This window comes from Erigeron canadensis, chromosome 1 (genome assembly GCF_010389155.1).
Source record: "Erigeron canadensis isolate Cc75 chromosome 1, C_canadensis_v1, whole genome shotgun sequence".
Taxonomy (NCBI): Eukaryota; Viridiplantae; Streptophyta; class Magnoliopsida; order Asterales; family Asteraceae; genus Erigeron; species Erigeron canadensis.
The window spans coordinates 25,912,882-25,984,970 of NC_057761.1; the positions used below are offsets into that span (position 1 = coordinate 25,912,882).

A 72,089-nucleotide genomic window follows, 5' to 3' on the forward strand; every position below is an offset into this window, starting at 1 on the left:
GAAAACAATTACGTTGTCGAAAAATATAAAAAGTGACCTTTTTTATAAAAAAAAAATATAATATTGGGATTAGAAATTTGGGGGTCGGGAATTTAGAAGTCGAAGACGCCATGGCTGCCAACGTAACCGCTAAGTTAACACTATCAACCTAATCACAAACATGCAATTAACGACAATGTAATAAAGATAAATATATATATATATATATATATATATATATAATCATAAGCATAAGCAGCAGCAGTTAACCAGAATACCTAAAAAGGGCTCGCCAGAAAACCGAATAAACCAGAAACCCTAAAAAGGAATCACCGGAAAACCGAAGCAACAACAACATAAACACCAAAAAGGGGTAGCCGGAACACATGCAGCAACGGAAACCAGAAACCCCAAAAAAGGAGGTCACCAGAAAAGCGTGTACCAGCCGTAACAACCAGAAACCCCAAAACAGGGGTCACCGGAAAAGTATCCATACAAAGAGCCAATGAAAAGTGCTAACTACACCCCTGCCAGAAAACTATTTGGCCGTAAAAGTGAACGTTTTGGCCGACGACCACCGGAAACCACAAAACGGGGTTTCAGATCTCGCCGGAATAAGGGTATTGTACGTTAGGAGCATCGGCAAGTCGTTTCCGGCATGGATTCCGGCAATAGAAGCCAAGGAAACCATAGTATTTGCTTCAAAATCGAAAACCTTAAATTGAAAAGTTAGGTTTCCGGTGGGATTCTTTTTGGCAAAAACAAAGGGGTAAATTACTGATATGTCGTATTTTATGCCCATTTCCCATAGCTTAAAGTGTCGACTAGTGAGGATTACGAGTCATTTTCGTATACATTTGGTGCGTTTATGGTATTTGTTAGTTTTTCAGGTGGAAAACAGGTACCTAAGCGATATTTTGCAGAAAACGAAGTTTCTGGAGCAAAATGGGTGTTTACGGATGTTTCACGTGGCTCGTGAATGAAGAATCAAAGAAAGTCAAGCTGGTCAAAGAAGGTCAACGCCAGAGTGCGACGCACTCCATACGGTGCGTCGCCGTTTTGCTTGTCGTGGAAATAAGTGCTTCGCAGTCCAGTCAGTGTGCGACGCACATCCTCTATAGGCGACAAGAGATCAGTCAACGAAGTCAAAGTCAATAAAGTCAAAGGCCGAGGTGCGACGCACTTTGCTATGTGCGACGCACCTGGGCGCCGAATCTGTCCACTTTTCTGCATCATATAAATAGCTGCAAAAACATTCCAAAAACCTATCTTTCACTTTCCAGACGATTTGAAGAGCTTTTTCTAGGGTTTTTCTTATTTTTCATCATTTTGGAGGATCAAAGACTCGTTCGGAATAATTTCGTTATTCGTTTTTCCATCCTTTGTATTCGGTAACGATGAATTCTTTCTATTTGATTAGTTATTCGTATTTCAATATGAGTGGCTAATCGCCTTTTCATCCATCTTGATGGAGTGAGACATTATGTAGGGATTGCACAATATTTATTAATTCAAGTGATTTGATTTAACATTTTGTCGTGAACTTAATCTATTAATTCTTTGTTATTCAATTATTGATTGCGGATAATTTGTGCTCATTGCTTAGTGACGACTAGGATTTGGGTATAAGTTATTTTGATTGCTTAGTTAGAAGCAATTGGTTCTATGACGGGTACGGTAGAGAGATAATCAGTATTTGATAAGAATTAACGGGTTGATGGTTGGGTACAATCGATAGACGAAATTGTTATCTGAAATGACCAAAACAATTGTTTAACTAGGGAAGTTATAAAAAGGCGTCTCGGGGTACCGGTCTTAATAATGAAACTAGTTTAAGCAAGAGAGTCGAATAAGTTGTTAACTTGACGGGTACAGGGCTGACGATTAATTTGAGTCTCGGTCATTTAATCACTAAATTGAATTTGAACTTCATCAAATGTGCAATCCTAACATTCTGTTGAGCGAAATCAAGATGGGTGACTTTTAAATTATTGTTTTCAACAACAAACTTCTCTTTCGATTAATCCTCCGGGATTACTAACAAATTTTACTAACTACTTGCAACGTGGCAATTCGGCCACAAAACCCCCCATATTTTACTTAAATCATTTAATGTTTACAATTGCTTATTTAAGTCCTTGCGAACGATCTCGGCTTACCAGTTTTAACTATACTGCATGCGATCAGGTACACTGCCTGTGAGTGTGTAGTAGTCATTATTTTCGGTAAATCGTGTTTATAAATTTAAAGCTAGATTTCGCACATCAAGTTTTTGGCGCCGTTGCCGGGCACTTGAACTAAGTAATTGTTAGTTTTGTGATTCGATCCTTCCTTGCATTCGTTTGTGAGGAAGTTAATTACTTTTAATAGATAGATTTTATTTTTGTTTTAGTTTTATTTTGTTAGTTTCTGGTGCGGTTAACGGTTTTTCTTGTAACACCCCGCTAAAGCGGAATATACGGGATGCACAGATAAGCACAAGCACGCACAGTACACGTTCAAACACAGCCAATAACATTAAGGATAACAAGTATCATAAGTTATTACAGCACATGGGGTATACCCAGAATAAGATAATATTCAGAAGATAGAACAATTGTCTTAAATGATCTTGCACTCTGAACATGGACAAGCCACAGGAAGTCTTCACAGCTACGAATCTTGAACGTACGAACAATCACCAAAGGAATGAGCTGAGAGAAGGAAGACTCCTATGCTAAAGGATCTAATAGTCTAGCCTGAAAAGCATGTAAGTTCAAAGGGGTCAACTACGAAAGTAGTTGGTGAGATTCACATAAAGTACTTATTAGTTATACATAATAATAATATGTATAATAAGAACAAGTCATAAGATCAGTACGTTTATTAAAAGTACTTTGTGATTGTGAGAATAGTTTTAAGAACAAGTATGCACTTAATATGTATGTATATAATTACTGCTAACCCGGTTGGCCAAAGATGAACAATAATGAACCAGTAAGCTCACATAATCAAGTAAGCTATATATATGATCTAGATCAAAACAAGCACAGATAATATGCATCCTCCTGAACTGTAGAGAATGAGGGTGGGCCTACCCTAACAGCGCTGTTCATAATTACCTACGGTTCATTCCCTGAACTGTGGGATATGAATTGATAGCAGTAAAGATAGAACTCATACATAGAACGATAAGTACATAATAGAGAACAGTATATCAATATAAGTATATTCAGGTCCTGCCCATTCAAGACCTAAATACATATCAGAGAGTATGTATAACATTATTCATGTATTCACGATCCTGCCCATTCAAGATCTAAATACACTTTAGAAGATAATTCAGAATCATTTTATAAGTGTTTCATACGATCATAGAATAGTACGTAGAACGGTTCAAGAACATATATATATATTTACATATATATATAAGTACAAAATAGTTTTCATGTTTTTCAGTCCCTGATAAAGAACTTTGAACAAAATGTACGAAAAGGGGATAAGTGAACTCACAGTGATCTGGTACAGTACGGTTATTGAGCACAGAGAGCAAGCACAGAGATAGATAGATTATATCTATCAAAATCCAAGCACACCTTGACAGAAACCTAAGTACACGTTGATGTACACATGATATGTACATATATTAGACTTAGTGATTAATTCATCACGAAAATGTTCTTGATGATCCGATGATTTGGTCCTTGATGAACTTAGGACGTTTTGACACAAAATGGACTTTAAGTACCTGAACTGAACTTGTCTTGTACGTCTTTTGAACACATATAATTGCAATGTTATCGAATTGTACATGTCCTTCTTGTGAACTTTAGTTTACAAATTCGCTTAAGATGTTCATAACATTCGTACCCAAGTTAATTTAGATGTATAAAATTGACTAGGGACTTTAGATCGTTTTTTAGAAGTCTAGGAGAACTTAGGTCGTTCTGGTTTCATAGCAAAAAGAGATCGTTCTATCTTGGATCGATTTAGATCGTTCCTTATGTCAAGATGAATTAGGTCGTTTTGATGTTCAGTTTCAAGAAATCGTTTCAGAGTTCAAGGTTTGAGATCATTATATATAAACTCTATATTTAGATCGTTCTAGCTCCCATTATTTACATCGTTTTAATATCTTGCAGGAGATCGTTTCATATTTGAAATGGAGATCGTCTTGTAAATGTGATGTTATGATCGTCCTAGCCTAGCATTTAGATCGTTTTACATTGCTAGCCAAAAGAGATCGTTCCTTTATATTTGACGTAAGAGATCGTTTTAAACATCCAAATTTTAGATTGTTTTAGCTCACTTTGAAAACAGGCCGTTTTATTTTGCAAGAAAAAGAGATCGTTTCTCTTGAGCAAGGTTCTGATCAAGTTCTTTCAGGAATTCGATGCATAAGTACAAGGCTCGACATTAGGATGTAAAACAGGTTTTGTTCGTTTTATAATTGCTCAAAATAGATCGTTTCATATGATCTCAAAGGGATCGTTTCATGTAAGCTTCATTTAGATCGTTTCATGTAAGCTTCAAAGGGATCGTTTCGCGTAAGCTTCATTTAGATCGTTTCATGTGAGCTTCAAAGGGATCATTTCGCGTAAGCTTCATTTAGATCGTTTCACCATTATGCTCATTCTATCATTCTATAATCATGACTAAAGTCGATTCAACATTAGATTGAGTGAAACCGATCGTATGATCAGTTGCCCAGAATGTGAATCAAGACCGAACCACACTCCAACCATAACAACAACGAGTAGCAGCTCAAGAACATAAACACGAGCCCAAACAACCAAGAAATCAAGTCTTAAAGAGGTCTAAGTCGATCTTGGAACGAGTTAGGACGTAATATTAGTACATGTTAACTTATTAACACCATTTTCTTATCACATTTTCAGATTTCAGAATCAAATTAACACATGAACACTTGGTGGTTTCAAGAACAAGTTATGCTCATATTTGAAAAATGGGTTTTGCAATTTAATCACGTTATGACCCAAATTTGTTCACCAAAATGATGTTAAACACCTTTAGACACAAACCCATTGCTTTTAAACATGATTTCTTAACAAAATCGGACCAAATCATCAAGAACAAGAACATAAAAAGTACACTTTTGTTTTGATCAAATTCTCAAAAGATGTTGTTATTACCTGTGATTTGTTGTTGGAAACGTGTTTTGATCGTCACAAGGAACCCGAAAGTACAAATGATTTCACTTAACCAACCCAAAATCAAGATGGTGATTTTAGTGTGTGAAAATGGTGGTGGAGATGTTCCTGACTATGTGTTTTTAGAGAGAGAGTGAGAAATGGAGGTGATGAATGAATAGTGAATTTCCTGACACTACAACATTCTATCTATACCCTTTCCAAATGAATGCACTAGGTATTTCCAAGGGACTATTTGTGAACATTTTGCACTAGAACACTTATGGACACGAACATTTATGAACCGAACCTTCATATTTTATCGAATTAATTCTTAATCCGTCACATAAATCAAGATTTAAGATCTAATTGACCTTCAAATAAGCACATATTTTGAGTCTAAAGTGCGTCAAGAACTTAAGTAAATTGGACTGTCTAGCCGTTCAGATGGCGAAAGTATGATCTAAGAACTTAATTAGAATATTCATAAGGTGGTTGTTACATTTCTTGTGGTGCTTGTGCAGGTGCTTTGTTAGTTGATGAACACAAGAGCCTCTGGTAGACCTTTGCTTAGTCCTCAGTCTAATCCAGGGAAAGCCAGACGACGCTTACTTAGATCAAATAACACGGAGCCCTCAAACACCGGAAACATAGATTCAAACACCGAAAACCGTGACCACCCGAACGTAGATTTGGATCAATATTACTCAAAGAAAGGTTCAACGTCCAAGGTGCACTTAAGTCCTAAATTCTCTGAAGGTAGTGGTTTGTTCAAAACTGGTGATAGCTCAGGGGAAGAAGATAATCGGGATAACACTGATCAACAAGATTTAATCGAGATTCCTAGAGAAAATCCTCAGGCAACTCAACCAGTCAGAGCCAGGAGAATGGGTGATAGAGAGCCGGAAAACCCCAATAACCGTCTTTACGGTGACCGTAGGAGAAATGTCCCTACTAATAGGGGCACTCCTATTCGCCTTCCAACCACCGGAGTAAACTTTTCTCTTAAAGGAAGTCATTTGAAAAGTGTGGAGGAAGAGAAGTTTGATGGGGTGACTAATAATGATCCATATGGGCATTTAGAGAGGTTCGAGAAGATTTGTAGGTTTTATCACTATGGCGCAAACCAAGATGACAATGTGAAGCTTGAGCTTTTTTCACTCACTTTATGTGGAGGAGCTAAGGCATGGTTAAAGGAGCAACCAGATGATTTGTACACAACTTGGGATGAGCTTCGTGTTGGGTTTATAGATGAGTTCTATTCTATAAGAACTCAGAGACAGTTGGAGAATAAGATCCGATCCTTCACTCAAGATCCAGGGGAAGATGTAGTAGATGCCTGGAAACGATATAAGGAGATGATCAGGAATTGCCCAGGAAACAATCTGAACACAGAAGCAGTGGTTGAGATCTTCTATGATGGGTTGCTGAAGAGAACTCGAAGGAAATTAGCCGGGGAATTTGGAGGTAGTTTGAACAATGTCACCCCGGCTGAAGGTTAAAAAATCCTAGATGATATGGCTAAGGAGTTTTCTGATCGTGATGAGCTTGTAAGCAAGAGAACTAGTGGTAAGACTGTGGCGAAGTTGGAGAGTAGTGAAGAATCAAGCTTGGTTGCTGAAGTCAAAGCCCTCACAAAGCAGATGAACGAGAGGTTTGACAACCAAGATGTGAGATTCAAAAGCATTGAAAGGGATGTTAAGGTGATTCTGATGGGTGTGACTACTGTGGGGACATGCATTACTCGGAGGATTGCCCGGATAAGCTGGCACAAGAAGTTAACTATGTCCAAAATCAGCAAGGGAACTTCAATCAGAGTACCGGTTATAAAAATCGGGCATCAGGTACTTCTTTTCCTTCATCTAATTTTAATGCTAATAATTCTGGTTTTAGTGGAAGCAGGTTTAGCAGGTTCAACAGTCAGCAGAATGCGAATGCGAAATTGAGAGATATCATGAAGGATTTGGTAGGCGCTCAGAAAGCTACCAGTGAGAAGATGGCCTCTCAATGGGATGCTATGACTACTAGGTTGGATGGATTGGCAAATAAGCTTAAGCAAAGTTCGAAGAGTACTCAAGCAACGTTTCAAGATATTGAGGCAAAGCTTGAAAGGCTAGGAGCGTCGAACAGGCAGCCTGGTACTTTACCGAGCAATACCCAGCAGAATCCAAAGCCTCAACAGAATAATCAAGGATCTGGAACCAAGTATAACCATCCAAATGCTAGAAATGAGCAAGTCAATGCTATCACAACAAGAGCAGGTAACACTTATAACTCTGCAAATGCTTTACCTAATGTTGTTACTCCTCTTGTGCAGGTTGAACAAGAAGGAACTGTGGTTGAGGAAATCGAGATGGAGCCGAACCCTGCCGTGAAGATTCCGGCCGTTCCATCCACGAATGTTGAGAAACCTCCTGTTGAGACACCTCCGGTGAAGCCCTACCAACCGAAGGTGTCGTTTCCTCAACGGTTGAGACGAGGGAAGATCAAGGAAAACTTTAAGAAATTCGTTGAGTTAATTCAAAATGTTAACATTTCTGTTCCGTTAGTTGATCTCCTTGCAGGTATGCCCAACTACGCGAAGTTTCTTAAAGATCTAATTTCGGACAGGAAGAAGCTACAAGAAGACAAGACGGCGGTCATGAGTGCCGAAGTTTCAGCGATAATAAAGAACGAGATACCCCCTAAGCTTGATGATCTAGGGAGTTTTCTTATTTCTTGTTCTTTTGGTGTTGAGTTGTATAAGGCATTGGCCGATCTTGGGGCCAACATTAATTTAATGCCTTACTCTGTTTATAAAAAGTTGTCTCTTGGTGCTTTAACCCCGACCCGCATGAGCATTAGGCTTGCGGATAGATCATTCCAATATCCTATGGGGATAGCGGAAAATTTATAGATTAAAGTGGGTCATTTGATTTTCCCGGTTGACTTTGTTATTCTAGAAATGGAGGCGGACATTAATGTGCCTCTAATTTTAGGCCGACCATTCCTCATGACCGCGGATGCTATCATGCAGGTCAAGGCCAAGGAAATCTCTCTAGGTGTCGGTGATGACCGGGTTGTTTTTAATGTAGATAAGGCTCTTAAGCATCCATACTCATGTGATGAATCTTGTTTCAGGATAGATGTGATCGAGGAAGAAGATGCTTTAGAAAAGGAGCTTATGGATTATTTGGATATGGAAGATGGACAAGCTGTGTTAGCTTGTAGCGAAGAAGAGCATGAGTTGGTTGAAGAAATGATGCATGAAATCATGGCTCTTAATGTTGATGGAACTCCACCGGAAGATGAATCTTTCGAAGAAATCAAAGTTGACAGAAGCATCTGAGTACCTACATCGGTTGAGAGCCCTCCCACCGATTTGGAACTCAAGCCACTTCCGGATCACTTGGAGTATGCATATTTAGAAGGTACATCCTTTCTCCCCGTTGTTATTTCATCTTCTTTGATGGAGGATGAGAAGTCTAGGCTTATTACCGTGTTGAAAGCCCATAAAAAGGCTTTTGCATGGAAGGTTTCCGATATTCCGGGTATAAGTCCAGAATTCTGTAAGCACACGATTAATTTTGTTGACAATATTAAACATGTTGTGCAAAGACAACGGTGATTGAATCCAAACATGAAGGATGTTGTTAAAAAAGAAGTTTTGAAATTATTGGATGCGGGAATCATATTCCCCATCTCGGATAGTTCATGGGTAAGTCCGGTACACTGTGTACCGAAGAAGGGTGGGATGACTGTTGTTTTAAATGACAAAAATGAATTAATTCCCACAAGAACTGTCACGGGGTGGAGGGTATGTATTGACTATCGGAAATTAAATGATGCGACCCGCAAGGATCATTTCCCATTGCCCTTTATCGATCAAATGCTCGAACAGCTCGTCGGGAATGAGTATTTTTGTTTTTTGGACGGGTTCTCCGGGTATTTCCAAATACCCATAGACCCAAAAGATCAAGAGAAGACCACCTTCACTTGCCCCTATGGCACTTTTGCCTATAGGAGGATGCCATTTGGTCTTTGTAATGCACCCGGGACTTTCCAACGTTGCATGAATGCCATTTTTCAGGATATGATAGAAACCTCCATGGAAGTGTTCATGGATGATTTTTCAGTTTTTGGTAGTTCATTTGAAAACTGTTTAAAAAGTTTTGACAAGATGTTGGAAAGGTGTGAACGGGCACACTTGGTTTTGAATTGGGAAAAATGTCACTTTATGGTCAAAGAGGGCATAGTTTTGGGGCATAAAGTTTCTAAAGAAGGGTTAGAGGTTGACAAAGCTAAAATTGATGTGATAAGTAAGTTACCTCCACCCACAAATGTCAAATCGGTTAGAAGCTTTCTTGGTCATGCGGGATTTTACCGTAGGTTTATAAAAGATTTTTCTAAAATCACCCGGCCTATGACTAAGTTGTTAGAGAAAGATGTCCCATTTGTTTTTGATAAAGAATGTCTTGAAGCTTTCAATTTGCTTAAGGATAGATTAACCAATGCTCCCATTATGACTCCACCCAATTGGTCTTTACCATTCGAGTTGATGTGTGATGCTAGCGATTATGTCTTAGGAGCCGTTTTAGGCCAAAGGGAGGATAAACATTTCCGACCTATCTCGTATGCTAGCAAGACCTTGAACCCTGCCCAACAGAACTATATCGTTACCGAAAAAGAGTTGTTGGCAGTTGTGTATGCTTTTGATAAATTTCGTCCCTACTTGGTCCTTAACAAGACCATTGTCTATACTGATCACTCTGCCTTGAGGTACTTGTTCTCGAAACAAGATGCCAAGCCCCGTCTAATTCATTGGGTCTTGCTTTTGCAAGAATTCGACATTGAAATAAAAGACAAAAAGGGGGCTGAGAATGTGGCAGCTGACCATCTTAGTAGGCTCGAAAACCCTCACCGTGAGGAGTTACAAGAGCATGATATTAATGATGATTTTCCTGATGAGATTTTGATGAAGATTGAAACAGGACCTTGGTTTGCCGATATTGCTAACTATCTTAGTTCAGGTGCAATTCCGGAAGATATGTCAAAGCAAGAACGGAGGAAACTTTTTACCGAGGCTAAACATTACTTTTGGGAAAATCCATTTTTGTTTAAAATTTGTGCAGATGGGATGATAAGAAGGTGTGTGGTAGATGATGAGACACGCCAGATTCTTGATGCTTGTCACCATGGGCCAACTGGTGAGCATTATGGAGCGCCAGTCACCGGTAAGAAAGTATATGATGCTGGATTCTTTTGGCCAACCGTTTTCAAAGAAGCACAAACTTTGGTAGAGGTTTGTGATGTGTGTCAGCGACAACGTAATATTTCCAAACGGGATGAAATGCCTCAAAACTTTATTCATGTATGTGAAGTTTTTGATGTTTGGGGCATAGACTTTATGGGACCTTTTCTCCCATCGAATAGGAATTTGTATATCCTTGTTGTTGTGGATTATGTTTCAAAGTGGGCCGAGGCGAAAGCCTTGCCAAAGAATGACGCACGTGTTGTCATTCATTTTCTGAAAAAGCTTTTCTGTAGGTTTGGAGTGCCCAAGGCCTTAATCAGTGATCGCGGAAGTCATTTCGCGAATCACCAACTCGTTAAGGTGCTAAAGAGGTACGATGTCAATCATCGTTTTTCAACCTCATATCACCCCCAAACGAGTGGCCAAGTTGAAAACACGAATCGGGCATTAAAAAGAATTCTTGAGAAAACCGTAGGAGATAACCCGAAGTCTTGGTCCACCAAGCTTGATGATGCTCTATGGGCATTTAGGACCGCCTACAAGACACCGATTGGGACTACCCCATTCCGGTTGCTTTATGGCAAGACTTTTCATCTTCCTATTGAAATTGAGCATAAGGCCTATTGGGCGCTCAGGAATTGTAACATGGACCTAGTTGAAGCCGGTGAGTTGAGATCGATGCAACTAAATGAACTAGATGAACTTAGGTTGTATGCTTATGATAACTCGTTATTGTATAAGGAACGAACGAAAGTTTGGCATGATCGTAGGCTTAGGAAAAAGGATTTTAAAGTCGGTGATAAGGTCTTGTTGTTTCTTTCTAAGTACAAGTTCAAGCAACCCAAGTTGACTTCTAGGTGGACCGGCCCTTTTGTGATCAAACATGTATATCCTTCTGATTATGTGGAATTGTTTAAATCGGATGGTACTTCGTTTATTGTTAATGGTCACAGGTTGAAGCTTTATCATCATGAGGAAGAAGATGTGGAAGCCGTCATTGACGAACTTCCATTTTTCGAAATCAAACAATGAGGAGAACTTCGAGTCTAGCTAAAGACTCGTAAATAAACTAAGCGCTTCGCAGGAGGCAACTCGTGTTTTGTGTTTTATGTTTTAGGAAATTTTAATGTTTTTGAGGTGTTTGTGTCGAGTATTACAGGTCTGGAAGCTCCCTACGCGATTCGGTAAGTCTTTCGAGGATGAATTCCAAGTAAGTGTGTGTGTGGGGGGGGGGGGGTTGATATGCGACGCACTCTGTGAATGTGCGACGCAGTTTTTGCATAGCCAGAATGTGCGACGCAGTTTTCATAGACTGCGAAGCACATTAATGCTCGAAAATAAAGGGTGCGACGCACTCCCACGTGTTGTTCAGAAAATTCGAAAATCCAAAAAAAAAAAAAAAATGTGCGACGCACTTCTAAAACTGCGACGCATGGCAAAATAGATCTGGTCAAAGCAATAAAGGGGGCTAGGTTTTCTCACTTTTTACCTTAACTAAAAAAATTAAAACCCCTTTACTCTCTACAACAACAAGTCGACCGAATTTTCTTTCCTTTCTTCATATCTATTGATTTTCTTCATTCTCTTAATTCGTTGTAATCATAACAAGAACTGGAAAAGTTAGAATTTTTGTTTAATTTTCTTTGTTTTGTCTATTTTATAGTTTTAATTCGTGATAAATCTTGTTGTGTAATTGATGGATTACTGAAGAAAATGATGAATAAGGTCGAGGGTTGTGATTGTTGATTGTTAATTGACGACATTCCGGAAATTAATTTTTGGTTAAAGTTTTCTTTTAGGTTTTGAAAACCCTTCAAACCGTCGACCAATGCCCAGAACACCCTAGAGTGCGTCGCACTGGCTTAAGTGCGCCACAGTGAGATATGCATATGAGGGCGACGCACTCTGGGGAGTGCGTCGCAGTTTTGCGTGTCGAGGTTCAGACTGCTTCGCAGTCACCTAAAACTGCGACGCAGTTTTACCTCTTGCAGACCTGGCCCATCCCTGGCTCATATATAGGGTCACAATTATTCGGTTTTGATTGTTTTCGTCTTTTTTTTGTGTGTAGGCCGCTGCTGCAAGTACAAGTGGGCGTAATTCCAGACGTGCCACTTCTTCTTCACACATGGGTGAAGACACATCGGATGCGGGACAAGCCCAAGCTGTCGTTGCTCCTGTTCCCGCACTCTCTGCTCACCAATGGCTTACTTGGCCTCGTGCTTCACAAGAGGAAAAAGCCGCGTACAATGCAAGGTTGGAGAAATTTCTCTCAAAGGATATTGGTGAGCCCAGGTATCTTCCCTCTAGTATGCTTGACATGTTAGCGATACGGGGGGACATTGAAGGGTTTTTACGATTGGTGGGGATGGAAAATGATGAAAGTGGGAATCGAAGGGATCAGGACTTTAGACTTTGGTTTGATATATTTGGTAATAGGGAGGCAGTTTGCAAGGAATGGTGCTTGGAATTTTACTCCACCATCAATGTTAGTAAAATTGATAAAGTTAAGGACATTTTCGCTGAAAAATGTATTCACTTCCGCTGTGGGGGTAGAGATAGGACTTTAACTATTGCTGAGTTTGGAGTAGCCACCGGGATGTATAACCAGGATTTGTTAGAAAATAATCCATTGTTCAGGAAGGTTCTTAGCAGGGGGGCCAGAACCGGGTTAGGTTTTCCGGATGGTGATCAGAAATCTTATTTCAAGCAGATTAGCGGTGGTGTTAATTGGGAAAATGGTATCGGGGCAAGTAACATTAAGTCGCCCATTTTGAGATTGTTTTTGAAAATGATAACTTACTTGGTTGTTCAAAGATCGAATCAACGGGACAAGGTCTATCTGGAAGATATGTGGTTGCTTAGATTGTTTCATAAGGGTGCCCCTTATAGGTCCGTTTGCGCACCATACATGGTGGCAAGGCATATGGGAACCCGGGGAATGAGGGATCGGAAGCTAGTATGTGGTCACTACATTACAAGACTTGTTAAGTTTTTCGGATGTGAGAATGACAGGGCAAATGCGGTCTATAACTTGAACTGGAAGGTTATGAAGGAATTTGAGTACGCTGACTTGAAGCGTTTTGGTTTGTTGAAGAAACAGTCCTACAGAGATTTGTATGCCTTGATTGATTTTGGTGATGATGCCTCGGAGGGTGAAGAAGGCGATGATGAAGAAATGGAGGATGTAGTGGAGGAAGAATTGGTCAGACGCCCTAAGCGTCGTGCGACTTCTACAGCAGGAGCTTCCTCTTCTTCTTCTGCAGGTTTTGATTTCACCTCCCTTCAGTCTGTTATGGATCGGATGTTTGAATCTCAGCAATCATTTCACACCCGCATGGATAGTTTCCGAGAGCAGGTTGGGGGAGATATGACGATGATGGGTTCTGGGCTGGTAGAGTGGTATATGATTCACGCCGCTACCAGCCCATGTGGGAAGCACAGCTGAGAGGGCAGGACTTTAGCCCACCCGCTAATCTTCCCGACTATCATCCACCTACCATGTTCATCCCACATCAAAGAGTCGGTGGAGGTTTTTACTTTCCTCCCGAGCATGTGGTCGAGGAGCCTCCCCGTCACGATCCTGGGGCACTAGGACCGTATATGCCGGTCCGATTTGGTTCTTATACAGGTACTTACGCTGGCATGGACGTGACCCAGGTAGGAGCTTCGGAGCAGACTTATGCGGAACGGGTGGTTGGATCTTTCTTTGACTATGGTAACCTTCCTGGCTACCAACACTACCCACCTCACCCTCCACCACAGTGAGTTTTTATGTGGGTTGAAGAATGAGATGCCGTCAGTTGCTGTTTTTGATGGCTTGTATGATGTGTTCGAACAATTTCATTTTCCGTACTTTTAATTTCGATTTGGTTGTTATGTATCCACCCTACGGGGTGATGAGACATCATACTTTATTCCCATTTCCGTAGCATAATTAGGTTGGAATGTTGCATGCTTAACATTTATATTATAATGTTGGCTTGTTTGTGTTCATGTGTGATAGCAAGGGTGTCATATACATATGCTGGCAGTAAGTTCAGCGCTCTTTATTCTTGTTGGCATCATTCGCACATGGAACACCACATTTACCCGGCAAGTTTTCTTGTTCTTATTTTGCTTTTTAGCTTACTTTTCCCTATTTCCCTTATTTGGCTTAGTTTTTTGGACATTAAGGACGTTGTCCAACTCAAGTGTGGGGCGGAGGTAAATAGGAAAAGTCAGGTAATTTTTGAATTTTTGAAGATTTTTACATGTTTGTCCTCGTAGTTAATTGCTTTTGTCACCTAATTATAGATATAATGAGCAATGTAACTACACCTTGGTAATACTTTTAGTATGTGGAATGTGTTTTGACTGATTAACGTGGCATCCCTTCTGGATTAATAACATTGCTAGCATGCTTATAGCACCATAACACCAAAATTGTGAGATTGATTGATTCATTGTTAGATATGATAGGCGTGACAGTTTTAGAACTATTAGCCTTGTAAATTTGTCCCTCTCATAGGCTTTTGGATTTATCTGGAAGTAAGGGTCTCTTTTAGAGCTTTGAACTATGATGTGCAAGTTTGAGGCTGGTTTTTCCATTTCTGGGATTTGCATTTGCTATGAGTGTGCCGGTGATTGCGTTGATTCTAGAACTTGTCCTTGTTGATCGTTCCGTTATTTTGCTATATGATGAAGAGGCAAATCTAGATTAAAACCTTTATTCTTTGTTTATTCACCCTTTGTTTAGTGAAAATTTGTTATGTGCATGTTTTGTAATGTGCTTAGTAGCTAACTACATTGGTTAGTGAACCACCCGTTGAAAACCCGTATGTCGCACTCATCTTTAGTGCAGGAAACAATAGAAAACATGTTGTCACTAGCCTGTTTTTCTTTGTTATTAAATCCACCTAAAATTAAACCTGTCCTCGCCATACCGATAGTCGAAATCCTGGTGGGTCATTGGTTGCCTTTGCTAGATTGGATGGTTTGGGTTTTGCCTTATTATGTCGGATGGGATACTCATCTTATGGGGGTAGTTTGATTTCGTCATGGTTCTTGGATAAAGTCTAAATTGTTCATCTTAGCATATTTTGATATGATTTGTCACTATTTCTTAAATTATGTAAGAGAATACCAATTAGGTAAAAAAAAAATATAAAAATGAAGAAAGATGAGCTTGGGCTGTCAGTTGGTATTTCTCCTTTTTTTCAAATCATTTTATGTAAGTTGGTTCGTTATTATAACCAACGAAATGATCTTAAATTGATATATTCGGTTAGAATTTTTGAAGTTGGCAAGTTTGTTTTAAGTCAACATTGGTTAGTTTTGGTTGATAAATTGTTTGATTGACATACACTACAATGGTGTCAGTTTTTGGATCGTTCTATTGGGATTATGGTCTAGAGAACTTCTTGGGATGTGGACCGTTGGCAACTAATGACATGGGTTTGGTTTGGACTAGACTATATGTGAAAAATTTGTTAATTGTTGTGTTAGTTCTTCGTTAACACCACGTGTCTACCCAAATTCCCATACCTTGTTTAAATGACCGTTTAGCCTTAAAATGTTACAACCCGTAAAGTCCTCTTCTGATAGACGTCATAGGGCGCTTGCGCCTTGGCGACTTAGGAACGATCCTTGTACAAGCCTATGGTTAAAAGATTATGTATCACGACTTGGCTATTGAGTGATTATTCATTTATTCAACCCCAAAAGAAAGTTAATTGGAGTAGGATAGGCGAGATATCACTTGTTCATTTCAATTGTGCTTAGTCGTGTTATTGAGGCTTGTAAATCAGTCAAATATTGTCAAACGTTCCGGTTTTTCATTTAAGATTAAAACTGTCTAACCATGTATTATTATTTTTGATTATGGTTGAGCTTCTTTTTGATAAACTGAAATGTGGTTCCATAAAATACCAAGGATTGATTTGTTTCTAGATTGGATTTGCTTGAGGACAAGCAAGGTTTAAGTGTGGGGGGATTTGATATGTCGTATTTTATGCCCATTTCCCATAGCTTAAAGTGTCGATTAGTGAGGATTATGAGTCATTTTCGTATACATTTGGTGCGTTTATGTTATTTGTTAGTGTTTCAGGTGGAAAACAGGTACCTAAGCGATATTTTGCAGAAAACGAAGTTTCTGGAGCAAAATGGGTGTTTACGGATGTTTCACGTGGCTCATGAATGAAGAATCGAAGAAAGTCAAGCTGGTCAAAGAAGGTCAACGCCAGAGTGCGACGCACTCCATACGGTGCGTCGCCGTTTTGCTTGTCGTGGAAATAAGTGCTTCGCAGTCCAGTCAGTGTGCGACGCACATCCTCTATAGGCGACAAGAGATCAGTCAACGAAGTCAAAGTCAATAAAATCAAAGGCCGAGGTGCGATGCACTTTGCTATGTGCGACGCACCTGGGCGCCGAATCTGTCCACTTTTCTGCATCATATAAATAGCTGCAAAAACATTCCAAAAACCTATCTTTCACTTTCCAGACGATTTGAAGAGCTTTTTCTAGGGTTTTTCTTACTTTTCATCATTTTGGAGGATCAAAGACTCGTTCGGAATAATTTCGTTATTCGTTTTTCCATCCTTTGTATTCGGTAACGATGAATTCTTTCTATTTGATTAGTTATTCGTATTTCAATATGAGTGGTTAATCGCCTTTTCATCCATCTTGATGGAGTGAGACATTATGTAGGGATTGCACAATATTTATTAATTCAAGTGATTTGATTTAACATTTTGTCGTGAACTTAATCTATTAATTCTTTGTTATTCAATTATTGATTGCGGATAGTTTGTGCTCATTGCTTAGTGACGACTAGGATTTGGGTATAAGTTATTTTGATTGCTTAGTTAGAAGCAATTGGTTCTATGACGGGTACGGTAGAGGGGTAATCAGTATTTGATAAGAATTAACGGGTTGACGATTGGGTACAATCGATAGGCGAAATTGTTATCTGAAATGACCGAAACAATTTTTTTACTATGGAAGTTATAAAAAGGCGTCTCGGGGTACCAGTCTTAATAATGAAACTAGTTTAAGCAAGAGAGTCGAATAAGTTGTTAACTTGACGGGTACGGGGCTGACGATTAATTTGAGTCTCGGTCATTTAATCACTAAATTGAATTTGAACTTCATCAAATGTGCAATCCTAACATTCTGTTGAGCGAAATCAAGATGGATGACTTCTAAATTATTGTTTTCAACAACAAACTTCTCCTTCGATTAATCCTCCGGGATTACTAACAAATTTACTAACTACTTGCAACGTGGCAATTCGGCCACAAAACTCCCCATATTTTACTTGAATTATTTAATGTTTACAATTGCTTATTTAAGTCCTTGCGAACGATCTCGGCTTACCAGTTTTAACTATACTGCATGCGATCAGGTACACTGCCTGTGAGTGTGTAGTAGTCAGTATTTTCGGTAAATCGTGTTTATAAATTTAAAGCTAGATTTCGCACATCAATTACACTTTTCGTCCACAAAGTTGGCAGCTTTTGCACTTTTCGTCCCTAACGTTTAAAAATTACAATTTTAACCTTAAAGTTGGCAACATTTTGCAATCGAGGTCCTTCCACTAGACGGCGTTCGTTTTTCGCCGTTAACGTATGCACATGCTAAACACGTGAGAGTATTAATGTCATTTCCTTGTTACACCTGAAGGACTAAAAGTGAAAAACGTGACATGTTTAAAGACGAAAATTGCAAAAACTTTTCTCTTTTTCTTCTTCTTCTTTTGCTGCTGCTTTTATAAATTTATATATTAATCGATAATAAGAACTACATCAACCTAATGCATATCGTCACAAGACAAGGTTTTTTTGACATGCCATATTCAAACTAGCCATAACAAAACACATTTATTCTAAGTCTCATAACACAAATTTCCTTGGCTATACAATGTCAACAATTCACATAAAATAAATATAAAACAAAAAACTACCTCATCGAAATCAACACCACACTCAGCAGCAATACTCCGAATCAAATCCGAAGCATTCGAATCCGCCACAACTATCAAATCTTTACCAGAATCAACAAAATCCAATATCCCCGCCACGCCCAATGATCCACCAAATCCTAATTCATTAGTTAAAAAACCATCATTTCACATAATCAAACAACTAAACCAAAACTAAAAATACATATTCATATATGATATATATATATAATTAGATGAAATTACTTTCAGTGAAAGAGAAAACAAAATGAGTCCATCATATAAATATTGGCCATATCTCTGAAGAGCGATTTTAGGATCACTAGAAAGCTTAAAAATCAATATGAAATCACGTGATTGTAAGGACTTGAAGAAGATGGAATGAGATGATTTCATAGCTAGATTGTCGACTAATACTAAAATGCGTCGATCTGTAGTATTATCGATTGAACATGAGTGAGTGAGTGTGATTATAAGTGCGATCAATGTGATGGCGATTGATAATTTCGCCATTTTTTTTATTCGATTGATTTTGGTGTTTAGGGTTTGGATCAGAAGTGTGAGTAAAGAAGAAGAAGAAGAAGAAGAAAAGTGTTTTTTGTAATTTTCGTCCCTAAACATTTCACATTTTTCACTTTTAGTCCCTCGGGTGTAACAAGGAAATGACATTAATACCCTCACGTGTTTAGCAAGTGCGTACGTTAAACGGCGAAAAACAAACGTCGTTTAGGGGAAGGACCTTGATTGCAAAATGTTGCCAACTTTAAGGTTAAAATTGTAATTTTTAAACGTTAGGGACGAAAAGTGCAAAAGCTGCCAACTTCAGGAATGAAAAGTGTAATTTACCCACACAAAAAAAAGTCACATACCACGCTCCCAATGTTCACAAGGATTGGCCAAATATGGCCGATATATATAGCCGATGGAATGTGTCGATGTTTGCTGATACAAAGGGTATAATGAAACCAAAAAGCCAATGCAAGCCAAAGAAAAGAGCCGATGTTTTTTGCCGACTGCACCCCCTAATTATATTAATTATACATATACCAAAAAGTGTGCAACGATTTTCGATCCTTTGTTTTCTAATTTTATTTTGTTTTCTTTTGGGATTTTTATATTGTCATTCTTTTATTATTAATATTTTGTTCATTCAAAATATGATCCCCATGAGTTGTCTAGTTTTACAAGAATGGTCCCTATCATTTATACACTTTCACATCTTCATTCAATTTTCATGCTCAGTATGGTTCAATTTAATAGATTTCTTTGTTTTCATTCGTTTCTTTACACTTGCGGTGAACTTTTGTGGGGCTTTTAGGACACGTTAATCACAAACTTTTAACGTTTATTTTACTAGACTGATTACTAATACATGTATACTCAATTACTCATCTATTAGTATTATACTTATGTGTACTATTTCTTATAATCTTCGATTTAGTATATGTTTTGTCTTAGGTTTTCTTTTTGACGTAGGTTTTAAAATAAATTAGTTGTTTTTTCATCTTTTTTCCTTTTTACAATGTTAACATGTTGTCGAGGTTCATTCCTCCTTTACTTTCACAATGAATTGTATGACAATTTTCATTTATTTTTTATGTTTTACAAATAATAATATGATGTTAATTAGTATGTTTTTTTTTTTGTCAGGCTTTCTTTTGTTTAAGTTAACATTTTATCGCATCAATATGCCTAATATTTCCTGGGGCAACCGTGAGTGATACATCTCGTTCCTTACTAAATCATATAAATATTAGATATGTCCAGCTTAATTTAAAAATATCAAATGTATATGTTTTAGATATAAAAAATCATTTATGTAATAACCATTTAATTTCAAAATTGTTAATTATTATCCTTATATCATTTTATGTTTTTTCTCATATATGGTTTTAAAATATTACAAAGACCAGAATATAAAGAACTAACCGTTAATTTTACTTATAAGCTTTTCCTAAACTAACTTGTAAAGTGTCATGCTTTTTTTTATTTTTTATTTTGTTTATTATTGTTCCTCTTTTGTTTAGGTAATAGTCGTTTTTAATTAATTATTCAAAATGGAACATTAATATCTCTTAGAGAAGATTTTTCTTATAACATATCTTTTTAACTGGCTAGATCTAGATATACTAATGTGGATTTAGAAATCTATCTAGCCTCTTAAACATATGAGTTGAAATCTAGAATACAACTAATGTTTAAAATGTTGAAGCATTTCCTTTTCATATGTTTTTATTAAGTAAACTAATAACACTTAGATTGGTGATACCACTGTAGAATTTCAGAGAATAAAATTGAGAGAAATGAAGTGGTTAGATTCCTATCCTCGTCAATTTGAAATCAAATAGGAGGCAATAGTAAAACTAAACCCTTACTTATTTTTTTAAAAACATAAACTAGGTATCTCATTAGTTAGAAATCAAATCAAAACATAAAATGAAAATAATGATTAAAGTTTTGTCTTTATTTGTGATCACCTACAATACTATGGGGGGTTTTAAGTAAATATTACTAATATTTAGACAAAAATTGTTTTTATTTAGTGAAGCACCCTGCTATTTATTATTTTATTTATTGTTAACTATCCAACAATAAAAGAACAAAATTAAAATAAAAAAAACTCAAAAAATAGTGGCATTTAATGATTTCAAAAGGTAATACAGTGTGAACTAGCGAGCAAACGATCGTGTGAACCGTAACCGCCAGATTAGGAATGGCAATGGGTCGGGTTCGGGGTGGGTAGTGTCAAACACAAACCCGAACCCGATAAGGAATATGCAACCCAAACCCGATAAGGAATATGCAACCCGAACCCGACCCGATACCCATCGGGTACCTTATCGGGGACCCCATCAAGGGTAAAATAATGTCCCGAAACCCGACCCAACCCGAATAGTTATTTTTGAATAATAATTACCAAATCTTGTTTAATTTGAGAAATAATTTTACATGTTCTTGATGTTCTTAATGTTTTGAGAAATGGATATACAAGTGTGGAATGTAGATACAAATTAGTTGATATAAGTGTGAAACATTGTAATTACAAAGGTGAAATATAAATTCAAAATTAATCACATATAAGTATATTATATATATATATATATATATATAGGTATTGATATCGGGTCGGGTCGGGGTGGACATGCCCCAGTCCCTGCCCCGAACGGGTTCGGGTATTCTCGTCGGGTATCGGGTTTCCTCGTCGGGTCGAGTTGTTTTTGCCATCCCTACACCAGACTAAGTCGGAACCACGTAAGAGGCGGTATTGCCGCGTAAACCGCCATCAAACCGAAGTGAGTACCGTGTCTACTCTCTCCTTCCCTTGTAAAAAGCCAATAAGGTATATTTCTTGTTGCAAATTTCAAAGATAAAAATTCATGATGTTTGAAATTAAATGGTAATTTAATTGGTGATATAGTGATATTTCATATTTCATATTGATTGTTTATTCGATTTGACACCAAATATAATGATTTTTTAATTTAGTTTAAAGAAAAACTATTTTCAAATCATGTAGATTTTTATTGGTAAAGTTAATTTCAAAATTCTTAGCAATTAACAATGTCAATAAGAATTCTTTATATCAAAAACTTACTGATTCAAAAACCATAATATATTGTAAACTTTAATATTTTTTTTTAATATTTCAAGTGTTTTTAAAGTTACTTATTCATAGGGATAAGTTAAATAGAACTAAGATAAAGATATTAGCCTTTTGGTAACCATTCAAAAGAATCAATTCAATAAAAAAAAACTCCCTTCTAAGCCTTTAGGGTGGACGGAGTGGGTAGGGGAGGGGAGGGGATCGGTACCGGACCGGTACGGGTTGGCACACCGCGCCGACCCTCCGGTACCGGTGGGGTGGAGAGCGATTTGGGCACAGTGGTGTCGGTAGTCATGCCTCTTATTCGATTGTTGGGATTAATGATAATAAAAAAAACGTGGCCCCCACATCTAACGTCTCTTCTTTCTCTCCTTTTCTTCTTTTCTTCTTCTTTTCTCCTTCACTTTCTCAGAACCTCCATTTTTTTTTTATTTCCTTTCAAACAATACAAAACACACACATACATATATCATATATACACATAATTTATCAAACAACAATTATGAACCCTATCTTCAACAATCATATATTTTCGGAACACGGCCCACCACCCCCAAATATGCCATCGGACTCGAGTTCATCCGACGAGACGGAACGGTATAAAATGTTTTAGTCTTAAAAATAAATAGAAATGATATTAGAAAAGGGTGGGGAGGGTGGCGAGGTGCTCCTAGCATTAGGGGAGGGGAGGGGAAGAAAAATTGGGGAGGGGAGGAGTGGGCAAGCTCTCCCCCACCCTTAGAGAACATTTTCACCGACACCAAAATTGAATTAAATTCGTTAAACATAAAGTTGTATTTTCATGTTAACCGAAAGTTTGTTTTACCATTATAAGGTCTTAGGGTTCAAATTTTGTTACAAACAAAATGCTTTCATGAATGGAGATAAGGTTTATCTCGACATGAGTTTTTCTTGGAATTAGAGTTTAGTATAGTAAGAGTCATGTTACTGAGCTCAAATTCGTCATGTAAAAAAAAAGCGCTAAAAACTCTAGTTCTAATGCTTCTAGTTCTAACGTAGTAGGTGTTAGAGTGTTAGCCATTTATACGTCACTGCGTTACAAAATGATTTTATTACTATTAATGTTTTTAACCATTAGTGTAAATTTTTTTTTTTTCCATAATTTTCTTTTAAGCTCATGTTTAAAGATGAGGAGTGAGGATACAGAAAGTTCAGGAGCCCCCGACTGAACAAAAAGCGCGCCAACTCACAACCGCCTTCACTTCACAACCCACCACCACCATCATCTCCGTCGCAACGCCACCGTGACACCACCATGGGAAAGCAAAAACAACAAGTCATTTCCCGTTTCTTCGCTCCCAAACCCAAGCCTTCATCTCCCCCAACATCAACACCACCACCACAACCACAACCACCGCCACCGCCGCCGTCTCAATCACCTTCCCCTAAAATCACCGCCACCGTCACCTTCTCCCCATCAAAACGACGCCGTACTGCCGACCTCATTTCCCCAAACAAAACCCCCAAATCCCAATTTCAAGATTCTTCACAAACACTTCATCAAAAATTTGTAAGCAAACTTCTAGAACCTTCTAATGATCAAGATTTACAAAATGTTTCAACTTTATGTAATAAAGATTCAATCTTTAATAAAATTAAGTACACCCCATTAGAAGTTCAAGTTATTGAATTGAAAAATAAGTATAAAGATGTTCTTTTGATGGTTGAAGTTGGTTATAGGTTTCGGTTTTTCGGTCAAGATGCCGAAAATGCGGCTCGGGTTTTGGGTATTTATGCACATATGGATCATAATTTTTTGACTGCTAGTATACCCACTTTTAGATTGAATGTACATGTTAGGAGGTTAGTTAGTGCAGGGTATAAAGTTGGTGTTGTTAAACAAACCGAGACGGCAAGTATTAAGGCTCACGGGTCGAATAAGTTAGGCCCGTTTTGTCGTGGGCTGTCTGCGTTGTATACAAAGGCGACGTTGGAAGCGGCCGAGGATGTGGGTGGAGATGAGGAAGGGTGTGGGTCATGTAATAATTATATGGTTTGTGTTGTTGAGGATGAGAAAGGGTGTGGTGATAGTGGGGTTGATGTGACGATTGGGATTGTGGGTGTCGAGATTTCGACTGGTGATGTTGTTTATGGTGAGTTTGATGATAATTTGTTGAGGAATGAGCTTGAGGCTAAGATATTGAGCTTGAATCCTGCTGAATTGCTTCTTGGTGAACCGTTGTCTAAGCTAACCGAGAAGGTAGTTTATTTGATATATCTTGTCTTTTATGGATATATTAGTAATAGTTGGTTAATTGATTATGCTTATCTGCTAGTATCTTTAATTTGATTTAAGCAGTAATGACATTATCGGATTTATGCCTCTTAAGGGCTTAATATTTGCTTGTATGTATGCAGTAGAAGTGGTAATTTTAATACGTTTACTTATCAATGGCTTGGTGTGTGGCGTTTCATGACTTTATCTCTAACACGTGAGATGGGTAAAATGTAAATAATCAGCATAGAAGTAAACATTTAAATGTGTCGAACGGGTCAAGCAGATTGAAAGATGTAAGTGTATTTGTAATGCATTAAAACCTATGAAATTAATATATTTGAAATTCTGATTTTAGAAGATATAATATAAGTTTTGTAATAATAATGTACATTTGGATTTAAATTTTTGGGCAAAAAGTGTTTGAAGTCAACCCAATCTGCTTCCAACATAAAGTTTAGCGGCTGTGACCTGTAACTCTACTCACCCTTTTTGCAACCTCTAATATGCATAGTCATCAGTGAATCATTATATCTTACCCGTCATCAATAAACCCAATTATGTTAATAAATTTAAAATATTGGTTTTGATTGATTTCTTTCTTCACTATTGATTGGTAGACTTTTTACTTCACATGTAGTTTTTAGTAGCATATGCTGGACCTACATCAAATGTAAGGGTGGAGCGTGCCTATCGAGATCGCTATAAAGATGGTGGCGCACTCGCTGAAGTATTGTCTTCGTTTGATCAAGTAGGCAACAGTCTTTCAACTGATACTTCTCAAGATAATAATGGGGAGTTAGAGGGCAAAACAAGACCTCAATTGGCAATTGAGGTGGGATTCTATTATTATTATTATTTATTTTTGAGGCACATGTTAACTATGTTTTCTTTTAATTGAACTAATAAAAATACTGTAAATTAGGAATAATAACATGATAGAAAATAGAAAAGTTGATAAGATTGTTCAAGAAATGGATATATTTATGCCTTGCAATTGTTCGGCTATACTGCTTTTGATATTTTGTTTAATGTTGTTATAGGCAATAATGGCCATGCCAGATTTGGCTGTCCAGGCCTTAGCGTTAACTATTGATCATTTGAAGCAATTTGGTTTCGAAAGGATTCTTTGTTTGGGAGCTTCATTTCGGCCTTTCTCTAACAATGTGGAGATGAGCCTTTCAGCCAATTCTATGCAACAGTTAGAGGTGTGTTATCTTTAATCTCCATATATAAAGAGAATGGCCAAAGGTCTTAAAATTTAGATTTTTAAGATTACTGATATTACCATACTACCCTTACTTTACATGGAAATAGATTTGGTTAATACATTTGGTTAGCAATAGTTCATTCTTAGAAACCAATTCTGTTAACTTTTATTTTTGCATTATGGCATGGTTGGAGGCTTGGAGCCAACTAACATCCATATAATTGAAGTCAATTAACTTTTTAGAACCAATCCACCGGCACGCAACACTTTTAGTCCCTTATAAAGCTTTTACAGTCTTATTATAGTCTTTCAAATTTTCAAAATGCGAAATGTCTAAAATACCACCACATTTAAATGTAAATTGCATAAAAGATCAATTAGCCAACTAAAGTTCTCGTTTTAATTATAGTCAAAGTCAATGTCTTACAATTTAGTCAATGTCAAGTGTCAACCATGCGCTGCATAGCGCGGGCATCATTCTGGTACTCTGATATTGGCAATGCCATAACTCAATATGAATTTAATTCTTCTTGGACCTTAATTGCTCTTTTTAATGTTTTTAAATTCAAATGGCTATACATGCTCCTAAGCACTTTCATACAATATCTATGATTCTACATTTGGTTTGGTGTACTATAATTCATATGAACAGCCTAACGGGTTAATCAACTTTAGATCTTGAAGAACAACGCCAATGAATCTGAGTCTGGTTCCTTGCTCCAGTGTATGAATCACACTCTTACCGCATGTGGTTCCAGGCTTCTCAGGCACTGGGTATGATTTGATGTGTGTGTTCATGTGTGTGTGTGTGTCTAAAACCCATTTTTCTCTAAAATGTGCGTTCACCTCATGAATTAGGTGAGTCATCCCTTGCGTGACAGAAACTTAATTAATGCTCGTCTTGATGCTGTTTCTGAGATTCTTGACTCGATGGGTTCTCCTAATGTTTCTAATGGAAGAGACGGTGTCAATTTTAGCCCCAAACTTCATCATCTGCTTACTTCAATCCTGACAAATTTAGCAAGATTGCCTGATATTCAACGTGGAATTACAAGAATTTTTCATCGAACTGCCACAGCAACAGAGGTAATGAATCTGTTGCATAAATTGGAGGTGTAAAAATGGGAGGGTTGGGTAACTGGATCCAGTCCAGTCAGAACAGGTGTGTTATGGTATGAGTTAGAAGAAACCTGGCCCACATGCAAGCAGGTTTTTCTTTCTTTCTTTAGTCAAGTTGGTTGCTTATCTTATTATTTGATGTTTTTGTTTTCTTTAAGAATAACTACGATTGATATATACTTTTCAAAAAAACAAAAAAAAAACTACGATTGGCATTCTAGTTTTTGAAGTATAAGAATATAAGAGGTTTTATAAGTCGTGAATAAACCGTGGGCGATTTGACCCACTTGAGCTCTTTTTTATTTTAGTTAACTTTTTCAAGTTTGGCTATGCAATTTGACCTTGTTAGATACAAAATGTTACCTTGATCGACAAGTTGAGGTCTAAATTGCCACCTCTGCCGAAACAAACTGGAAAATTTGTTTTTAATGTAGTGTTTGGCTACAGTTCATAGCAGTCATTCAAGCTATCGTTGTGTCCGGGAAACAGCTTCAGCAGCTTCAAGTGGAAGAGGATAATGTTGACCCCATGCAACAAAAGACTATTCATTCTTCATTGCTGAGAAGGTTGATTTTAACTGCATCATCATCCAGCATAATTTCTACTGCAGCAAGACTTCTGTCTGCCTTGGATAAGGAAGCTGCCGAGAAACATGATCTTTCCAATCTGTTTATCATTTCTGAAGGGCAGTTTCAAAAGGTTCCATCATTATACAATATTTTATTACGTAACTTGTGCATTTTGCCATACCTTGGCTTAGTTTATTACACAAAAACTTGTAAACAATGCGCAGATTGCTGCAGCAAAAACCAAAGTGAAGCAGGCACAGGAAAAGCTAGATTTGTTGATTGTCTTATACCGCAAACAACTGAAAAATTCAAATTTGGAGTTCATGAATGTGTCCGGGACAACACATTTGATAGAGGTAACTAGCAGGTGTTTGGATTTTGGTTTAAAACTAATAATTTGGTGCAATAATTAGTTCTTAAAGCCTGGAGAAACAGATTTTCCTGCTCATTATCTTATTAAATAATCAGATTTGAATAATTGGTTTTATATCAGCGACAAGAAAACTGATTATGGAAGGTAAACTAAAATAGATGTCTTCATTTTTTAGTGGTCATTATATATATATATATATATATATCAGCTAAAATAGGCAGGTTTCATTTGTTTCACATTTCTAGCTAGTTTAATTTAATCTTTTCGTAGCCACATATATAATAACATACAGATATAGTTTCCCCAAAGTATCTGATTATTACAAACTTCAAAGTTATAACAGAGAAATCACATCCAAATGACTTCTAGCGCCACCGCACAGTTTCTTATCTGATTCTTGTTATCCAAAATCACCAAGTTACTTTCAAAAATCAGTTAAACATCCAAACATCCACTCATATTGGTTTTATCTAGAGGCCATTGTCGTCTTAAATAATTAATTATTAAATATTTCTCTGTGTGAGCATATCTCTGGATGTAACTTGCAATACTACCTGTCTTCATGGTTTTATTTTATGTTATATATATGCCTAACTAGTTATAGCTTCAACTACAGCTGCCTCCAGACGTAAAGGTGCCATTGAACTGGGTGAAGGTTAACAGTACGAAAAAAGCAATACGGTATCATGCACCAGAGGTTTTGACGGCTTTAGACCACCTGACTTTGGCCAATGAGGAGCTCCTTCTTGTGTGCCGCTCAGCTTGGCAGAATTTTTTGAATGAATTCGGGAAATATTATTCCGAGTTTCAAAGTGCTGTTCAAGCAATAGCAGCGTTGGATTGCCTACATTCTCTTGCTCTTCTTGCACAAAAAAAGGTTTAAGTATCTGATGAGCTAATGTACTTGATCAAAACGAGCAAGCTTTTGGGTTGGTAATGGGTCAAAATTGGTTTAGGTCAAAATGGGTAGTTTATAGTACTCGTCCAAATGGGTCAGGTTGGTTGGGCTGACCTGCAAGCATCTTTGTTCATTTCGTGAGTGTTGTAAATAGTTAATGTGCTAGATATAGTTGCAAAATTTATGAGATTAATTAAATTATCTAGGTTTTTCTAATTAAATAATTTTGAAGGTTTTATGCATTTGGAATATGCTTTTGGTGACCTTTTAGTCATTTAACTGTTCTCATTGTAGCTGTTCCTTTTACTTTGACCCATTTGACTCAATAGAGATAAAGTATAACCAATATTTACCCTTTCATTGATAAATAGATTGAAACTGCCAACTCTAAGTCCCATGTTTCAACCTGCCTTATTTCTTGATCTCTCAGGATTATGTTCGACCAGTTTTTGTTGACGATAATGAACCTGTTCAGATATGTATATCATCAGGACGTCATCCGGTGTGTAATATACCAATATTCTTTTATGATGTTAATGCCTGTGTTTTGCATAATGCTTAGTTGCTTACATGGTCGACTACGGGCAGGTAATGGAGACTATATTACAAGATAGTTTCGTTCCAAATGATACAAGTTTGCATGCAGATGGCGAGTATTGTCAGATTGTTACTGGACCAAATATGGGTGGAAAAAGTTGTTACATACGACAAGTGGCTCTAATTGCTATTATGGCGCAGGTATATTGGCAAGTGGAAATAAATAGCTGTTATTACTCATATATACTCTCCATGATATCTGGTATTAATGGACATGTCAAGTTTTGGCTCTGCAGTTTCTTTACCTGCTACATTATAACTGATTATCTATAGATATTAGCTATCATTCTTTGACCTAATTTTAGAGTTCTACTAAAATTTCAGCAACACTGCTTATTTTCTAATATCCGTATAGCTGATTTTGTGAAATTCTGATTATCTGGTTGTTACAACTTTAAGCAACAAATACATATCTGAACACTGTCTTATAAGACTAAATTTGTTACAGCCGATTATCTGGTTCTAATCATTCTGTGCCAAATAAATGATAAAACACACATCCAAACACCCAATTGGTTGCTATATATTTAAACTGTGGATCTGTATTTCTTTTTATTTTTAGGTGGGTTCCTTTGTGCCAGCATCATCAGCAAAACTACATGTTTTGGATGGCATCTACACTAGAATGGGAGCATCTGATAGCATCCAACAGGGAAGAAGCACATTTTTGGAAGAATTGGGTGAGGCTTCTCATATACTCAATACTTGCACTGGCCGATCTTTGGTCATTCTTGATGAGCTTGGGAGAGGAACAAGCACACATGATGGGGTAGCAATTGCATATGCTACATTGCAGTACTTGTTAGAGCAGAAAAGATGCATGATATTATTTGTCACTCATTACCCAGAGATAGTTAATATGACAAAAGGGTTCACTGGTCGTGTGGGGTCATATCATGTTTCGTACCTGACATCACAAAAGGATGAACAGACAATGAGCTCAAATTATGAGAATGCTGACTATGACGATGTTGTTTACCTTTATAAGCTTGTTCCTGGTATTTCAGAAAGGAGTTTTGGATTTAAAGTCGCACAGCTTGCACAGGTCAGTTGGCTCTTGACTCTTTTTGGATCAATAGTTTTCATTTAGTGTGCATTATAACAAAAAGAAGAATACATAACAAACTGTAATCATCACATATAAAAGCCCTTTGTTGATTGGTTGACCACTATAAGTGGAAGTGGCAAAATGGGCTGCCAGGTCGGTTGAGTACAGTTTAAAATGGACTCGGGACAAAACATCTTAGTTTGGGATACGTCAAAACATGTCAGTTTGGGTCAATCCTCTGACACTTTCTGTCCATATTGTTTTAATTTCGTAAATAATCAACATGTTAAGCATGATTATAGAAGCTATATTCTTAGAACAAGAAAATAAATTTCTTATAATAGAACATTTACATATACAGTAGATAACTTTTGACCAGTTTCCTTTATTGCTAATTTTCTACATTACCTGTTTGACCAGTTTATCAAATATATACGGCCTCGGTTGATCCGTTTTGACATAAATGAGTTACAACTGCCACTTCTTACCATTTTTATTTGTAGGATGATTGGCTGTTTATATACTTTCACATTGTTTCCTCTGCAAATATATATCTATTAATAGTTATCCAAAAAATGTGTGATAACAATGTTAGACCTTTTTTATAAGGGTCTTGTTATTGACATGCACAAAATAGTTGTTACAGTTACCATCATAAAATTAATATTCATGAACACAACTTCATATCAAGTTGACTAAGAAAGTCAAACTTTAATTTTTGAATGTATCTTATGTTACAGTTACCCTTGTCATGTATAAACCGAGCCAGCGCAATGGCAATGAAATTGGAAGAAGTAGTGAGCAACAGAGATAAAAATAGGTTGGCACATAAATATTTACAAAAACCAGAGAAAAACGATGAATCTGGAGTCACAAAGGAGGATGCGAATGAGTTTAAAGAATTTTTTTCAAACTTAAATTTGGCATTATTAGAAGACATCGATCCTGTGAAGAGCTTCCAGTGTTTAAAGCATGCTAGAAGCCTTGCATGTGACTTGAGAAATAGGTAACCCTTTATTTACATTCATGTTCTGTAAATTTTGTAATGCGGCAGAGATGGAATTCTATGTATAATCTGAATGGTAATAGGCGATGAGCTCTTTTTGTATTCCTGGGTGAGCCTTTGATGGTTTCTGCATCTTTTCTTGAACTTGTAAAGTTAATTCTGTGATCTCCTTTTTCTTTCTAAATTGCAAGAGGTTTTTTTTTTTTTTTTTTTTCTTCCGGCAATAGACAACAGATATATAACAAATCTTTAATGGAGTTGATAATATGTATAATACGTACAGTATGTTTAAACACAAACCCAAGTGTACCAAGGTCAAGTTAAAAGCAGCTAAATTGGAAACATTCAATTGTTAATAACCTAATATGGACAACTGGACATGCATAAATCTTCTAACAAAACTATCAAAGGCCTCCATTGTGGTCTTAAAATGTGAAATCCGCCACTATAAAATGGACGTTTATGTTGAACTTCGGAGACGGGGAAGAAGATGACTTCACAGATGTAAGAAATTCATGGCTTGCTTGATGAATTATCATACTTTATTGAAAGACATCTTCCAAGGGACACTAGTTAAGGAAAAGATATGTATATAATTTCAATGAATAGGTCCTTTGCGGTTGGAGGAAACACAAATTGAAGTACACTCATTATCGTTAGGAATGGCAATGGGTTCTGGTTGGGGACTTGGGGTACCCGAAAACTAAATTATGCCTCTATTCCGCCAATGGGGGTTTACTTTGGCGCCCATCGGGGAGACATCGCCAAGACCAACCTAAATCGCATCCCTTGTTGGTAATCCTCGAAATCTGATTCAGTTTTACATGTCTATTTTTTCGATAAGAAAGTGATTTTATGAATAACACATTTTATATTTGTTATTACCAATACCTAGTCACTCAAAACTAATATGTAAAGAATACAATGTACACCAGGAAAATGTTATTTTATTCTACAAATCAAAGCTACAAATCCTTCTATACACTCGTCTAAATAGGTGAGTTAGTAGGCTTTATTTTCAAGTGCATTATGTGAATGACGTATTGACATGTATGTAGGTAGTATGTTGATTTTTTAGGATGAAATAATAATGCTTTCATTATAACAATTAATAAAAGTAAATCACTTTTTTTGTATCATAAAGATATAAACATGGTCAGTATGCATACAAAAAAATATTTAAATATGTGTATTTTGGCTCGGGTTTGGGTAGGGATGAATGTCTTGTCTCCGTTCCATACCCAATAACAAGACCTCTACAGCAATGTCTTCTTTGACATGTCATTACTTTTTTCAGAACTTGAAGAAAGAAAAGCATCTTTCAAAAGACGTTTTCCATACTATCTCTACAGATACTGTTATAACATTGTTGAATAGGCGACTGAATTGGCTGTTGTATGCCAAGCATGGGTTGAAGTCTTATAAAGTAGATTAGAAGACAAACCAAATATCACGCTACACGGCAAGGAGATCGACAGTCAGTCACTACTATGGTAGGTGTAATGCAAGGGAAAATTCTCATTGGACTAGACCCAAACTGAAAAGGTAAAGGGGTTCGTGTGGCTTTTGTGTAATATTATCAGTAGATGCAAGATGGAAGTCAGGATTAACTTAGCAGATCGGCTTTGAGGTACTCATCAGCAACTAGTTAGGAAACCAAACATTACGGAGAAGAAAAAAGGTAGGATTCAACATTTTATAGTTTATATAAAATGCTGAACTTCACTTCCATGTTTGAATTAAGGTTCAAATCTTTGAAGTGCCTAAATTTTGTATCAAATTCATGTGTTCAATCATTTGAAACACAGCACACGTAGAGGGGATTGGGCTACGATCACCTTACAGCATGCAAATTCCAGCAGTTTACCTTGATTATATAACCTGGTGTAATGTAACAGTGATCCCCTACAACGAATCCATTTAACAGTCATGTTTTACCATGTGTGATGTAATAAACTTGTTTTGAAGGCATCACAAGTTGCAAAATCATATCGAAAGGAACAGGTGTTAGCCTGGGGCCTCAAAAAGACCACAGTAAGTGTAATGTAGCATCTGATTGCAAATAACTTGGAAATGCCATAAATGAAAGTTGTTGTATTCAAGTTTATCAGAACAAAAACCAAAACAAGATGGAGGAAGCACAAGTCTTTCTTATTGAAATGAACATAATGCACAAACCAGTAGTAGTAGCATATTTATCTGCAACAACAAAAGATAAAAAGCATAACTCTGACGATGTTCAAGAGAAGGCAATCATATTATGCCTGACATTTTTGCACCATAAACTAATGTCACTTAATACTCTTTCTTCCCGAAATTTTTGCACCATATCTGTGATGGAACTGGGTGAACAGGCATATGAGGTCGTTGCTGCAGTAGACATACAAAATTCAAAATTAAAGTTTGCACATGATGGAATACAAATTAAAATAAGAGTACAAGGTGTCTTCTGTTGGCACAAGGAGTAAACTACATTTTGCTTTAAGGCTCACTCAGTACTTTATGCAATATATGTATAGAAAACAATTCAAGTGCCCTTCAATGAACCATATGTTGCATACATGGAACTGAGGTTGGCATTAAAATAAATGTATAGGAACCCAAAACGAAAACAGCATACAGTGATAGCAGAACTTGTAACTAAAATTGGCTTCGTAATAAGGAAAGGGTCGCTGCCTTAGGGTTGAAGGATGGGGCTTAACTGAATAGTAGTTTCAAACTAGATCCTTTTGGTTACGGGCTAGCTTCCATTCAATGTAAATTCAACGATTCACTAGAATCCTATCAGATCCACTTATAGATACAGTAGGCAACAACCACTAAACAGAAAACGTACGGTTATCGTGTTCAACACACTTTACACAATAAAATTTTTCCTACGAGGGGATATACTAGAAAGAAGCAGGTGCACAATTAATACAACAGATTATCCTCTACACATATGAATAAGAACAGAGTCACAGAACTAAATGAAAACTAGACAAAACGCTAGAGTACATTTGCATCTTTTATACTCAAATAGTCGAGATTTGACAACCGATTATGAAAGATATATACAAAGAGCATATCAGTTTGGAAAACTAATTTGGTGGGAGCAAACTATCTAGTAAAAATATCAACTCACAAAGCTAAATATGTTTGTAAAATAGACTAATAGAAAGAAAAATCAGCTTTTATATGATAAAAAACTTGTATATAACTTCCACATTAATCTCAATAAGTCAATAGTAAGTAGTTCAAATTGATAAAGTTTATAAACTTGTTACAATCTTATCCTTTATATCTATCTATCTATCTATCTATCTAACTATATATATATATATACTCCAATTAGTGAAAATAACAAACGTTAAAAAAGGGTATGACATACAATCCAGATCTTGCACATTGTAAGTAGCAAAATACAATTACAAGTCAAGAAAAAAAAATATATGATCAAGGAATAAATAAATAAATAAATAAGTAATGAAGTAATAAAAAGAGACCTCAAGTTGAGCGGATTTCACGGCGATGGGGATACAAACAAGAAAGATGCCAAACATGGCGAGGGCTGTGTTGCGCTTCCAGTGGACCGGCCGGCAGTTGGGACCACCACTCATGGTCCATACTTTGGTCCTGAAATCACCTCCGCCGTGACCATGATCTCCTCCGCCACCCATCTTTGTTTTGTCAGTCAACTGGAATTGGACTTTTTGAGGAAGAAGGAAAAAGGGAGTCAGTTTATTGGTGCCCTAATTTTGGTGATTTGTATATATATTCACTATATATATATATATATGGGGATTGGAATATAAGCCTACGCTTAGGTGTGGAACACTTACATATTGTTTTTTTAATCTATAAAAATCATGGGGTTCATGCATTTATTAATTAAATAAAAAAATAATAAAATATTAGTATGTGAGGGGTTCCACACCTAAGTTTAGGTGCCGGACAGCCTTATATTCTCTTTTTCATATATATATATATATATATAATATTTATTTTTATCTCCAACTTTCCTTTTCATTTTTTACCAATGGATGAATTCTATTGTAAGATAAAAGGTTAAAAAAATTTTCTATAATTCTTTTTTTTTAAAAGGTTAAAATTTCAAAATGTTCAATTTTTAGTTTTTTTAAACCCAATAAATTACTCGTTAATATGAAAAGATTCAATATTTGTGGTTTTAATTTGATTTGTGCTAGAGAAATTAACTCGATTTAAGTTCATTTTTATTCATTTAAGATATTGTATGATTAATTAATTTTAAAATTTAACTAAACCTTTTAAGCCGTTTATCAAGCTTATTGTATTTCTTAAAAAGTAAAATTGGAATTGCATTTCAGTAGAGATCATAGTTTGTGTATAAAATAAATTTTTTTTAAATTAAAACTATAAGACTATTCCCATCTCTCAATAATGAGGTAGTTTGTTGATAAATCAATATAATGTTGATGGTAACCAACCAAATGGTTCCATCGAACATTGGTGGTGGCAAAAAAAAAAAAAATGACTTGGTATAAATATTCCATCAATCACTATATATATACAAGTTATATTGATAAATAAGATATTAACAAGTATTTGGAATTCTATAAGGTTGTTTTACATCTATCTAAAGCATGTCTCATTTGGGACAAGGGATGGAAAAAAATTATGATTGCATGTATCGTCATACATAATATGATCATCGGTGATATATGAGGCACTCACCTTAATCATTACAAGTATAATTCGTCGGAATTTCTATATGAAGTTTGGTGATTTTTCGTTTCTGGTAACTGACGTTATTAGTATAGTTTTGATACATTATTGTATCGAAACCATCCCTTATATAGGGATGAAAACGGGCCGGGTATGGTCTGGGTTAATGCAATCCCCGACCCAAACCTGAACCAGATTAAAAATCACTGTCTCAAACCCAGACCCAGATCTGGATTCGACAGATCCCTATTTACTTATTAATAGTCAGGTAACAGATTTTCCCACGGGTAATCGGGATCCGTTAAATTTATTTTCTTTTTTAAAAAAATCCCTTCACGTTTTTTTTAATACAAAAACTTTGTTTCATAAAAGCTAAATTGACATTATCAAACTTCATGACTTTTCTAAGCTAACTATGAAACTTAACTTGAACAGTTTGATCCTGTACAATCATATTGACTGAAATCATATTGGATTAGATTGGATTGAATATGAACTGAAATCATTAAACCCATTAATATAGCTTAGCAAGTAAAATAAAATTTATCATCAAACTTGTTGCGTTATATAGAAAATCCTCTTATTTATTACCATGTGCTAGGCAAGCTACCATTTCATACCTTTTCAAATAATTGGAAATAAACATATTATTATTATTATTATTATTATTATTATTATTATTATTATTATTATTATTATGTAATTTAACATATACGGGTCAAGTATATGGGTTTGAGGTGGGTATCGGATATACGGGTTGGGTAAACGGGTTTTCATCTAAAACCATCCCCAGAGTCGAACTCACAAAAAACAAAAACCATCCTCAGACCCGAACCTATAAAAAATTTAAAACTATCCCCATACCTGACTCTATACCCACGAACCCATCCGAATCCAAACAAAAAATATCGAGTTTTGACTTTTCCCATCAAATATGGATTTTTTTACTATCCCTACCCTTATATCGACATACAAAAGCTTTAAAATCTACAAAATGGTTATTAAGTCTTCGTCATATTAAGCACACTATCATGGCATCATCCACAAATATTTGATAAACTTTTGCTTGTGAGACTTTGTTGTATATTATACTATATTTTATTATATTATACAAAAACTACTATATAATACATTTTCTTTTTTATCCCGTTATGTAATAAAACAAAAATTTCACAACAACCGCAAATTTTAAAATTGACTAACGTGGCATCACCACTTCTAACTTTTTTTCTTTTTCTTTTTTTAAAATTTTTTATCTATGGTATGAATTATTTATTTAATATCTAGTCTCATCATGTATAATGTTCAAAAACGATAATAATTCTTATACGGTCATTTAAATTTCTATAATCATTTATTAAACAAACTAACTTCCCGTATTTTAAGAAAAGAAACAGTGTTATACTGTACAACATCATAAAACATATTTGATGGTATATCACCAAAAACCAGCGGTGTACAGATTAATCAAAATACCTTTAGCCCTAAAAAACTTTAATATCTTTCATTTTCTACCTTTTATTTTACATTAATACTCACACCTCTATCGTACTACCACTATTGTTGTTGATGTCGCCACCTGTCATTACCACCACCTCTCCCACTACTCTAATATCATTACAAAATTTCCAAATTATTTGGATAACACACGGGTAGTTTTAATATGATATATTAGCACGCTATTCATTTAGTGCGGCGTTGCTGGCTGTGATGTCAATCTGATGGTGTCAACGACAGTGGTGATAGCGGCCATTGGTGGTGATGATGGTGACGAATAATGGTGATAATTGAAGTAAAAATAATTAATCTAAAAGAGTGGTGGAGATATATTTGTAAATAAAACCTATTATATAATACATTTTTTTTTATCTTGCTATGTAATAAACAAAAATTTCATAACATCCGCAAATTTTAAAATTGTATAACGTGGCATCACCACTTCTATTTTTCTCTTTCAAGGTGTGGAATTGTGGATTACTTATTTAATATATCTATCCTTATTGTTTATAATTATATTAACGATAATAATTTTTACGTCTTCTAAATTTGTCTTAACCAAAATTTACAAATTATTCGCAAAACACACAGGTTAATAAACCTGTTTAATAAGTATACTATATCACGATACTCATTCAATGCGACGACAATAGTGATAACGGTCATTGGTGATGGTGATGATGATAATTGATATAAAGATAATTTATATAAAATGGTGGTGAAAATATATATTTATAGATCAAAAATCTCTTATATAAATAAAACAAGATTCTTATGACATAATTATTTTATAAATAATGCTTACTTATCATTATTACACTTATTTATATCAATTATTTTTTTTTTCTTGATTTATGACATTATCTTATTTAAAAGTTAAATCATATTCTAATTCATCTATGATTTATTTCTTTTTATTCCTAAGTCCAATATAAATTAAAATGTAATTATCTAATTTGTTTTTTTAACGACTATATGTCAATTTTCAATAATAGTATCACAATCTTTTTTCATCATTTAAATAGTATTATCATAATAGATTTTTAAATTATCTGCATATTTGTGGGTTAATAAGCTAACAATATATGTTCGAAATATAATGTATAACATTCCGAGATTATGAGTATGGTTAAACAGTTTCATAGTTTTTAAACATCGACGTAATTTAATATTAAAAAACTTTTATTAATAAGTCCGGGTTGAACCGGGTTAATTAACTAGTTATAAAAAATAAAATTCTTATCGTTATTTTTTCGAACTTTTTAAATTGTCTAATTTCATATTTTCATTACATTAAAAAAAACATAGATTATTTAAATGTAGATTAATTAAAATCTCCTAACAAATGGACAAAAACTTGGATAGTATGAAAATGAATGAAAATATATACACACACAATAATTATTCTCAGTTTCTCACACACACACCCCCACTTATTACAAGTCCACCAGTAGTAGCTGAACAATCAAACATCTCACACAACAAGCAGCCATGGCTGTTGAATTTCTAGAAACTTTGAAAGAATCCATAACCGCTTACACCGGGCTTTCACCTAACGCTTTCTTCACCGTCATCGCCGCCGCTATCGCCGTCTACTATCTCTTCTCCGTTTTATTCGGCGCTGGCCCCAACTACCAACAACACCGTCCTAGATCCTTTGAAGAAGACGTCCAGCCGCTTCCGCCGCCGGTTCAGCTCGGCGAGATTTCCGAGGATGAGTTGAAAGCTTATGACGGCAACGATCCTCAAAAACCGCTTCTTATGGCCATTAAAGGTCAGATCTATGATGTTTCTCAAAGCAGGTATACTTTTTTTTTGACTTTTTTTTCTTTTTGCTTTTGTTTTATTGATTTTTTTTTTTATTTTTTTGGCTTTTATTGGATATTGTATAGTGATACTTTTGATGCCTTTTCTGATTTCAATTTATTTTTTAACTTTTTGGATAAAGTAACCAAAAAAGGTACATGAAATTAGTTTTGTAGTGATTAAATAAAACGTCACATGTCGATTAATGAAATTCTTAATCCGGTTTTAGTTTTATTGTTTGATTGCAGTTCAAAAAAAGTTTATATTGTTTAATTTGTATCTATATATCGATATATATATATATATAAATATATTGGTAAGGTTTGTTCCCATGTTACTTTGTTACTATTGAAGTTATGGTTTAAAACTCGATATTCGTGATTTTTGTATTGGTTTTTTAGGCAATAGACCGTTTTTTCGTTTGTTCAAAATCACTGCTAGAGTTTAGTAGCTATGAAGTTTATATACTCGTTAGGCGGTTCTGATTTTTTGGTTTACTAATTGTTCTAGCTGCTAGCCTGCTACAGATAAAGTTATTGGCTGTCACTATTAGTAGTTGGAGATAATTTTATAGCGTCACGGTTATTACATTAATATGGGAGTTAATTTTCGATTAATTCCTGATGGAGTTAATTTTCGATTAATTTCTGATGTGATAAGGTCAAACTGTTTGGTGAATGATTTTGGCATATTTGTTGTTGTATTGATATGTACCCAGGAATGAATCTTTGGTGTCACCTACCATATATTTTGGATCATACATTTGAACAGACTTTCACCTAACTTGTGTGCATCGTTTTTACGATTTTTTTTAGTTATTCAGTCTGTCTATACTTTATACACTTATTATATGCTATATGGTTATTTAGGCTATTATTTGCATTCTTTGCTAATCATTTCCAACTTAATTTTCAGAAAGGCGCTTATTTGTTATGTAAGCTACCAACATAATATAGATGGATAAGCATGTGCCAAATAAACATTATCTTTAGATTAAAGTGAAGATTAACAACTAGATAAATGATACATCACCTCTGCACCTACTGGCTTTTGTTGTGTTGTTTAATGCATGATTTTAGTAGCTGTGAAGTTTATATACTCGTTTGGTGGTTCTGATTTTTGGTTTACTGATTTTTTTGGCTGCTACTGATCAAGTTATTGGCTGTCACTATTAGTAGTCGGAGATATTTTTTATAGCATCACGGTTATTACTTTTGTGGGAATTATTTTTGATCGTTGTTGAATCTACATTATTTCTGATGTGATAAGGTCAAACTGTTTGGTGAATGATCTTGGCATATATGTTTTTGTATTGATACGTACCCCAGACTGAAGATTAGTTGTCACCTACCATATATTTGGGATCATACATTTAAAAACAGATTTTCACCTAATTTGTGTGTGCAGTGTTTTTACAATTTTTTAGTTTCTCAGTTTGTATATACTTTATGTACATGGTCATTTAGGTTATTATTTTGCCATCTGTTGCTATTCATTTGCAGCTTAAGTATTTTAGCTTTTAAGCATGAACAAACACTTGCTTTGGATCAATGCAAAGATTAGCAATAAATTGAACGATCGAATGTCCATATGCTGGCTTCTGTTTTTGTTTAATGATTTACTAATGGGTATGGATTTCTATTTTTGTCAGGATGTTCTATGGTCCGGGTGGGCCATACGCATTGTTTGCAGGAAAGGATGCAAGCAGAGCACTTGCAAAAATGTCGTTTGAAGAGAAAGATCTGACCGGTGATATCACTGGTCTAGGTGCATTTGAGCTTGATGCATTGCAAGATTGGGAATACAAGTTCATGAGCAAGTATGTCAAGGTTGGAACCATCAAGAAATCTGAAGGTGTGGCCGAGCCATCAACTGCTGCCGAAACCAGTGAGGCAACAGAAGCCAACCATGCTGAGTCAATTGCGGGAGAACCATCTACGGCTGCAGCTGCTGCTCATGTTTCAGAGCCCAAAGAAGCTACAGATGAAAAGGAGGAAGGAACTTCAACCACAACAGAAGTCGTGAAAGATGAGTAGAGTTTTATGATGGCTGAGTAGGGTTTGGGTTGAGTGCCCGTTATTGTTAATTAATATCTTTTGAACAAGTTATACCTTCTATAATTAAGCTTGAGTTAATGACTAAGATAACTGTACTTATGTACCCTAATTTGAATAATGTGGAGTTTATGCATGCCAACTTGTTGATGTCCATTAGATGGTGTGGTGGATAACGGTGGCTGGTTATTTGACCTCTAGAGGTAAACCACATATCCTCAAAAAGGTTCTTGTTGTGAAGAACAAAGTTGGCAGTAGGCACCGAGCCCTGGATTGGGTAAACTTGGCTTTGCCAAGACTGAATTTTGGTAACCAAGCTGTGGTTACCGAACTGGGACTGGCTTCTTGGATAACATGGAAAAGAGCCTAGCCGACAAACTGTCGCACGAAAAGTCTAAAACTAGTCCCATACACAACTGAGAATACCAATTACCATTTGGTTATTAATACACCTTGGGTACCAATAGATCATAAAGCTTGTTGGTAGGAGCCGCCCTTTTTATATGGTCCACAGCGAAGTTCTCAACATAAGATCCTATATCAGCTATGCATCTTCCTTGCAAATAATGCAGGACATCCAGTGAGAATCATACCCTAGGGGGTCTCACATTATATCGCAAGGAAAACAGATATTGGAGAAGCCATAGATTTTAGAAGACATGGGGATTGATTTTGCATAGCAGTCCAACGAAAAGAATTCCTATGCTTTAAGATTTGTTTTAACCTATTTTGTTGTAATTTCACAATATGCTGATAAACATATGGCATTTCCCAATTAAGCGTATAAAAGGACAACACTTAACGGCGAATGACCAAATATGATCAAGTATGTTGCGCAAACATTCACTTCAACTTGAAATGGCCACTACATTTTGCAACGAATATGTGAAATATCACAATTAAGAATATAGTTATAACACTTGCACACAAATAGCCGAATGTGTATGTTCATAAACAAGCCGGAGGTTATTTTGCAATTACACGAAAAACACATATGAGTTCACTACACGATGAGAAAACACTTTAAACTTGTCCAATCGGACTTGAAGTCATTACATTTCAAAAACACCATTCCGCCACCATATATCTTCGTCTTCACCAATGCCAACGTCTTTTTTTCCGATGGGAATTACCTTTGCTGAAAACGAAACCATGTTAGTGACTTAGTGTTAATTTCAATATTTCATCAACATAACTCGAGAAAACATAACAAGAACACTTTTATGTGTGTGTGGGGGGCGATGGGGCATTGGGAGTGAGTGTGGTCACGAGCCCTGTTCAGCATGAAGTGCATCCAGCTAATCCGCATGCGGATGCTGATCACGGTTGAGATAAAAGTAACCTGCAACATGATTTCTTCTTAAATTTAAAAGTAATCGTGAATTGTTCACAGTGCAATATAGAGGTAAAATTGATATATCACAGGCGGGTGGAGACAATGATATGGAACTGATATAGCATCCCAGTTGTCCTTAGCAAACCTAGTGCTCTAAGTAAGTATCTGATTGCGTGAAACAGCCCTAGAACTTAATTCACAAGTATTTAAAAACCAGTAAATACTAAAACCCAAAACACGGTAAGGAGAATCTGAGTTTCTAATTAAAAAACTTATCATAACAGAAAAGGGCTTTTTTTTAATTATATTGCAAAAAACAACACCCTGTCAGATTTTTCATCCATAAAGATAGAACACAGAGCGTATTGAAAAGTCAATTTTAATTTCTTCTATGAAGAATAAATCCATTGTCTAGGTAATCAATCATCATGAATTTGAAGTTCTTGATCACCTACAACCTTTATAAAAATGTTATTCCCTACAAGTCATTACAAATAAACCACTTTGGCACTTCGTGATCTTCTAGCGTCCATGGACCTCTATTCTCTTATTGATCACATCAGCACTTAAATATAAGTCTGATCAAAACCTTCCACAGGGATACAATAACATATAAGTAAATCCTCTAATTAACACACAAGGAATGTCCATCAACTATTGCAAAAGCAACAAGGAATGTCCCACAAAGAACCATAATGAAACTCAAAATTTGGATATTTTTCATATCCACCATCTTCAAAGGCTCTTATCTTCATGCACAAATGACTTACAAAACTGGTGGGAGTCTTTAAAATCATACAAACAATGCAGATTTAAAGAAAAGAAGCTTCAAGTTTACAAAGAACTGTCAAACTTATCATTCAACGCGAAATAACATTTTAGATGAAAAGAGTAAAATATCGATAGAATGTTTTGATTGAACTACTGCTAGACATATAATTTGATTCACCAACTAATTATTTTTACACCAACCATATTTTCAAGTCCCTTGTGCTCTCTAATTCAAATGAACAGCATGTCCAGTCACAAGACAACATCTAAGCCTACTAGTCTACTAAATACGTGTACTTGACTATGAGCTCATCAACATATACGTGTGATATGTTAACAAAATATGAGATTAATCTCAACTAAAACACAAGCAATCGGCTGAGGCATGTCCAGTCATAGTACGTCATCTAGACCTACTAGTCATGATGCTTTATAGATTAATCTCATCAACCATTCGTTCAAACACTTCCATTGCATATAAAACCTCATCAAATCAGACAACTACAAATATATACAAAGAATCTAAAATAACTGTTTCCTTATTGGGCAGAATATGAGATTAACTTTATAGTGAAAATATTTCTGCATTTGCAAAGCGATAAGTTTTAAGCAAGTCTTTAATGATGCGACCATAAATATAACTCAAACAAAACCAAAGTAATTTAATTTACCTTAAAAACAAGCCAGCTCAGATGAAGTAGTATATCAGTTTGTATATGCACGCACGGCTTTTAATGCGATCATCCCTGTGTGATCATATACGTACTATTGGAGGATATATATAGCCATCAGACTTATCAAGCAGAAGTAGCGTTTCCATATACGAACACATAAAGAATGAATCCTCTTCTCCATGAATCCCAAGATTCTCGGCGTATTCATTATTCGGCTCGTAAATTTGAACCTCGGTTGTTTTTTTGTTTTTGCGTATGATTTCCATTATTAGTTCACCAGTCTTCCGGAATCCTAGAATTTGGCGTACTGAGGCATCTTCTACTTTAATGGTGTATAGCTTTGTAAACGATCTACTAACACCTTCTTCCTTCATCATCCAAAGACAATGACGAGCCGATACTTCTTCCTCAAAATGATATGCAAGCAAAACAAGAGACTCCCGTAGCTTAAATATAGACTGAATGTTACAACGAAAGTTTGCTAAACTACCTGTGAGCCTTATCTCTTGAAATTCTTTGGCAGTCAAATCAAATGACATGATCAGAAAACGTGATTGAGGTAGAGCTTCTTCAGTATCAATACCATCTTCAGGAGCAAAAATACCATAAGCAACCCAATAGATAAACCTATCGATAATAACCTATGACCCTCTAAGTCTAGAATTCAGGCCTCGGAGTGGAAGTAACTTTGTAACTTTTTCAATTGTGTATATGCATCAAAAATTTTGAATATTGTATGTGAGTATGTTGCTAAATTGTACGTTTAATGTAAAGATGTATACGTGGCAACCATATGAGCTGCCCACGTAAAACTTTTTTATTGGTCAACGTAAAAATTTTATATTAAGCGTTCAATTTAGCGAGATACTTACATGCAACGTATAAATTTTTGATACTTACATACAATTAAAAAATTTGCAAAGTTACTTCCATTCTATTAAACCCTTTCTAAAAAGCGCTTTGACAAGTACAACCATAACCTATAATATTAATGATGATAACTTGGGAAGTAGTGTGAAGGCGTTACATTTAGTAGCATGAAATAATGCAAGTAACGAAAAAGCTTATCCCATTCTCATCAAAGAAACGAAAAAGCTCATCCGATTTTCATCTAAAATAATTGTTTCTTTTATCTTTTTACCTTAATGAATGAAAAAGTTTATTATTTAATGAGAATAATAAAGATGGTAAGAAACATACCATTTCGTTATCATTTGTAATGTATCATCCAGAAAATATAATATATATATATATAGAGAGAGAGAGAGATAGGAGAGAGATCGGTGATAAAAAGTATTTAACCGCTAACAAAAGCTACCATGAAAAGCTATTGTGTATCAACAAATTGACAACATAAGATAACTGGTGAGTTGACCTCTGTGGACTGTGGGTAAGAATTTTTCTCATGTCTTGTATTCTAATTGGCACGAAGATTTTTGTCATTTTTTTTTTCAATCCTCGCAATTTAAGCCTCAAATGGTATCTAAGAATCCGCTGCTATTGTTTATTTTCATACAATATGTATTTAGAGGGTAATTATGAATGTTTATAAAACTTATATGTTAAACTTATAACTTCTTAATGAATATGTATTTACAATCTTGCAATGCATCAAACTTGCGACAAGGTCAAATTGTTTAGGTTAATGATCTCGGTCAATATGTTTATTATTATATGTACCCAGAATATGAAGCTTAGTTGCTCATTCTGTGTGTTTATACACATAGCATTTGCCGTCCTTTGATATTCATTTCCAACTGAATTATTTTAAAGTGCTCTATCTGCTTTGTAAGCTACCAATAGAATAAACATTTGCCAAATAAACACTGGATTTAGTAAATGTAAAGATTTAACCGTTAACTGAGCACTGGATTTAGCAGCCCAACTAAGTTTTAAAAATTGTTTTCACCTATTCTGTAATATCACAATAGGCTGATAAATATATGGCAGTTCCCAATTAAGGGTATAAAGGGACAACATTAAACGGCAAATAACCAAATGTGATCAAGTATGTTGCACAATCATTCCGTCGACTTGAAATGGCCGCTACCTTTTGCAATAAATATATGACATCTCATAATTAAGGATATAATTATAACACTTGCACATAAATAGTCAAATGTGTTTGTTCATGAACAAGCAGGAGGTTTTTTGCAATTACGCTAACACACAGATGACAAGGAACAAAACTTTAACCTTATCTAACCGTACTTGAAGTCGCCACATATCAAAACCTCCATTCTGCCACCACCTGTCACCATATATCTTCATCTTCACCATTGCCAGTGTCTTTTTTGTCCATGGGAGTTACCTTCACTGAAAACGAAACCATGTTGTTAGTGACTTAGTGTGATGATGTTCAACATTTGATCAACGTAACCATAGAACACATAATGACATTTTTTTGGTATGTCGGTGGGTTGTTGGGGGAGAAGGGGGGGGGGGGGGGGTGTTAACGGGACGTTGGGAGTGGGTGTGGTCACCACCCACTCGCCCTTGTTCAGCTTGAAGTGCATCCAGATAATCAGCATGCGGATGCTCATCAGGGTGAGGGTGGAGGTCAAAGCAACCTGCAATATCTTTTCTTCTTACTTCCAAAATGGTCTTGAACTGTTCGGGGTGCACATTAGAGGTAAAAGTGATATGTCATAGGGGTGAAAACAATGATATGAAACTGCTATAGCTCTCCCGGTTGTCTTTAACAAACCCGGTGCTCTAAGTAAGTATCTGATTGCGTGAAAGAGCCCTGGAATATAATTCACCACAAGTCTTTTAAATCCAGTAAAAACTAAAACCCAAAACACTGTAAGGTGAATACGAGTTTATAATTGCAAAACTTAACTTACTATAACAAAAAAAAAGGGCTTTTTTTTCATTATTTTGCAAAAAAAACAACACCCTATCAGATTTTCGTCCATAATGATAGAATAGGGAACATATTGAAAAGTCAATTCTAATTTCTTCGGTAGAGAATACATACATTGTCTAGGTAATCAATCATCATGGAATTGAAGAATACTCATCTTGAATGTGAAGTTCTTGATCACCACTAACATTTATAAAAAAGTTTTTCCCAACAAGTAATCACAAATAAACCACTTCATGATCTTCTAGCGTAGACCTCTATTCTCTTTATGGTCACAGTCAGGACTTAATCTAGGCCTAATTAAAACCTTCCAAAGGGATACAATAGCATATAAGTATACTCTTTCTGGGAGATGATGGTTATGACAAACATTTGAAAGCGAGCAACATTCATGAAGCTAGGGTTTTCCTATTGGGGCATCCAAGGTAATTGCTTTAGTCATATTTAATGGAAAACAATATAATCGGATGAACCTTGACGCCTTAATCTCCATCTTCAGGGGGCTCCTATTGTCATGCCTAATGAGTTACGACACTGGTTGGAGTCTTCAAAATCAGATAAACAATGCAGAATTAAAAGAAAGAAATCTCAAGTTTACAAAGAACTCTCAAACTTATCATTCAATGCAAACTAACTATTCAATAGAGGAGTATTTACTAGTAGATATCAATAGAATAATGTTTTGATTGAACTACTAACATCATTCAACCGTATTTTCTTGTAAAAACTGAGCAAGTGAATTAGCATTATATTCCATCTTTTAAATAGTGTCATGAGTATATGCGTCTCCATTCCATCAAAAATCAAATCAAATAAATATCAAAAGTGTCCTTTGGGCTCTCTCTATATCAGATGACCGGCATGTCCAGACACAATACGGCATCTAAACATACCAGTCTATAAAATATGTCTACTTGACTACGAACTCATTAACATATATGTGTGATATGTTTTAAAAGTATGAGATTAATCTCCATTAAAACAAAAGCACCGATCTATAGGTCATCCATCTAAATTTTTATAACTGGAACTGCACAAATATGATAAGAAAAAAAAAAGCAATAAGCTGAGACTGAGACATGATGCTTTATACCCCATATATTACTGTGGCCCATCATTAACATTAGGGCACACAATAGTTCTTTCAAACACTTCCATTGCATGTAAACAAAGCATACAAAATTTCATCAAATCTGACAACTACGAGTATATACAAAGAAAGTAAAACTAAAAGTTTCCTTATTGGGCAGAATTAACACAACCATTAACTTTGAAACTTTAGTTTGTGAAAGTAAATAACGAAACACTCCATCTGTCATTTTGGATGTCATATATAATGTAACACCCCACCTTTCTCAAGGAAGAACTAGGAAGTTATGGACCAAACTAACTACTATTATGTTAAATTCAAACCAATATATCTTATTGCAGAATGACGAGCAATAAATGGAAGCGTTTCAAATATCCAATGACGAATAGACTAACAAAATTACTAATATCCAAAATAAAAATCTCCAAAATCCAACGAACAAATAAAACTTAAAAGTAAGAGCTTATGCGCCATCCAGTTCCAATATCTCTCACATCACTTTATCTACTTTTAATATAAAGAATTCATGTACCATCAGTCACCTCTTCCCCATTGTCCCTCTTATCCCCATTCAACCAAATTTATGAATTTACTTTACTCTTGTTTAAGTGATAAACCAACTATATATATTAAGACTAGCATTAACAGTGGTTAATATAAGTTCCGGATCCAAAACTATATATATTAAGAGGGTGTTTGGGATTACGATATAAAGTGATTATTTGATTATTACGTTTGTAAAACGCAAATAATTTAAAAAAAGTGTTTGTGTGAAAAAGTGATTATTTGCTATTAAAACGCAGTTTTAGAGAAGCATGTACGTACATACTTTTTCAAAACGCAGTTTTGAAAACGCATAATCTATTTTGAAAACGCAAAATTTATTTTCTAAACGCAACCCCAAACACCCCTAAGACTAGCATTAACAGTGGTTAACCAACTATATATATTAAAACAACTATAAATATATTTATCTATATCTATATTATTAAAATTTTACTATTTTCTCTAAAACAAATCGGGTGTTATATATAATCTGAAGCATGTTGAATTATTTTAGAATCCAAGCATATTTGCAAAGCAATAAGTTTTAAGCAAGTCTTAAAATGATGCAACTAAAGATATCAGCTAAACAAAACCAAAGTAATTTATTTTACCTTATAAACAAGCCAGGTCTCTCCCTGATGAAGTAGTAGATCATATACCTACTATTGGAAGATATATATAACCATCAGGCTTATCAAGAAGATATAGTGTTTCCATATAGGAACACATAAAGGACGAAAAATCTCTTCCATCAATCTCAAGCTTCTCAACGTATTCATTATTCGGCTCATAAATTTGAACATTGGTTGTTTTTCCGGAATTGTGGAAAGTTTCCATTATTAGATCACCAGTCTTCCTAAATCCTAGGATTTGGCGTATTGAGGCATCTGGTAGGTTAATGGTGTATAGTTTTGTAAACGATCTACTAACACCTTCCTCCTTCATCATCCAAAGACAACGACGACAGGCTGATACTTCTTCCTCAAAATGATATGCAAGCAAAACAAGAGACTCCCGTAGCTTAGATATAGACTGAATGTTACAATGAAATTAAGTTTGTTAAACTACCTGTGAGACTAATCTCTTTAAATTCTTTGACGGTCAAATCAAATGACACGATAAGAAAACGTGATTGAGATGGAACTTCTTGAGCATCAATACAATTTTCAGGATCAAAGATATCATAAGCAACCCAATAGATAAACCTATCGATAGTAACCTGACACCCTCTAAGTCTAATTGATTTACGGGGAAGATTGGTAGATAGAATACTCCAAGTCCCAGAGCTCAAAGTAAAAACTCCAACTTTCCAAGGGACTCTAATGCGATACATATCATTCCTTTTCCTCATATAAGCAACAGAAGTAATCTTGATAATAGTAGGATCAAACGTGACAGGACAAACCCCAAAACCGAAAACATTATCAACGGATTTTCATTTGGCTTATCATACATATATGGGACTCGAATACCAACGGATTTTCTTATAGAAGGATTCCAAAGAACAACCATCTCTGTTCTGCTGGAATGGCCATCTGAGTAAGTACCTCTAAAGCACAGCAAACCGTGAGAGCTACCAACTACATTTGAGGGTACCAGGTTCTTAATAAGGTCAGGAACAGGGGGGATAAATTTATGTTGGACAAAACTATCACCATTATCAACTAAACTTATATATCTTTCCTGACCAGGATAACGAGTTAACCAACTAAGTGTATACCTTAATAAGAAACGATCGGGCTGAGGGTGATTAACACTGTAAGCAATAACAAAATCTGGACTGTCGATCAAACACTTGAATGATTTTGAAACACTTCGAAATTGGATTAAGGGCTTCAAAGGCAGCCTCTTCAACATTTCCGCCTGAATTTCTAAAAGGGATGTATTCTGACATTCTTGATTTTTCTGTTTTTCTTGATTTTATGTTATCTTACTCTGGGAAATAGTAGTGAAACGAGATTTTAGACCCGTGTCCAACACTGGACATTGGACACGGGGTTTACGATATTATCAATATTAAATTTTCATACATTTAAGTCATAAAAGCTTATAATTTTGAAAATATACGGTTTCAAGTATTATACTTTGCAAGTTGTGGTATCATAATCACAGATTTGTTACTTTCATTATTAGCTGAGATATATTGATGTAATTGTTTGCCGTAGTCATCCCATAAAATACATGCTATAATAATTTCTCTATCATAGAATTTTATGAAATCTGTTTTACTTATAATGTGAGGTTATCATAAAAGATAATTAAAATTAAAATATAAACATGTGATCCTGTAGTTGACATTCAACTATATATATCTGATCATTATGCGGTTCTATAACACGAATAGGTTTATTTTCAATCATGTGTTCTATGATAATTACATAACAATTATGATTGTTTTCATATTGTTTGATAACAATTAGTACTCTTGATTTTAGTGACAATCGTAACTTAAAACATTAATACACAAAGCTAATATAAAAAAATGATAAAATTATGTACCTTTTTTATTGAGAAGATTATGTGAAATTTTTTTAATTAATTAAATGATTGTAAATTTTAAAAAATTCTCTTAAGTTGATGGTTAAAAATAAATATAAATTAAGTATTTAGGGCTAAAAAGTGAAAATTAATGATGTAGAAAAAAAAAAGTAAATTAATGAGACTTTTTTTTATAAATTAATATAAATACTAATATAATAATATATTTGGATAATGATTATTATTATGATTTTTTATTTATAGTTTATCTACATAATTACATAAGCGAGAGTTAACTTGATAAAATCGAACGATTTGATTGGTTAATAAGTTATTAGTTCAACTGTTTTATAGTATATATATTAAGATACCATACCATAATGATGAATATCTAGGGTTTTTCATGTGAATAGGATCAGTTAAACTTTTTAATTTAGAAGTTAGAACCCAAAAGGTTATTCGTTTTCTTTTTTCCTTTTTTTCTTTTTTGAGAAAAACGAAAATAAAAAATTGGACCCAACTAGGCTACGCTAATGTGGGTATATTTACGGGGATAACATATGTGCTTCTGGAAGCATATATCATACATGTTTTCTCTCTCATAAATCATTTAAAAAATATTAGGAAGGATGTATAATATACATGCTAGAAGCATATTCATTTTTTACATACTTATATTGGGGTTAACTTTTGATATAATCAAAAGAGAAAAATTTCATCACATCACCCTGTGGTTTGTTATTTTATCATTTTTCGTCCTTGTGTTTTTTTTTTTGAGGTGACTTTTTGTATCAATACATCACCCACCGTCCACACGCCGTTTGTCTCCTTTGGTTACCCCTCATGTGCATACCATGTGGGGGTATTTTCGTATTTTGCCCATTTCTTTTTTTTTATTTATTTATTTTAAAAAAGGATAATTTGAAACCCATTAAACCCAATAAAAACAGATTAAGTGAGGGGGCTCAACAAAATATTCATCAGATCGAAACCCGATAAAATATTGATCCATGATCGCTCACCTTATCACTTAGATCACCCATTAAACCCAATAAAAACAGATCAATTAACTTTAAAACCCAAAAAAAAAAAATCACTGATTTTGATCGCCTTCAAATCAAGTGATCACAAGAATGGGATCAAGAGAGGAAATTTTCTAGATTTGAATACCCAGATGAGAAAACAGCTAATTAAGTAATAATATTTATTTTTCTATTCGTTTGTTGCTAATCTTTTACTAAGTATTTTGTTGTATATGTATATATTTTCTATTGGGAAAATCTTGGAACATGGATGAGAACTACGTATATTCAAAAACCTTATTAGTAAATGTATTATGTGATTTATATTTTTGTTGATATTTTTTTTTGTTTTGTTATTATGTATATCTTATTTTCTTCAAAAATAATATGTTATCGACATTGCCTTTTTGATGAGTTATTATTGTTTTTTATGGGAGGTGTGTTTTTGATTAGTTTAGATGATATGTTATATGGGAGGTGGTGGTGTTAGATCTAGAATATGTTTTCATATATGTATGTTTATGTATATATAGAATATATGTATGTGTATAGCTTATATATACGTATATGTATGTGTGTGATTGATGATGATGAACAATTCAGATTCAATTTGGGTTCTTATTGTTGAAGAATTTTTTTGATCGTTAAACTGGGTTTTGATGATTTGAAATTAGTTTAAGTGTTGTAGATGAAAGAAATAAATAGGTGTAAGAATTTAAGATATCTGGTGGTGGTTGTACTTGAAGAAGAAGATAGAGGTTAAGGAACCGAAATACCCTCATGTGAATTGCATGAAGGGCTTAACGGAAATACATTATCAGACGTTAGAAGGAGGAGTTTTTATTGATACAAAAAGTCACCTTAAGGTGATCTAATAATAAAAAGAAAAACACAAGGATGAAAAAAGATAAAATGACAAACCACATAGTGATGTAATAAAATTTTCTCAAATCAAAATGTATAATGTAACAACCGTCCCAGAAATGTTCTAGTTAAGTTCCTAAAAACATACATATGCCATTAAATCGGTCAGACAGTCTAATTTATATGAGTTATAGACGTACTTTAGATGTTCATTATGTGCTTATATGAACTTCAAATTGATCTAAATATTAATATTGTACGACGAGTTCGTGGTTACGTGCAATAATATAATAAGTTCGGTTCGTAAATGTTAAAAGTTCCTAAAAGAGTTCAGCCTAAATTAATTGCAAAGTGGTCCTTGTAGTTGTGAAATTTCATTTTTATGGTAAGGTATAAATAGAAAGTGTAAAACCCTAAAAGTTTACTATTCATCATCTTCTACCTCTCTTCACACACTCCCCACACCTTAAAACACACACTAAATTCATCTCCTGATTTTGGTTGGTTTGGGTGAAATCATTGATATCATTAGCTTCCTTGTAATCATCAAAACGTGTTTCTGTAATCGGTTTTGAGGTAACAACAACAAATCTTATGTTTTTGATGAAATTAAAAATAAACTTTTAGACTTGTGTTCTTGATGATTTGGTCGATTTTGATGTCAAAAACGTGTTAAAGATTAATGGCTTTATGTTTAAATAAGTCTAGTAACTGTTTTGTGATCAAATTTGGGTCGTAACATGTCTTGATCTTCAAAACCCGTGATTTTGTTAAGTTCAATCTTATGATTCGTATGCCTGCATCATCAAACGAAATTATCATGCTCAAAACGAAATTAGCTTAAGTTTAGATCCACACCATGCGAAATTAACAAATAACTTCGTTCAATATTGAGCCCAAACGAACTTAATGATCGTTTCCCATTGTAACGAATTTATAAGCCCTTTTTCCCTCACCCGAAGTTCAGTCTAAGTATCTTCCAACGAAAATAATGTTCGTTTCTCTCCAAACGAATTTTAAATTCGTTTTCATAAATGAAATTTCAAATGTTACTGTCATTAAACGAACTTAATAATGCTTGCGAATTTAGGGGCCATTTTCGTACCCGTTCAGATCATACGAAAATAAAAGACAAATTCGTTTAAGGGGTCCATGCGAAAATAAAGTCAACTTCGTCTAACAGTTCATGCGAATTTAATGGTTAAATTCGTAAGGTTCAGTCAAACGAATTTAAGGTCTAAATTCGTTCAGCTCGGTTCAAACAGACTTAAGGCTCACCTTCGTTCAGTTCATGTACGTAAAGTCCAGTTAAAACTATTTTGAGTCAAAACGTTCAAAGGACCAAATCATCAGTTCATCAAGGACATTTGTGATTTGAATAATCACTTAGACTAATATATGTACTTCTATATGGTTATTATGTGCATAGGAGTTCGGCAAGGCGTAATTGGATCTCGATAGATATACTTATCTATCTTTGTACTTGTTCACTGTACTAGTTCTCTATATTGTACCAGATCACTGTGAGTTCACTTATTCCCCCTTCGTACATTTTAAAAGTTCTTTATCGGGGACTGAAAAGCATGAAAACTATTTTGTACTTATATATATATACAGACTTATATATATATATGATCTTGACTGTTCTACGTACTATTTTGAGACAGACAGACTACTTATGTACAGATTATTTTCAGACAGACTATTTATGTTATGATACTTATTTTCTAAATGTGTGTTCTAGATCTTGAATGGGCAGGATCTTGAATACATTCTTGTATGTACTTATTGTCTATGTACGAGACCTATGATTTACTGCTATCAATTCATCTCCCACCTGTTCTGGGAATGGACCGTAGGTATTATGGACAGCGCTGTTAGGATAGGCCCATCCTCATTCTCCACAGTTCAGGAGAATGCATATTACCTAGACTTATTGATCACCTGTTCTGATCACATGTTCTGGTCACCGGTTCTGACCTAGTTCATACTTATAGACTATCTGAGTACATGAGTTCCCTGATTTATCATAGCTCGTTATGGCCAAGCGGATTAACAGTAATAATAGACATACATATTAAGTACATTACAGATTCTAAACTATTGTTATTACAGCAAGGTACATTTGACAGCCGTACAGACTGTATGACTTGACTTTTATACATACCAGTACTATGTATATTTATAAAGTACTTTATGTGAATCTCACCAACTACTTTCGGAGTTGATCTTTGAACTTACATGCTTTTCAGGCTAGGTACTAGACCTTTAGCATAAGAGTCTTCCGTTCTAAGCTCATCCTTTTGGTGACGGTTCGTGCATACAAGTCCTGGAGCTACGAAGGCCTTATTGCTATTCCAGTTCAAGTACTGTTCTATGAGACAATTGTTCTGTCCCATGAATTTGACTATTCTGATTCAGTTATATTCTGTAATAACATTTGTACTTCTGATCTAGACTTAATTATGATTTGTAATGACTTTGTTCTCTTGATCTTTAATTAATCTTAATGGCTGTGTTGAACTTGTACTGTGTGCATTTGTACTTGTCTGTGCATCCCGTATATTCCGCTCTAGCGGGGTGTTACATGTAACTTTTATAGTTGTCACGTTAACAACAGCTTATAAGATTTTCTATTAATACAAAAATGATGACAATGACAATGACCTTAAGTTATCTAGTAGCATCAGATAGTGTAAGAAAAGGAAATTTTATATCATTGTTTGTTTAACATTAGTAAATGGAAATTGGAGAAGTTTATTCCTCCTTCCATAACTAGTTGACTATTAGTGATGTATAGATAGTTTAAAGAAGACACCACTCTCAAATCATTTGTAACATGTAATTTTAGGTAGGAAAATACTAGACTCACAAATTAAATACAAATAAAACTTTAAAAACATATGTGACATGTGATATGAACTAATGAACAAAGAAAAAAAAAAGTGATAAAAAATAAAATGATTTGATTGGTTTTGTAAACTCTTGTTTGTATGTAGTTTGTAAATCTAGTATCTATCTTTTAAATAACGCCTAATAGAATTACCGAATGTAACAAGTAAAAAATATTTACTTCCATTACATTGTATAATAATAATAATTTTCAAAAAGTAAGAAAATTAAATGACGTATGTCCAAAATAACGGTATATATTATCAACCTAAGAGCCCATTTACATATTAATATTTGTGTAGTTAAGGTAATACTATATTTAGTATCTATCAATATATATATAACAAGGTCTTAAATTCTTTTATGGAGAAACAAGAACCGTTAGATGAGTTCAAACTTTTAATTACAACCCTTAGATCTAAATAATAGTACCATTACCAAATTTAATATTAGGTAAACACAACATTAGTCCATTTACTTTGGATAATTTACACTTTTTTGTTTTCCATCACTAATTTACAGTTTCCACCATTAATATTTAATCACTAATATTAAGAAAACACAATATTAGTCCTTGTATTTGAAATAATTAAATTTTGTATATTTAATAAAGTATGTATATACCTAGGAAGCCATAGATCGATCGATCAGTGTAATGTGTAAACATAATGAACTAATATATATACTCATGCATGTATGAGTTTATATTGTAACTGTATTATTAAGTTATCAAATTGTTTACAATTATATTATATACATTAAAGGTCTTTTAGATTATCCGACTATTATTTAACTAATATAGATAACTATTAATTTATTAATAAAAAGAAAAAGCATGTCATTCACTATATATACTAGATACTAGATTAAACTCGTATGTTGTGCGAGATAATTGAGAACAAAAATATTTAAAAAAATAATTGATAGTTACATTATTATTCATAGTTATGATAATATAAAGAACTATCAGATTACGACTGATAAAAAAAAATATTATAATTTATGAATATATTATATACGCTAAGTATAAAGCAAGACTAATGAAACATAAATATTTAAATCATAAATGTCTTTCTCATGATATATAATTATTAAATATAATATAATAAATACTTTTAAAAAAATAAACATAATATAATAAACAATCTTATTTGATAAAAGATAATTATCATTGAATTAATTAAAAAAAAGTAGTATAATATATGTAATCTTTGTACTTATATATAAAATGGAAAATTAAATATTAATGATTAGGATTATGATTAATGATTATGATCAAAATTGTTGATAAATATTATACATGGCAACATAGATATAACAATTTAAATGAAAAATATGGCACCTCTTTAAAAATCTAATGTGACAAAAAAACTAAAAATGTCACCTATGAAACTATTATCTTTTAGTTACATAGAGAGATTGAATACATGATATATAATTATAAACACATAATGAGTTTGAATTTTTCATTACATGCCTTAAATTTTTTATTAACTTAGTTTAATTTCGAACGCATATTTAAATTTCAATGCAAGAACAATTACCTTTTATATATTGACAAAATATTACAAGAAAAAAAATTAAAAAAAACCATTTTTGATGCAAATAAAACTTTACATAACAATATAATTGTATTTTAACATGTTTTATCTATAATTAATAATTATGTTATTCTTAAAACTTATTGTGTTTATTTCGCGTATTTATATTGTCTCGCGTTATATACAAAAAATATAATTTTACTTTTATATATACAAAAATACGATTTTCTTAAATAATTATTAACCAACTGAAATATTTTATTTCATTTAATTAACATTTGCTTATGTTGTTGATTCTATCAAATTGTAAAACTTATTACTTGACACTTTTTAATAAGTTATTCATTATATGTTTTTCCTAATAAATCTAGAAGTTGAATTTTAGGGTCTCTTATAAAATTATATTATGAACTTTCAAATCTTAATTATTGTATTATAATTTGCTTTTACATAAGTTATGTTAATTAAAGTAAATATTAAAAGTTTAAGATTTTAATTTCCTAAATATTTTAGTTTTTAAATTTGTTACATAAATCCAATATTTGTTTCAAATATTATTAATATTAATAATAAAATTCAACCATGATTTAAAAAAAATATTTTGAAAATTTCTAAAAATTTAACTATAAGTACATATTTCGAAACCTTAATATATTGATGTGAAATTAATTTTAAAAATTTCAAAAGGTTAACTATAAACACAAAAAGTAAACTTTCAAAAGGTGAGCTACTGACAAGGTCTTAAACCTTAAGGAAATCCATCAGGGTATAAATCACACTTTCGAAGTTTGTATGAGTGGATAATTAAGAGGGTTTTCAATAATACTGGGTTTCATCTCAGACATGCGTGGTTAAAATGCTAACTACTTTTGTTTTGTTAAATTTTCTTTATATGTATATTTATATAAACATTAAACTACGTGAAAATTATAAAAAATGACTAATATAGTTACATTAATTAAAGAGAAGTCAAATCCATATAGAGCTCTTATTTATATTCCGCTAAACAAATATGTTTATATTGAAATTCAAACTATCACTTGACACAATAATTTGAAGTATTACTAATTGTTTATAGAAACATAAAATCATGAAATTTTATGTTCTTTTTTTTTTTATATAAAGACATACATTAATAACAAGATACTAATTAAACTTTGGCACCATGATACTAATTAATCTATTTTCAACATCTTTTATATATGATTGTCAATGTATGATATTGTGAAACGATAACTTGTCACTAATTAAATATGTTATCTCGCGTATTACGCGGGACAATAATCTAGTATTACTATCTATTAAAATTTTTTTTGTGTAGTTTCCAATATACAAATTATGAAATGCATTTGTGTAGTTATGCAAAAGACAAGTTGTATAAACTTGATACAAATCAGCTGGACTATATAGACGAAGAAGCTTTCCATGATTAGCTTCAACTGGCTCGTTTGTCTAAAGGCAAATGCTAAATTCCCCTAATACAACAGCATGATAATTCTTTTAACCACAAAATCGTAACATATGGAAAAAAAAATCAAAAATAAGATTAAAAAAAGATTTAATGGAATCTACGAGTCACTATCTTGTAATTATAAGTTGATTTTTAAACTAATTTTTAAAAAATTTATCGTTTCTCATGTAAAAATTCTATTAAATTATTAGAAATACAAGAAGGTATTATTAGGATTCAAATGACTTGGTGTCTTAGGTATTTAATTTAATCACCTATGGTGGGTCTGGGACTCTCGGTGAGTTCTTCTTTCCGAATTTTTAGATAGAGGTTTCTCATCGACGAGTTTAAATTGAGTATCTGTTCAACAAGAGGACTCTTTAAAACGGACCCGACTAAGACAATATATGATATAACTTTAGATATTCATGAGTAATTCAAGTTTTTTTTTAAAAGTGAAATGTCACATTATAGGCTCAATATTTCAAGTGTATAAAAAGGAAAAGGTTATTCTAAGAACCCTTAAAAAAACGGTAACCTTTAGGAACCTTTTCCCATCAATATTTACAAGGGTAGTATTGTACTCTTATTATTGGTTAGGGGTGTAATCGAGTCGAGTCGAGCCGACACAGTGCCAAGCTCGAGCTCGACTCGATTGTGAAATTCGAAGCGCGAAACTCGACTCGAGCTCGAACGAGCCTTTATTTTCAAGTTCGAGCTCGAACTTGGTTTACGAATCGACACCTTCGAGCTCGACTCGGCTCGACTAAGAATTAAAAATAAGTTTTAAATCAAATTAGTGTCGTAAGCAAGCTCGACTCGGTAGAATATAAATTATGTAAAAATATATAATATTCAAGGGTAATATTGTAAATAAGTACAAGCTCGATTAAGCTCGCGAGCTTTTCGAGTAGGCTATTTTGAGGCTCGAGCTCGACTCAACTAAGACCGAGTCGATTTCGAATATTTTGCGAGTCGAATTCGGGTAGCTCGCGAACTATATCGTATCGTTTACACCCCTAGTTACGCACATGTGATCATTGATATGACTGCTCATGCATATGTGATCATTAATATGGTTGTTCATGAACATGTGATCACTAATATGGCTATTTATGCATATATGATCACCAATATGGTTGTTCATGCACATGTAATCACTGATTAATTTTATAAAACATTTTATTTACAATAAACTAGTATATATATGTGCTCATAACATCATTTATGCATATATGATCACCAACTAATTTCATTAAAATATTCATTTATAAAATAATTCGTTACAATATATTTGCATACAAAATACTATCCCAATAATTGTAACCACAAAATAGATATGGACGTAAGTAATTAAAGTAACTTCAGCCGCAATTCGCCAATTCACAAACTACGAAAACAAATTTAAAGAATTAAAAAACCAACCCACTATCTATACTCCCTTATATCTATACTTCCTTATAAAGAGTATTGAATTTCTTAAAAATCAGTACTTTTTTTTCTTCTCAAAATACCCCTACTTAAACATAAAACCCTTATATAATATATTCCCTCTTTTCCCCCGTACTTTCTAATCATTACACACTCTCATCGACCTCTATCACCCTCCGCCGCCGCCCTCCTTTTCCACCACCTCCCTTTTATATTGTTATCACCTTCTAGCCGCCGCAACGCGCGGGCACTATGCTCGTTTGATATTAATGAAGATCGGGTAAATTTCCACCGATGGAATTCAAAAATAAATTGAAAGTTGCATCATATTCTCAAAATCAAATTGACGGATTATTAAAACCCACCGACCCATTATTGATAATAGAAAGGTTATTGTTAGGGTTTTTGTTTCAATATGGGAAATTTATTTTTAAAGCGAAAAAACCTATCTTGATGCTTAAAAAATTCTTCAGTTTCTTTTAGATGGTAGGACTAAACTACCCTTTTTTATTATTAAATTAATATTTACAATTCAAATTAATTACAAAAATACCATATTTATTATAATCCATTGATTAAAATGTTTAAAGGTTGAGATTGATTTAAATGGGTTCCTAAAAATTTTTGCTTTTTTAAGGGTTCTCAAAATATCTCTTCACGTATAAAAAAACTCAATTTTGATAGTGTCTGCTTAGATGTCCTCGAAAGAGCCAAATAGTCAATTTATCACGAAAAATGTCACTTTAATATACCAAACCTAGGCGTCTAGAAGTGAGTATGTCGTTTGTCTTAATAACTAAAGTAAACAATATCATATCAATCTTGACGAGCATATATACCGCGAATCAAGATCCAGTCAAAATGGGTTGGGTCGTATGGTTTGCGTTGCTGGGGGACTGGATCATTCATTGTCTGTTAAAGCTTGTACAATAATGAATTTGATATGGGCCAAAAGATTAATTTCTTTATTCGTCAAAAAAGGTTTAAATAAGAAATACAATTAGAGGCCTAATATGAGAGCAATTCTTGAATTCTAGGAACAAACTAATACTACCGTAAATAATTAAGTAGATAAACATAAATAAAGATAAACATCCTTTACTCCCCCTCAAGTTGGAGTGTGGAGATCACGAACACCCAGCTTGCCAAGTAAAAAGTTCAACTGTTGAGCCCCTAATGGCTTGGTAAAAAGATCAGCTACTTGATGTTTGGTGTTGATGTTTAAAGGCAATATTTCTTGAGATTCAACTCTTTCACGGACAAAATAACAGTCCATTTCAACATGGTTTGTACGCTCATGAAATACTGGATTATTTGCAATATGACGAGCCGCGACATTATCACAGAAAAGAGGCGTAGCATTAGTGACAACAACTTGAAAATCCTTTAAAAGCCATCTCATCCAAAGAATTTCACTTACAGTACTAGCGATCGCTCGGTATTCTGCTTCAGCCGATGACCTTGAGACCACTGATTGCTTCTTAGTTTTCCATGAAACTGGAGCTCCCCCCCAACAAGAGAACATAACCAGTTCGGGAACGCCTTGTCAACTGACATCCTAACCAATCAGAATCACAATATGCAGCAAGTGCAAAACCACCACTTTTTGGTATAAAAATGCCTTGACCCGGAGTAGATTTTAAATAGCGTAAAATTCGACTAGCTGCATCCATATGATCAACTCGTGGATCAGAAACGAATTGGCTAAGAACATTCACCGAATACGCAATGTCAGTTGCTTGTAAATACAACAACCGACCCATCAACCTACGATATTGCTTTGCATCTGTTTTCGGGCTTTCAAGACATTGATCTATCTTAAATGTTTGCTCCATGGGAAATGGACTAGGACGAGCCCCAAGCATCCCACAATCTTCAAGAATGTCTAATGTATACTTCCGTTGACTTAGCACCATACCGTCTTCTGTTCGAGCCACCTCTATTCCCAAAAAATATTTTCGTGGTCCAAGATCTTTTATACTAAACGTACCATCGAGATACTGCTTTGTTTCACTGATTTTACTAGAATCATTTCCCGCAATAATAACGTCGTCCACGTAAATAAGGATAGCAACAAAAGAATCATCCTTAGCAAACGTGAACAAAGAATGATCGGCTCGAGATTGTTTGCAATCAAGATTGAGTAAAGCTGTAGTAAACCGTTGATACCAAGTCCTTGAGGCTTGCTTTAAACCATAAAGTGATTTTTTTAGTCTACAAACTCGTTTTTCTTCTTTTAAAGAAAAACCTTGTGGAACTTTCATACAAACCTCTTCCTTAAGATCGCCATGCAAAAAGGCGTTATTCACATCCAATTGATGAATTGACCAGTTGTTCTTCACGGCTATTGTCAATAACGTTCTGACCGTAACAAGTTTTGCAACTGGAGCAAAGGTGTCATGATAATCTACGCCTTCTATTTGAGTAAACCCCCGTGCTACAAGCCGTGCTTTATAGCGTTTAACTTCACCATTTGGTTTGTATTTTATTTTGTAGACCCACTTGGAATCAATAGCATGCTTTCCCTCTGGGAGTGGAACCAGTGTCCAAGTCTCGTTTTCTTCAAGAGCCTTGATTTCTCGTTTCATAGCATCTCGCCATTTTTCATCCTGCATAGCTTCTTGAAAATTTCTTGGCTCATTGTTAGAAGTAATGGCTGCTAGATAAATTTTATGAGAAGAAGAAAAATTTTTGTAAGAAACATAGTTAGCAAGGGGGTGTACCGTCGAGGAGGAATGCTCAGAAACGGGATTTGCATGGTCAATAGATGGCGGCAACTTCACATTAAAATCTTGTAAATATTTTGGTTGAGTTTTAACCCTTGCTTGCCTTTGCACAGTAGCTTCCCCTAATTCTTGTTCCAATGAAATCGTAGACTGTGCATGTTCATCAGTCTCATTAATTGGTTCATTGCCTAATGAACCTAAATAAGGCTCAAAGTCTTGCCCATCATTAATTGGTTCCAAACCCATATCTTCGAATTCAGATGCAACTTTCATTTCCTTCCCATTCTCAGCCAATCCTATATTCTCACAATTACATGTCCCCACTTTATAATCATCATCAACCTTGTGATTTTCTCCTGATGTCGTCATAATTTCTTCACATCCATTAGGAACTTGAAACAAAACTTCATTATTTTCATTTGATTTTAACTTGGCAAAAGGAAATATGTTTTCAAAAAATTTAACGTCTCCAGATGTTATTATTTTTCCATGCTCAACGTCAAATATCCTATAACCTTTGGTTCCTTGAGGATACCCGATAAAGACGCCTGGTCTCCCCCTTATTTCAAACTTATCTCCCCCTGTCTCTATACTCTAGAAATAAGCAAGACACCCTATGACTCTCATGTGATCATATTCCGGCTTTTGACCGAAAACAATTTCATAAGGTGTTATATTATTAATTACCTTTGAAGGAAGGCGATTAATAATATATGTAGCTGCTTGTATACACTCTCCCCAAAATCTTTTTGGAAGACTTCCTTGAAACATTAAGGCGCGAGCCGTTTCAAGGACGTGACGGTGTTTGCGCTCCACCACCCCATTTTGTTGGGGCGTATGAGGACACGTCGTTTCCAATAAGATTCCTTCTTGAGCATAAAAATTCATCATTTTATTAGAAGTGAATTCCCCACCATTATCACACCTAATTCGTTTAATTAATTTTCCAAATTGAGTTTTAACCATTTTTTGAAAAAACATCAAATAATCACTAGCTTCGCTTTTGTGTTTAATAAAAAATATCCACAAAGCTCGACTATAATCATCCACATTGGTTAAAAAATAATTTTGGTGTGAAATAGTAGGCGTTCTATATTTACCCCAAATATCACAATGAATCAACTCAAAACAATCGCTAGTTTTAATTGAACTCTTAGGAAATGGAGAACGAGTGAGTTTTGCCTTAACACAAGAATCACATAAAACATCCTTTAAAGAAATATCTTCTAAAAAATTAATGCGACATAACTTAGAGTCGGAAGCGTGTCCCAATCTTGAATGCCAAATTTTTTCATTTATCTTCAAAACCATTGCCTTTCTTTCTCTAGTTGCCATGCCCATCCGATAGAGACCATTAATGCAACTACCCGTTCCAATCAACCTCCTCGAGTGTAAGCCCTGCATAACAAAAAAATCAGGGAAAAATGTCACTGAACACTGCAAATCTTTAGTCAATCGGCTAACCGAAAGTAAACTGCAATTAAAATTCGGAATATGTAAAACGTCTTGAAGTTTTGCTTCTCCAATAAGCATGCATTCTCCTTTCGCCTGAACCGGTATATTAACTCCATTTGGAATCATAACTGGTGATTCTTAATCATCTTTAACAATATTTTCAAGATAATTTTCGTTACAAACAATATAATCGGTTGATCCCGAGTCAACAATCCAATCATCGGATTTAGTTGATAATGCATTAACCTTACCAACCATGTTAGCTTTCCGAATACCTTCACCTGCGTCTTTGTCTCCCGCTTCAGTGAAGTGCTTTAAAAGAGTCTCGTATTGATCATCGGTTAAGCCCGTCACGGTCTTGATGTCTTTCGGGTTGTTATCAATGCAGGCCGCCTTTGATTTTGTCTTTACATTCTTCTTTCCGGGCCACCATTCCGGATATCCCACGAGCTCAAAACAAGCTTCTCGTTTGTGCCCATCACGTCCGCAAGAGGTACAGTGACTATCTTCATTATTTCCAGATTGTTTGATGTCTTTTCTCTTTTGTTGCATTTTGGATCCTACACGATAATTGGCTTGAAAAACCGCACTCTCAGTTTGGACCCTCTTTCCAGCCGTAATAGCCCGTTGCTGCTCATCTTCCGAGGCCATCCGGTATGCTTCACCTAGAGTCGGGTTTGGTTTCATCGACAAAAGTTGTGTCCTTATGGTTGAGAATTCTACATCTAAACCCATAAGAAACTCATATAAACATTCCTTTTCTTTAAATTGTGACAGCCGTTTGCCGACTTCACATGAACAAGTACCACAAGTGCAGCGTGGTGTAGGTAGAACGGTTTGTATTTCATCCCAAAGACCCCGGAGTTTTGTATAATACGCGGAAACAGAACTGCCCTCTTGACGAGTGATTGTCAGGGACTGTTTTAATTCGTAAGCACGCGGAGCACTTTCCTTTTCAAACCTTTCTTGCAGATCTTTCCATATTTCCGCTGCGATGTTCGCGTATTTGACACTACCCCGTATTTCTTTCTCCATGGCAGTTGTTAGCCATCCTTTTATCATTGCATCACACCGCATCCAAGGCATATACATGTCATCGGTCTTCTCAGGTTTAGATATAGACTGATCTACAAAAACGATCTTGTTTTTGGCAAACAAGAAATTCGTCATCTCTTGAACCCAATCATTGTAATTGGTGTCATTGAGAAGCTCGTTGACTTGTACTTGTCTTGGCGAATCAGAAGGATGTATGTAATAGGGAGAATTCGGGTCGATAGGCTTGTTGTTAATTTCGATAGCCTTCCCACTGCCGGAAGTCTGTTTCTTTGGATCGTCATCTTCGGCCATGATCAATAAATTGTTTTAAGTTTTAGAATTGGAGCTTCTGCTCTGATACCATAATGAATTTGATATGGGCCAAAAGATTAATTTCTTTATTCGTCAAAAAAGGTTTAAATAAGAAATACAATTAGAGGCCTGATAGGAGAGCAATTCCTGAATTCTAGGAACAAACTAATACTACCGTAAATAATTAAGTAGATAAACATAAATAAAGATAAACATCCTTTATACAAGGTTATTTCAGCTACCAGTTTTGGGTGATTTCTATCGTTTTACCTGGAATAAGTGGTTACCCACTAAAATAAATGTTTTCGGTTGGAGAGCGGGATTGAATCGTCACCCAACTAGAGACAACTTGGAGAAAAGGTATGTTGGGATCCCTTGTAATCTATGCCTGGTGTGCAATGAATTCTCTGAGTTGCTTGACCATTTGTTGATTGCATGCTCATTGGCGAATGAGGTCTGGTACCGAATTAGAGCATGGTGTAAAACTCCCCCAATATATGTCTTCTCGGTATCTGACTTGTTGGAGCTACATAATCATGCTATGCTTGGTACAATTACAAAAGGTATTTTTCAATCGGTCGTTTTGCTTGCTTATTGGAGAATATGGAAGTCAAGAAATGAAAGGCTTTTTAGGGAGACTTCGGCATCGACGAAAGAGATCGTTGAGGACATCCAATCTTTGGGTTTCTTATGGATTAAGAATCGAGCCTCAAGGTTGAGTGTCACGTGGGCGAAATGGAAGAATTTTTGCTTCATGTAGATATATAGCTCATATATTTGTACTAGTATGCTCATGTAATATGTGTTATTGTTAAAGAAATTTGCCTTAAAAAAAAAAACTAAAGTAAAGAATAAAACAATGACTGGCCATTGCCTAAAAAATTGAAAAGGCATTTCCGATCAATGTCACAATTGATGGCGGCCTGGTCTCAAGAAATTCAAGACGTATATAGTTTTTGGGATAGCTCTTGTGCTGCAATTTGTATATAACTACGACAACAAAAGGTATTTTAGAGGGTAAACATGAATGTTTATATAATTTAAAAGAGAAACTTATAACTTTTTAAAAAGGGAATAATCACTATGTGTACATTTGGTAGGAAGAAATTCAGAGAATTGAAATGATACAAAGAAATGAAATACATAGAAATGAAATAAAAATGAAATTGATGGAGAAATATGATAAATTCCATTGTTTGGTTATGATTGAGAAATTGACATAAGAAATGTTAAAAAACCATTTCTTGTGTTTGGTATGAGATGAAAGCTGGGAAATTAACATAAACATATTGCAACTTCATCTTTCCAAAGAATATGAACACATTATACATACATATACTGCTGCCATTTATTTCATTCAAAATGAAAGGTTCAACATGCAATTAATGGGTACTCGTGGTAGTGACCGAATCATTGGCTATACTATTTGTTTGTAGAAACCACAAAAACTCTTTTAACCCAGATTGAAACCTGTACAAATACGACCTAACTTATTTCCAATTCGAATGACAAACAGGAAACAAAAGTTTCAAATCTACAAGTACAATCCATCATTGTCTAAACCCTTTCAAATTTTAACAAAAATAAAATCAGATCTATTCAAAAAAGTATTTTTCCAGTGAGGGAAGATTATAAGGCATTCAAATTGAGCAAACTTCATAAAGAGGGCGATGAACAGCGATGAACTAGAGATGAAAGGTGATAGAGAGAAACTACTAAATCATCATTCAACTATGAGCCATGATAAGTATGAGCTTTTAATTTGGATCTCAAGAGATCGAGTAACGTTAGGGATATATTTTCGGCTTTTTCTTTTTCATTTTTGGAAATGTGCATGTCACGTGCTTGAGATTTTATATTAATGGTATAAAGCAACAACATAGAGGAGAAGTCTTTTCTCCGTGTTCCTTTTTTTGTAGTTAAAATATGGAGAATTTCATTTCTTCTCCAAAAGTGGAGAAATATGATTATACTTAAATGGTTTTCTCGGGAAATCAAAGTCTCCGTGTCTTAATTTCTTCAGAGCTACCAAACATAAGAAATGAATTCATTTCCATTTCTTTGTCTTCATTTCCTTGTACCAAACATGCCATATATGTTCAATATATATTTTTCTTCATGTATATAGTTGTCATTAAACTCAATTATTGATATATATCATCCATAAACTTTTTAACTTATCTGACGTGTTAATTTTTAATAACAGGTTAAATTTGATTTTTATTTATATTTTTCATAAATTCATTAATTTCTAACTTTTTCTTTGATCTCTATCGATCATCATCATCTTCATAATCATGATCATCATAGAATCCGCAAATCACATGACAAAAGAATTTAAACATTAAATAAAACTCAATATCTGATAAATACATCAGATTTTCCCATTTCTATATTTCTCATATTACTATCTTAATCATTTGATTATACACGATACACCATAGATCTTGATAGAAAAAAAAATGTTGGCCTAAGGTTGGTCGGATCTCTTTCTTCTTCTTCTACATACATTACATACATGATATACATCCATATTAAATCACGTCATATACTATATTTTAAATTAAATGAAACTAAAAAATCAAACAAAATGGGTGAACATGTATGGATCGATTACAGAAGGTTCATGTTGTTTCTAAAGCAACAATTTATAATGAATTAGTTACTCCTATCATACTTAAAACTTGTTAGTTAGTCAAAGTCAGGACATCAACAGCGACAGGGCAACAACAAGATCTCATTTTCCCGGTCACAACCAAGATCTTATCTTTTTTTCCGGTCACCGGAAAAATACCTAGCTCATCGGCGATGCTTAGTCTTACTGTTATTGTTTTATTTGATGATTTCACACTGAAAGTGTCTTTAACTTTGATCTGATTTCACAGTGTATGTGAGTTTGATGGGAATGAAAGGTGTAAAGGGTTTCTTTGTGAGAGAGGGTTAATGGGGATGATGATGATGATGATAGTAAGATAGTCCATGTTATGGTTATGATGTGGAGGTGTGGATACAGATTTTAAATATAGATTATGAGGGCAATCGTTAAATCCCTGGTTGCTTTTTTTTTGGATTTAGATTTGACATGGAAGAGGAGAAATATATGAATAGGAAAATGATTAAGGGCTAATTGCACGGAAAGGGCTCGTACTATGACACTTTTGTTATTGTGAGACTCGTAAAAAAAAATTACTTTTAAAAGGCGTTGAAACGGTTAATATTACTTTTGTGGGGCTTTCTGTAAGTAACCGGTCACCAAAAATTTTGGAAATCATTTTTGTTTATTTTAAATCATTATATTTCATACATGGATAATCCATGTCATCAACACCCGTTATCAATTTCCATGTCACCTTTCCACTACGTTTAACACTTTATAAATCCTTCTTTGTCGATTGAACATCCCAACCCCACACCCCCTTTTTGTCTCCCCTTTTGTCCCTTTGTCTGTAAACCCTAGAAAAACCTTCAATCCATTTTCTACATTCAATCATATTTTGTTATAATTTTTTATCGTTGCATGCTAATCGCTGTTGAAGGTATGTTTTGTATATTAATTTCCCTTTTTATACAGTCATTGCGTAGTTAGGGTTTATTCATTCTGGTTGCATGTTTTTTTTGGAATTCGAGTTCTTATATTTTATTATTATTATGTGTATATAAATATATTTTAATAATTTTTATTTATTTTATATTCAGAATGCGGGAACGCTTTTTCGAGTTTGATGTGCACTTTGATGGTGCGTTTGCCTGGCCTCCTATTAGGTATAAACATGACATTGTTATGCCTATTTGCATAAGTGTGCTAGATCATAAGGGATTAGTTAAGTATTTAGAAGAGTTAATTCAAGCCCCTTTCAATACTTTGTACTTCATGAAAAGGGACTTGATAATGGTTTGGTAAAATTTGAATGCCAAAAGGATGTAGATTCTCTGTTTGAACTTTCACATTCTTATGGTAGACTGCATATATATCTGGATCATTTCATGGATGACCTAAGTGAATTTCTAGTGATACCTTCAAGACCTAATGATGGAGATATATTAGATGAGCAAGAGACTGATGGTTTTAATGCAGATGAGTATCTCATAAGTCAAAGCCAACCTGCTGCAAGTTTAGGTGTTCAGAGTCAAGTGCCCCTAAGTACTCAAAATGTAGTTGATAATGAACCAGTAAACCACAATGAACCACTTCAAGAAAATTTAGCTGAAAATGAACAAGTTAACCAAAATGAACCACTTCAAGAAAATGTAGTAGAAGAAGAGCATTCTAGTGATGATAGTGACTATGAACCTTCTGAAAGTGATACTGAGAGTGAGACACATTCAATTGACTATCTCTCTGAAGGAGAAGATGAGTTAAGGGAATTTAGGTTGATGAAACAAGCTAGTAAGAATAAGCCAAATGCCAAAGCACAACCAAAACTAGGTGATCCAGTTCCTAGGTAAATGTTTCCAACCCTGATCTTAATGATGCAGTGGCTGAACATGAAGAATTCATGAAAGAGTTATGTGAGAAGTTGAAATCACCTAAATTTGTAGATGAGGATCCATTTAAAGCAATACAAAATATTGAGAAGTGGCCAGTTCACAATGCCAATATACATTGGAGGATGAAACAACCAAATGTAGGTGAGAGGTTTGTTGACCACCATCAATTCAGGGACATGTTGACTTACTGTGCTGTTGCAAATGGTTTCTCACTCTGGTTTGAGAAATCAACACAAGCTAAGTGTGTTGCAAGGTATGGTCAGAGAGCTCCAAGACTTAAAAATCCTGAGTTGGGGAAACAAAGAAAACAGCAAAGGTATCCTGCTACTGAAAAAGGAGAGGAACCAAAATGTCCCTGGAGGTGTTATGCTAAGAAAATGGATAATGAAAACTCAATGCAGATTGTATCTTTGAATGATGTGCACACTTGTGTAAGGAATTTCAGGTTTGGCTCACTTATTAATTACAAGTGGATAGGAAAAAGATTTGGTGACAGGATAAGGGCACATCCTGATATAAAATTGGTTACCATTGCTGATATGGTAATGAAGAAATACAAATGCTTGGTTTCCCCATCTCAATGTAGAAATGCAAAACATTATGCACTCAATGAATATGAAAAGTCTTTGGAGGAACACTATGGAATGCTTAGGTCATATGCAGCTGAATTACTATCAACCAACCCAGGTTCAACTGTCAAAATTGCTGTCACTAGGGATCCTGAAGACAGAGTGTATTTTGACAAAATGTACATCTGTTTTGGTGCACTGAAAAGTGGCTGGAAACATGGTTGTAGAAGGGTCATTGCACTGGATGGATGCTTTTTGAAAAAGCCAAATCAGGGAGAGCTCTTGAGTACCATAAGGAGAGATGGTAACAACCATATCTATCCAATAGCATGGGCAGTGGTTAGTGTGGAAAAGAAAGAGAACTGGAAATGGTTTTTAGAGTTACTGAGTGATGATCTTGACATAGGAGCTGGAGCTGGAGCTGGTATTACTCTCATGTCAGACCAACACAAAGTAAGTATTTAGATTAAATAAATTATCAATTTATGTATATTAGCCTCAGTATGTATTTTTATTTTTATGGTTTAAATAATTATGTATGTTTGTAACTAAAAGCCAAATTATGTATCTTTAATTTTATGGTTTAAATAATTATGTATGTTTGTAACTAAAACAGGTTTTAATAGAAGCAGTAAAAGAAGTATTGCCTAATTCAGAACATAGACAATGTGCAAGACATATCTATGATGGGTTTAGGAAACATCATTCTGGTGCATACTTGCAGGGTCTGTTTTGGGCTGCATCAAAAGCATCTTACCCTCAACTGTTTGAGAGGGTAATGAAACAGATTAGAGAGGCCAGTCCAAGTGCAGCCCAGTATTTGATTGAGAAGAACCCTAGAACCTGGTCAAGAGCATTTTTTGAACTACACAGAGGTTGTGAGAATGTGGAAAATGGTTTCTCATTATGCTTCAACTTTGTTATATTACTTGTAAGGAACAAGCCCATAATAACAATGTTGGAAGCAGTTAGGACCATTCTTTTAGAAAGAATGAATACATTGAGAAGAATGGCAGAAAAGTGGCCAACTGAAATATGCCCATCAATTATTAAAAGAATTGATTGGTGCAAGGATCAACAAAGGTAAAAACCAACTGATTTATCACCATTGTATGAAATTCCTTTATGCTTTTATTAACTTTAAACTTTGTCAAAATTACAGGTATTGGAAACCATTTCACTGTGGTCTGGATGAATGGGAAGTGAGGCAAGGGAATGAAGGGTTCAAAGTAAATGAAGCTAGAAGGACATGTAGCTGCAGGATGTGGGAGTTGACAGGCATACCATGCCCTCATGCTGTTTCTTTGATTTTTAAGATGGCTAAGAATGTGGAAGACTATGTTCCCAACTGGTTCAAGAAGAGTTTGTACAATGAAACATATGGTTTTCACTTACATGCAGTTGGTGGAATGACTACTTGGGAGGAACATATGGGTAACAAGCCTCTGCCACCAAAACCTAGGGTCATGCCAGGCAGACCCAAAAAGAAAAGAATATGGGCAAGTCATGAGAGTCATGTAGCAAGTTCTGGCAATAGGAAAAGGGTGACAAGACATGGGGTGC

At 34.7% G+C, this 72,089-nt stretch overlaps 4 protein-coding genes across 4 annotated transcripts; 2 read left to right on the plus strand and 2 right to left on the minus strand.

The window, feature by feature from the left end:
• The first annotated feature begins 23,093 nt into the window (after window positions 1–23,093).
• LOC122585390 (DNA mismatch repair protein MSH3) lies at window positions 23,094–31,142 on the plus strand. The gene is made up of 12 exons (XM_043757522.1): window positions 23,094–24,102; window positions 24,758–24,952; window positions 25,161–25,325; window positions 26,003–26,101; window positions 26,186–26,413; window positions 26,894–27,145; window positions 27,240–27,371; window positions 28,005–28,265; window positions 28,717–28,788; window positions 28,875–29,024; window positions 29,446–29,928; window positions 30,672–31,142. Exons 1-12 carry the CDS (start codon window positions 23,158–23,160, stop codon window positions 30,939–30,941), a joined length of 3,252 nt encoding a protein of 1,083 aa, XP_043613457.1. The 5' UTR covers window positions 23,094–23,157; the 3' UTR covers window positions 30,942–31,142.
• Window positions 31,143–33,067: 1,925 nt separating this feature from the next.
• Window positions 33,068–34,678, minus strand: LOC122584941. Its single transcript, XM_043757031.1, has 2 exons — window positions 34,423–34,678; window positions 33,068–33,307 (listed from the first exon to the last, which is right to left on the minus strand). Exons 1-2 carry the CDS (start codon window positions 34,594–34,596, stop codon window positions 33,233–33,235), a joined length of 249 nt encoding a protein of 82 aa, XP_043612966.1. The 5' UTR covers window positions 34,597–34,678; the 3' UTR covers window positions 33,068–33,232.
• Window positions 34,679–38,516: 3,838 nt separating this feature from the next.
• LOC122585093 (membrane steroid-binding protein 2-like) lies at window positions 38,517–41,116 on the plus strand. Its single transcript, XM_043757188.1, has 2 exons — window positions 38,517–38,922; window positions 40,578–41,116. Exons 1-2 carry the CDS (start codon window positions 38,612–38,614, stop codon window positions 40,960–40,962), a joined length of 696 nt encoding a protein of 231 aa, XP_043613123.1. The 5' UTR covers window positions 38,517–38,611; the 3' UTR covers window positions 40,963–41,116.
• Window positions 41,117–64,260: 23,144 nt separating this feature from the next.
• Window positions 64,261–65,469, minus strand: LOC122588162. The gene has a single exon (XM_043760295.1). The coding sequence runs from the start codon at window positions 65,467–65,469 to the stop codon at window positions 64,261–64,263; it is 1,209 nt and encodes a 402-aa protein (XP_043616230.1).
• Between the last annotated feature and the right edge of the window lie 6,620 nt (window positions 65,470–72,089).

Bases quoted from the DNA above. Each gene is read 5' to 3' on its own strand.
- LOC122585390 (XM_043757522.1), top strand. From the start codon at position 23,158: ATGGGAAAGCAAAAACAACAAGTCATTTCCCGTTTCTTCGCTCCCAAA. The intron at 26,414-26,893 runs GTAATGAATCTG...GTTTGGCTACAG, and splicing joins GAACTGCCACAGCAACAGAG to TTCATAGCAGTCATTCAAGC. The intron at 27,372-28,004 runs GTAACTAGCAGG...CTTCAACTACAG, and splicing joins GGACAACACATTTGATAGAG to CTGCCTCCAGACGTAAAGGT.
- LOC122584941 (XM_043757031.1), bottom strand. From the start codon at position 34,596: ATGGGTGGCGGAGGAGATCATGGTCACGGCGGAGGTGATTTCAGGACC. The intron at 33,308-34,422 runs GTCTCTTTTTAT...TGTCTACTGCAG, and splicing joins TGAAATCCGCTCAACTTGAG to CAACGACCTCATATGCCTGT.
- LOC122585093 (XM_043757188.1), top strand. From the start codon at position 38,612: ATGGCTGTTGAATTTCTAGAAACTTTGAAAGAATCCATAACCGCTTAC. The intron at 38,923-40,577 runs GTATACTTTTTT...TATTTTTGTCAG, and splicing joins TATGATGTTTCTCAAAGCAG to GATGTTCTATGGTCCGGGTG.
- LOC122588162 (XM_043760295.1), bottom strand. From the start codon at position 65,469: ATGGCCGAAGATGACGATCCAAAGAAACAGACTTCCGGCAGTGGGAAG.